The sequence below is a fragment of the Hydractinia symbiolongicarpus genome, chromosome 6 (genome assembly GCF_029227915.1).
Source record: "Hydractinia symbiolongicarpus strain clone_291-10 chromosome 6, HSymV2.1, whole genome shotgun sequence".
Classification (NCBI taxonomy): Eukaryota; Metazoa; Cnidaria; class Hydrozoa; order Anthoathecata; family Hydractiniidae; genus Hydractinia; species Hydractinia symbiolongicarpus.
In genome coordinates, this window is record NC_079880.1 from 20584656 (window position 1) to 20645603 (window position 60948).

The window sequence follows — 60948 nt, forward strand, 5'->3', positions numbered from 1 at the left end:
AAGGAGTAAATTTTAGTCCCCGATACATGGAATTAGTCGCTTTCCATCAATCAAGGTTAGGCACTAGGTAAGAAAGCAAAGTATATCACTTTGTACGGAAAGAAAATATTGCAATGAATTTTCTTTTTTGTTATCTCCTATAATCTTTAAAGTTTATTGGTTAAAATATTCGATTGGCTTATGTAGAGACAAAGTTTAAACATTTCACTTAAGAATAGGTTAGTAGTAAGATTCCTCGGTAGCTTTCAGTAAGAAAAGTAAGTGATAGTCGGAAAATATTTTTATTGGAAGATTAAGTTAGTCACCAACCAACAAAATTGATCACTTTTTCCTCGTCAGTTTTGCCCTAACCCTAAAGATTTGATAAAATGCTAAGAAAATTAAGTTTCAGTTTTGCCGGCCATGTTTTTTCCAGTCTTTTTTATTTTCATTGATTGAGATGTTTACTAGAGCTTATCTCGTGCAGAGGATTTTTAACAAGTGTATTTTGAAAAAAAAAGTTTATTAACAGCAAGAGTATGTAAAAAACAAATTTCTTTTTGCGTTTCGACAATTTTTTAATTATTTTATGTTGAATGAAGTATCTTGGTATGTAGACAGAATAGACAGCTCTTTTGAATTTATTTGAATGTGTTTACAGCTATGTAGAGTACAAATAAATTGTATTTTAGACCTTCGTTTCTAAAAAATACAAATTCGGATTTGAATTGAAATTCAATGAAGATGAGTTTTTTTAAAAAAAACGTTTTGTGTTTGTCTGTTTGTATGTTTTTTTAAATGACTTTGTTTTAACATATTTATTTACTACGAGATACGGAAAATATTATGAATAGGAACATCTTAAGAAGTATACGAACGGTAAAAAACAACATCACATACTGACATTCTTTGGGACAGATTTTAAGTTTAATTTCAAGACCGGCTGCTATCATTTTGTTGTAATTACGCTGACATCAATGTAATTAAGCGAGATGAGCGTCCTTTGTGTTCCACATTTAGAAAAAACCCACTAATTTTGTTTTGATCAAATATTTCGTAACTCAAATAATTGGTACAACTTGCGATCAACAAGGTAGATAAGCAATATTGTTATTAACTTCAAAAATTACGTTACGATTCGGAACCGTAAGATGGAGCGTTGTTAATCAAAGCCTTAGTGGGGGAGTGTTATTGATGCTTTAGACTGTTTATAAGCACTGGCTTAGGCGCCTTTTATTAATTTCGTACAGCAGTGCAAAGCTTAGTGTCAACAACGGCTTAACGTAAACATTTTTACCGTACTAATAAAAAATATATTTATTGAAGTAACATATATGAAAGCCGATCGAAGAATGAACAAAGTTTTTGAAAAGCCAGTTGGACATACTAAACTTTCGCGAGCCTTGTCAGCTCATGAGACGGTATTTAGCGATTGTGCCAATTTCGACGCAAAAGCCTCCACATATTGCCATGTGAATATTTTAGAAAGTGAAAAGCCAATCGCAGCGAGTTTAGTCAGGGCGTGTATACACGAGTTATCAAAACAGCATTTTTTATTGCGCGCATGCGCAAGAAGAAACGAGGATGACGTTCATATCTTTGAAGAAATGAAAAGTTTAGACGAAAATGGAGACTGGATTCCTATAAAATGCTGCAAGATGGTAAGTCCTCATAGCTGGAGTAATTTATTAAGCGAAGAACTGAAACAATATCCGTTTGATTTTGTGAACGGACCAATGTGGAGAGTTGTTTGGGTCACGTGCGCGAAAGAACAACTCCAGCATCAATATGTGTTGCTGTTTATTGGCTCCCATGGTATCATTGATGCGAAATCTTCTGTTGACTTGTTTGCTAATCAATTTCTGCCTCGATTAAACAATTTGCTCGATAACTTAGTCACTGAAGACTTCCCGAAACCAATCAATATGACAAAATCTAGTTTGGAGTTGTTTTCTAATCTGGTGTGTCCTAAAGATTCCTTACAGAATTACCCAGTTCCTTGGATAAAAAGGAAAATTTTGAACTCTTTGATTTGGTTTCTGCGTAAAATTGGTCATAACGTAGAACCTCCTGCTATGAAAGTAACCAGTGGCAACACAGATTCCTTCCCGGCTTTTTATCACTTTCAGATAGAGTCAGAACTTTTAAACAGGCTGCACACTGTATGTCGAAAGAATTCGACTTCCATACACGCCATCTTGATGGTCATCTTAACCAATATTTTTAATGACGCTGGGAAAGTATTTCCTAACTTTAATGGCAAGATTGGTCAGATCGTTTACCCAGTTGATCTTAGGAAATTCAATAAATTTCTCCATACATCGCCTTTGCCTTTAGGGTACCACGTTAGTATATTAACAAAGAAAGTGAGACCATGTCCAATGGAAAATGTTGATGGACTATTCAAATATGCTCAGAATCTTACTCGTGATGTCAGGAAATCCAATCAACCTATAGCAACGAATGAATTCCTATTACCCACCATATTGCTTGCAAGAAAAGATCTAGTGAAAGAGTTTCATAAGTTTATTCCTCAAAGCCTTGTGCTAAGCAACCTGGGAGATTGTGATCAGTTGGTAAACCATAAGCCAGAAGCTGGTGTTCAATTGACCGAGCAATATTTCTCAATGCCAGCATGGAATTCTATATTTGTAACCACATCAACTTTAAACCAAAAAATGCTTTTTTGCATCGGGTACAATAATAAATGGTTTGATGACAGTTTTGGAGAATTCATTGAAAAGAAAATGAGAGATTTGATAAACGAAATTGCTAACATTTGATAAGTAAGTTTAAATTCTGTATGATTCTGTATTGAATCAAGTATAATAGACTAGTTTTGTTACGCAAAACACATATCCTGTGTAAATATTTTTGTAAAGAAGTAAAATATAAAACCCGATAAAATCTTTCTCAGATTTATTTAGGATATTTTAGATTTCTATAGAGAATTTATTCTTTATAAGTTTGAAGCATTTGCTGATGCCGGTATGCGTCTGGTAAATGTAGCAGGTTAAATTTCGTATATCTTAATGGCTCTTATTTTTGGATTTTGAATAAATTCGCGAAATTATGTACCAGCGAAATACTATTCCAGGAACCATTCGCGAAAATCGATACTCAAGAAACGCCTATAAAAATAATGTTTTATTTATAATGAGAAGAAAAATATGAAAGGTTGTCGCCGAAAACTTTAACAAACGGTTTTTAGAAGTGCTTTAATGCAAATGTGTAGTTAAAAAAGCGTTTTCTTTTAAAAATAATGTTCTTATGTCATTCGTGAAGTTTTAGTAAGTCATTCGCCGAAAATTAATACTCGCGAAATGTATTTTTTTCGACAAACGAAAATAAGTGTTCCAAACACCATTAAGATACATAAAATTTAATCTCCGCTCGAACGATTTTTTGACTTGCCTTGTTTAGTTTTATGTTATATTTTTGTAAATGAATTACAACCTTGTTAATAGACTTATTTTTAATACGAAATTTGAGTAGTAACTTTATAAACGAATAAAGTATATATATCAAGATTTTGTTTTTTACTTGGAATGCGACAGTTGTTACTATAGCAACCGGTCACGTCGAATTCACGTGTCGGAACAAAGTTTCAAAATGTAATCGGATTGTGTTATTTGCGTCAAAGGACTTTCGTTTCAGTATTTTATCTAACGTCATCAAAACAGCACACTTCTGTGATATTATCGAATAATTCCAAAGAAAGGGAGAAAAAAAATTTTTTTAAAAATCTTATTAGTTATTTATTAGTAAAATTTTTTTCTCGCATGTGAAGTAAAAAATTCAGCTTCAATAGAAAATACTTAAGGAAGTGATCTTTGTTGTTTATGTTTCCTACCAACTTTCTTAATATCGACAATAGGAGCGCTATATTCGTGAAATTTACCAATCACATTTTATGGCATATTCCAAGTACTGAGCTGTAGACAGCTGATAAAAGCTTGAAAATGTAAATGTTCGGTCAATATAATTCCGCAATTTTAATAGCCTGTGATTAATAAATTACTTGCGGCTGTAATTGTCCAGTTTATAGCCACCCGCGAATATATGTAGTCAGAAAAAGAAGCTGTATAGTACAGATGCATAATTAATTCAATTAGCCAAAGCTATGAAAAATTAATGACAATAACGTTTCTGGGTGAACTAATAGTGTGGTCAATTCAACTGCACTTTTGTTATTCCTTTGAGTATTTAAAGAAATAGCTCTGATCCTTATACTAGTTCAGTGCTGGTCAATCCAAAATTATTGGCCAAATGCAAATGTATTGGTCAAATTCCAAAGTATGATAACTAAATGCTAACCAATCTCGAATGTATCTCTAGATACGTGCTTAAAAAAATCTTTAATGTGTTGATAGATAAGTACACCATAATTTTTACTGCACAATAAAACGCCCTGAATAATTTTTATTATTTCGTACGATATACGCCAACACCTGTACTCTGACAATAAGATGTTGTTCATATGAGACATTTGGTCCGTTTAACCTGGCTGGCTAGGTTAGGCAGGCAGATTTTTTATTTACGTTCATATGAGGCGAGCTGACCCAGTTGGGCGAGCTGAAAAAATGACAAATGTTTGTTTATATATTGTACATCATTCTTAAGTAAATTACAAAGATTCTTCAAAAGAATGTAATCCATGAGAATACTAACAAATAACGCTTACTTTGTCAAAACAACGATAAATACACAACAGTAAAATAAGCTCCTTTCTGTTTTGTTTTTTTACATGTTAAAGAATAGAAATTTATATATTTTTTGGTTGGAGTAAATGCCTAAAAAATTTATTTCTGCACTCAAATTTATTACCAATATTGAAACAAAACAGAGAAGCCGTTACTTTAGAACAGTTTACTTGATCATTTTGTGAAAATGTGAATTTAAAATAACAAAACGTAATTGTTAATGCAGAAATTATCACGTTCGCATTGGTGCCTAATTACTTAAGTATTTATAATATCCCTTTTGTTGACAATAATTAAGTATAATTCAGTAACTTATTTATCAAAGCCATCCTGCTGTTAACTTACATAACGAAACAGTTCTGCACCCTTTTTTACTAATTAGCACCATCAAATAATTTGCTTAGCTTTTGTTGAAAAGCACGTGAGCTCTGAGATTATATATAGGTGTATATTTATCATAGCAAATCCGTATTTCATTTCCAACAGAGAATGGTTCACCCCGATCAGACCTCTGATCATGACGGGCGAGTATAATGCGTGTAAGTCATATTGAAGAAGAACTACTTTGTTCATCACTAACATACTGCCAAGCAGCGAGCGGGATTCGATCCGCGGTTCCCAGAACTGGGAGCCGCAGACGAACCCACTACACTACGTGCGGCAATATGTTAGTGATGAACTCAGATAGTTTATCCGGATGGTGTTTATACATATAGGTGAATATTTATCATAGCACATCCGTATTTCATTCTCAACAGAGAATGGTTCACCCCGATCAGACCTCTGATCATGACGGGCGAGTATAATGCGTGTAAGTCATATTGAAGAAGAACTACTTTGTTTATCACTAACATACTGCCAAGCAGCGAGCGGGATTTGATCCGCGGTCCCCAGAACTGGGAGCCGCAAACGAACCCACTACACTACGTGCGGCAATATGTTATTGATACGTACATTGTGCTAAAGCTCCTTCTTCTTTTTTCAAAACTAGCCTCTTAACTATACCCGAAAACCTAATAGTATATTTTTGAAGCAATACAAGCCAATTTGGGAAGAATGTAGCTACGTAGTCAATATCTTTCTATAGCAGAAACTTTTTTTGTGATTCTCAAAGGTGTACTTTGTAGACAGGTTTCAATGTATATTGAAAATTAACTTAAATAATAATTGTACCTAAATTTTTCAATAAGCTTAAATAACAATATTCTTCTAAGAATTAATCGGCAAGAAGTCCCTATGGCTGTTAAAATTTTGTTGAAGTGCCTACTATTTCTTGACTTGGGTTTCTTGCCGACCTTTGTTAGTTGATTTTTTTGCTTATCAGGCAAGTTGTTTGTTTCTGGTTTGCTGTTATTTTTTTATACCAACTGTAAGTGAAGGGGATAAATAGGCGGGTGCAAGTTAAAAATTTCCGTTTTCCAGGCTGGTATTTTTTAGAGGGCGGGACTAATAAGGAAAAACGGAATGGTTTAATCCGTTCTTGGTAACTCATGTTTCCGTTGTACCAAGCATTTGTAATTTAAAAAAACATTGGTGGAACGGCGGAACGTGAACAACTTTCAAAACTCTTTGAAAATTATTTTATTTTCCCAAATCGTTTTTTCCGTTTTATTCTGTTTAGCCAAATAGTCTTTAGCTTAATAGAAGCATTGATCACTGAAATCTTGCGGTTGTCACGGAAGTGTAAAAACCAGAATTTGTAGAATTAGTTTGCAAAGGATTGTGGTTACGTTTGCAAAGAATTGTAGTTATGCTAGCCTTGGCTCCAAGTGTTAGCAACGGACTGTGGTTATGCACAAGAAACGTTGGAATGATAATAATAACAACAACGTCTCCAAGTGAACTGATAGTGTGGTATTCAAACTGCATTAATTGTAATCCCTAAAATATTTTAATTAAAAACACATGATAAATATGAAGGTGGGTCAAATACATACTAGCCAATTCCTAATGTTTCCATGTTATGTGATAGAGCGCGGACTTTAATTGTGTCTACTTAGCTCCAAATAAATATTATATACTCAAGGACCGCCCATTTAAGCCATGGCCCCTCCTGGTAATGTTAGATAGGGTATATCCCTCGATAGTTGTAAGGCTAGCCATGCAAAATATAAACATCTATTTATTTATCTCTATCTCTAATCTACAAGATCATGATTTCCATAAATGATATATCTTGTCCCAAACTTTTCTCTGTTTCTGCAGTATACTAAAAAATCCCTATCCGCCCGGGCGCTTATTTTTACATTAGTAGCTACCGCTAATAAACACCCCGGGTGCTTATTAATGGAGGCGCTCAAAATAGGGCGAGAACTGAAAAAGAAGTCCAGATAGGTCAGATAAGAATTGTCTGAGTTTTAAAGTAAGTCTTTTTAGCAACATTTTTTTCTCTATTGATTTTTTTAAAACAGCGTGAATCATCTTGATCCGAAACTATTCTGTTTGATGCGCGCAGCCATTCTTTCTTGATGAGTCAGTTTAATATTCTTTTTTTACGAGAGCTAGATAACACGAGTAAAACCTGTGACAAAGATTTGGATAGAATTCTGGTAAAAGGGGAGGACTTACAAGAAAATGTACGGTTAAAAACAATAAAAATCAAAACAAATTCTGTTAAAAACAAGCTTAGCAATGACAAAGTATTAATGAATAACTAATTAAAAATAAATTTCTTTTTTGTACTGATTGTCGTTGATTAAAACACCAACTATGATTTGATAATTGCGTTATTTAAGGTTCACTGTTTAGAAATTCAATATATCTTTCCTTGTTTAATCTTTGTGTCTCATCGCTTTAAATACTTCGCCACTGCAGCTCTTCTCCTTAGTGATTCATTTTCAACATTCGACAAATTAACTGACATAGAAACTAAATGTTAAATCTAACAATGATTGATTGATTTCAGGCAAGTGGAAGATCTTAATTCGGATATTATGTTTAAAACACTGATACACAATGACTTGTGTTACAGTGGAGTATTATATAGGGTATTGACCCTAATAAACTAGATTGTAGGGTCAAAATTTTATGGATGGAGCTTAACCAAAATTTAGCTCAAAACATAATGACAGTTTTTGATCACATTATTTTGATAAGAAAATCGTACCTATTTCTTTATTTTATTTGCCACCTCTAAATTTTCTAAAGCCTAAAACTTTAGAGAATATAACTAACACAAACCAAATTTTGGTACCAATTTTATTAACATGGTCTAAAAGCATCCCACAACAACTTTCAAGTCGAAAACCCTCTTTTTAGTTAATTTATTTTGATTTTTACAAGACAAGCCCAAAGGATAGTTTTCTCACCAGGCAAAATATTTTATATGGAGAGGAATAATCAAAAGTTCTGGTTACCCGCCGTTTTTAAAAGTAGAAATGCATTCTAACCAGCCTGAGTTTTCTAAAAAGTTAAATAACTTAATTATTTAAATTTCAAAACAATACCATCTCAAAATTTCGATCTACGCATACACAGAAATGCAACGGGGGTTATTTTTCACAACAAAATAAACAAATTTGTTATTTATGTTATTATATATTCTTATTGATAGTTTTCACGATTAACAGTTCGGCATAGAAGGACCTGCTTGTCCGATTGCTTTTCCAGTCAGCGGATCCGCACACCAACACATGCCTTTTCGACATTGTACTGTTGAGTAATCACCGTTACTATCGCAACGTGGCACAGAAACGCCAAGTAAGCCACGCTTTAAAAGAACCATACCTTGGTGTCTGGCATTGAAGCATGCTAAAAAATAACCCGAATTTTACTACGGAGTTTCAATATATAGAAGCTTTTTGGCATGTTGGGATGGAACTCGATATTGGCATGCTAGATCAATATAACTGCTTCTAGTTGCTAAGAATTTATAACTTATTCAGTTCAGGGAGTATGGGTAGCCTCGACTCCACAATCTCTTGATCCCTGAACCGTTATGAAATCTTCAAAAAAGGCAAAATGCCCTCAATCTCGTTTCCAGAGTTTCTTTTTCGCTTTTTGGATATGCACGAGGAGCCACATATAAGAAAGCAAAAAGGAAGCCTTGGAAACAAGATTAAAACTGCCTTGGGAACGACGTTGGAAATATGGAATCTCTCATATTTATAGTTTCTCATGAAATATCCGCTTTAACAAGCAATGAAGTTGTATCAAAGATGTTTTTTGTCGTTCTTAGATAATTGGAGTGCAATTGGAGTGTAATACTTTCTTCAGGGAAAGGTTCTCAAGTATTATAAAGGCATTCTCGTTTCCAGGGCTCTTTGAGATTAAAACCGTCGAGAATGTCGAGTCGAGAATGTTATAAAGGTCTTCAGTTTGACGTTTTCGTAGGCACTATTTTGTCCAATCCTCTCTTTTCTTGCCTGAGTTAATTAATCTTAATCTCTTTGATAATAGCCGTATTCCGTCTCTCTGTATGTTACGGAAACACGAATATCAAATGCGATATATTTTTATCCACTTTGCTGCGACGAATAAATATAAAGGACGGGCGAACCCATGGATTTTTCCACAGGCAACGACTAATCTCTATTAGCGGCTTTTTTTGAAAAAATGGTGCGCGCCCGATTTCTACTGACCTCTGTTTTTCTGTTGGACGTAGCTTAATTTCGGAATAATTTCGGAATCGCGCCAGAACCAGATAAACAACATGCCACAAAGCCATTTCAGTTTGGAGGCGATGGTGTCAAGTTTTCAGATCTGTTTGACCTTTTTATCTTCTCTAAGCTTTTTAATTTTGTAGTGCTTGTTTTCACATGTTAAGGCACATATATTATACACGCTTTTTTACCCATGTACAAATCTTAAATAACCAATTTTAACGCTATTCGGTCCGGGGTTTTTCGAACATACTATGACCGGGGGGCGGATTCCGACCCCCCCCCCCCCCCCCCCTCAATAACTTTTCATAGGATTGTTCAAATTGAATCAAACTTGGCACACTTATAGTACGTCATAAAAGGAACAAAATGGCGGTAATAAATTTTTGCTTGCGTCAGCACATTTTCTGTGACGTCATCAGAAGCTTGAAAATTGTTAAAAATGCCACTATCTGCTTAAAATATAATTACTTTTGTTCTAGAGTGAATTTTTACATTCTGTTTGAAGTTTCTGAAAGCTAAATAAATATTTTTTAACATATCTTCCGGTTTTTACATGGATCGGTTAAAAAATTGCCAAAAATTGCCCGAAAATCCGTTTTTTCCCATTTTTGGGTAAAATCCGACAAAATCGGGAAATCGGATTAGTCACGTGTCAAAATTATTCAAAATGATTCTTCTTGATGAAACAAAGTTGTGTTGCAAGTTTCAAGTTCTAAGGATAATTCTAACAGGAGTTATTATATTCTTCCCATTATAAGGATTTCATAGAGATTTTAGGGGTAGTTTCGAGTAATGGCCAATATCAAAGCCTCTGAAAGGTATAGGACCTAAAAATTTAGCATGGAGGTGTCTAATAGATAAATGTTGAAACTCAGTAAGTATTATAGCCATATAGGAAGGCAATCAGGAGTTATTAAAAAGAAACCGTCAGGGGGGGGCGGAATCCGCTCGTTTTGTTACGGAAACACTAAATGCGACATATAAAGGACGGCCCCGTGGATTTTTCCACGGGTCACCGACTAGTTTTAATTTTACTCTTTAATACAATGGGTTATCGCAACAAACGCTAATACAACCTCTATGTCTGGCATACTTTTAACGAAAGATGAAGAATGTATTCAAAAATGAGTATGGCAAATTGTATACGACAAAATGGTACGGTATGTATGGCACAAAAGAATATGATAAAGCTATCTAATCTTGGGGATTATATATAGTGAGGTAAATTTTAATATTCTAGAAAAATGAAATTTTTTTGCTGTTTAAAAAGTATAATAGAATACCTTATTTGAAATTCCCATTATAAGGTAACAGCTAGGCATTCTTAAGCGATTGTTTCTCATCGTAAGGTGAATAAGAGGTTCAAGAAGTGCGAGAAAAAAATTTAAACCGTTGACTACAAAAGAATATGGAAGTTTCATTTTAAGTAATACCAAACTAAAGTTAAAATACCAAAAAAAGAACTATCCAATGTGACGCAACTTGCAACAATTATTATCGAACACCCAAAAATTGTTTTTTGTGCATTGCATAAGGTCGAACTGAAACAACTTATTGTACTTACGTGTGAGTTCACAGTTTTCTGGTCTTGCAAACCTCACTCTTGTTCCAAGAACTTCAACACCCGATTGTGGAAACACACAGTAGCAGTACCCCTCTAAAGAAGAATCGAATTAACAATAAAGAATGTGAAGATGGTGGAATTGTATCATGATATGCATCACTTATGTGTAAATAACCTTAGACCTACCTAAATAGGCCTACCTTGTGAGAAAAAAATATAATTTTCAACCACGCCCATACAACCACGCCCATATATATTGACCTATACACAACTACTTTTATCTAAACTCTTCCCTAGGGCATCTTGTATCTTTTCTGATATTGAACGGTATAATACCAGGCGTTGGGAACGAGGTTGGCCGTTATCAGCATTTTTGCTGCATGTGAAGGCTATTCACATGCATCGTATTTTCGTTACACTATCAAAACTGCAATAACTCGCTGTTTATAGGATATATATTTTGCGTATTTATTTTCATCTGGTAGGAAGAACAAGTTTGTGTGAATTAACAACAACAGATTGTCTGGTAATAAAATTTTCAAACTAACCATGGCACTGCATCTCCTCATAAGTGGCATCTGAATTACATTTTGGTATAAATGCTCCCAACAACGGCTTTCCATCTTGTCCTTTCGCCTTGCTTAAGTCATCAAAACAATCTCCATAAACCCCTGTCAATAAATATAAACAAGTCAAATATATACAGATGTGTTTACAGAGCAAATCGAGATAAGGAGTAAGAATTGTCACGAATTACATTTTACTTAACAATACGTTTATACCAATTTACTACAGTTAGCTATCAGTAACTCGAACACTAATTTTTTCGGATAACTGAAACTTTTTACTCAAGAAAAGGACATTAAACTAGATATGGCAGAACTGTTTTTTTGGTTTTATTAATTTCTGATGTAATATAGATAGATAATGTTGTCTGCCAAGAAAAATTCAATTTACAAGGAACTTGCATGCCTTTTTTAATGCCAAGATTGCACCTTTTTTCGGTAACTGCTGCTCCACCACCAAATCCGACTAAACGGAGGAGCTTCGTTTAACTTGAACAATCGTTTTCCTCGGTGCTTTAAAGAATTGAGTTACTGGGAGTTAACTGTATGTAAATAGAAAGCTTGCTTACCACTTAAAGCAATTGCTAACACGGACAAGCCAATTATCGCGTTCATGATTCCACTCTTTCAATGTGTATTAAAAAAACACGTACCTCGTATTTCTTATTTTTATAAGAAATACCCTTTCTCTTGTATGACACTCAACCTGGTAGAAATACGTTTATCAGAATCTTATACCATTGCATTGCACCCATTGCATTGCAGCTTTATAATTTTAGATTACTAAATTGAAAGTGTATATAAAAAATTATCTGCTTCAGATTTGTCCGGAATTTGAGTTGGCCATCATACTGTAAAGTATGTATTAGTATGATAGAACGTAAATATTGTTTGGCTCTCCTTCTCTGATGATAGGCAACAGGCTTTGATATTTGCAATATTTCAATGTTAGTTATTGGCAATGCGTTGAAGATGCATTCTTTATTTGCACAACGGCTCGTCAATCTAAAATTAAAAACAGCAATGGCAACTAACCAAATAACGTATGCCCTCTATGTAAATAGTTTTGTTTACAAATTGTTAAAAAGATAGCAAGCTGCAGCGAAGTGTTACGGGCGTTCACACATAGTATCTCATTGCAAATGACCTACCTGATTCGTACTAACTTTTGCGGGTTTTAGTTCTCGAACTTTATGCAGATTGTGTTTAAAATCATTACCTTCGAAAAAGGTGAACACGATTCAATATTTCTTGAAATTTTTATCTCACAGTGAAGAAGAATTCAATTTTATTTACATAGATTTGAACACTGTGAAATGATCACTAAAATGTAGCTGTGTAGATGTTTTTTAAAAATGCTTTTATTTAAAAAATATTTGATAACATTTCATTTTTAAAAAATACCAATGCTTTGTGATTTGTTTGACCTGCGAAATATCTACCCGCGAAAATTATAAATAATGTGTTACATAGCCAGGTAAATCTTCCATTCTCGTGCCCAGACTAAAACTTTGAAAGTGTTTCAAGATTTATCTCAAAGAGCTCTGGGGTCGAGAATGGTAAAGCCTTCTTACGTCATGCTTCTTTAGAACGATGCTAAACGAACGACTACTTTCGTCACGCTGATCAAAAGTTGTCAGGTTAAACTTGTCTTGCGCGCTGATTATAATTCCCCTTTGAGTTTTGTAAGCATTTAATAACAACTTAGCAACTTCTTCCAAGCTTCACAAATCACTTACATTCTGTAGTCTACTCTTCAAATGCAATGTCTTATTATTTAAAAAATCCTAAAGGAAGTGTTTTGACATGGTTTACTGCCGTAGAAAGTGCCAATTTTTTTAAAAAAACGATGTGTGTTTTTTAAACGAAGTACAATCCTATTTTCTCGTCTGTTTAAAATATATCCGTTTTATTGACTTTATTAAATTTCAGTGCATCTTCTTAAAATATAGAGGTGCAAATATTCAAAGTTTTTTTATTCAAGCTAATGTTTTATTTATTTAATTTAAATTAATGCTAGAAATAGCTGATTTTGTGGTGATACCCAAACCTCGTCCAAAGGATGAGCCGTCCTTTCAGAATATTAGAGGCATAGAGAAGACCTGGGGACGGGGTTGGTTATACCCATTAAAAATGGTAAACATCGCAACAGACGAAACATAAGAGAGAAACACAACGATAGTTTCTATAGACTATTGTTGTATGGAAGAAAAATATGGACATCGCATTAGCATTGAAACGTATAGGATTCTAGGTGCTCAAATAATTTCCCATGTATAAGCTGTATAAACTAAGAAACAGTTACTATTCTTTAATAATAGTCGTTGTGTGGCTGTCGGCTAAACCCGGGACGTGCTAACCCATGCACGAAATTTCAAACTGAAAATAATAAATGCGATATATTTTTATCGACTTGGCTGCGGCGGGGAAATCATAGTGGATTTTTTACGACCTAACGATTAGTATGGTGTAGAACGTTTTTTGTAGTAACAAGAAACAGAGATGATTTGGAAACGTTACCAGCCCCCAAAGGCCTAATGCATGATAATTAAAGTTTTTAGGTCCAATAACATTACAACTGCGATTATCATTGGACAATTTAACCTAAACTCAAAATTTCTGGAAAACCTTTGGTATTTCAGAGATGCACCATAGAGTAATAAAAACGGGTCGCTGCAATCGTAGCATATAGCGGGTACCGTAAATGATATGATGTTACTCAGTTTTTATACTTACTTATTACACAGAGCTTTTTCAAAGGAAAATGAAAATGGTGCGAAAAAAGTGTCCGTTTTATAAAGTGTCGGCCTTATAAGTGTCCGTCTTATAGAGATTTTCTTGTGAGAGTTTGACCTGAAATCTGTCCGGTTTAAGGAATAGTGTCCGTTATATAGAGGTGTCCGCTTTAGACCATGTCCACTTTAAAGAGATTCCACTATATAACTATTATATAGTTGTCAAAAACTCTAAACAGAATGTAAAAATTCGCTCTAGAACGTAAGTAATTAAATTTTTAAGGAGATAGTGCTAAATTAGACAAATTTTAAGCTTTCGATATAAGGGTGCCAAATTTGATTTAATTTGGACAAGCCTACCAAAAGTTGTGAAGGATATCCCCCTATTCTCGGACATAATATATTCTAAATACCCCGCACCGAATAGGGTTAAACGCTGCCCTCAAGTTAGCGCGCATTTTTTAAACTTAATTTAGAATAAGTGCCGCCCCTGAATAAGCGCCACACCTTAAATTTGAAATGCGGCGAATATTTGAGGCCTTTTTTTCTTTATGGGGGATTTCAAAAGAAAAATACACTCTTGTTTTAATAGACCATGCGGCCATCTTTACTTACAAAACACCTGGTCAAATTCAAAATGACTGTATTTGTTTTTTTTTATATTTTTTTAATTTACTATGAAGAATATGACGAAATCTTTTAGCAAGACAAGTGAAGTTTTCTGACACAACCAACCCGATTTCATGCTTTCCTTTTTCCTTTGAAAGCTTTAAACTTTTGTGTTTGTCAGCATTAAGAAAATAGTCAATAAGGATTTTGGATAAGCTCCTCCCTTGAATACAGGTTTCTCCACAAGCGTTCATTTCGGTACTCCTTATTATTAAAGGGAAATGTGTGAAAAGGTAACTGAAATATAAAAATAACGCAAAAACGTTGAAACATACGAAAAGCAGAGACGCTACAATAAACGAGGAAAAACGCAGGAACGTTGAAATATACGACTAAAAACGTACAGAGATGTTAAAATATACGAAGAAAAACGTAGGGACGTTAAATATACGAAGAAAATCGTAGGGACGTTAAAATATACGAAAAAACGTAAGAACTTTAAATATAAGAAGAAAATCGTAGTAATTTTGAAATATAAGAAGAAAAACGTAGGAACGTAAATATACGAAGAAATATACGAAGAAAAACATAGGGACGTTGAAAAATACGAAGAAAAACGTAGGGACGTTGAAATATACGAAGAAAAATGTAGGAACGTAAATATGCGAAGAAATATACGAAGAAAAACGTAGGGACGTTGAAAAATACGAAGAAAAACGTAGGGACGTTAAAATATACGAAGAAAAACGTAGGGACGTTGAAATCTACGAAGAAATATACGAAGAAAATCGTAGGCACGTTGAAATATACGAAGAAAATGTAGGAACGTAAATATACGAAGAAATATACGAAGAAAAATGTAGGGACGTTGAAAAATACGAAGAAAAGCGTGGCAATGTTAAAATATACGAAGAAAAACGTGGGGACGTTGAAATATACGAAGAAAAATGTGGGGACGTTGAAATATACGAAGAAAAATGTAGGAACGTAAATATACGAAGAAGTATACGAAGAAAAACGTAGGGACGTTGAAATATACGAAGAAAAACGTGGCAATGTTAAAATATACGAAGAAAAACGTGGGGATGTTGAATTATACGAAGATTGGTCCAAATATTGCAACAACTTTGTTTTGACAAAACGTGACATGTTGAAAAAATAAAGCTGTCTTTAACAGTAGCATTAAAATTTTGATTTCTTATCACCCAAATAATAACTTTATTAAAAATGGATAAGCAACAAAATACCTAAGTTTTCCTTTTAGGTTATATCTTCAGATCCGCCTTTTGGTTTAAAGTGGGCATGAAATAGAATTATTTGAATTATTCGAATCGCGTTCGTCTTTCTAGAGTGGAAGTTATTTATTCTCGTAGTATTAGATCGCATAAATTCCACATGTATATAGGTCCTAATCAAAGGTGTGGTTCTTCAAGCCGCCTCGGCTTTTTGTTTATGAATGGCACGCGTAAAATTTAAAAAAATACGGTGAACAATTGCTTTAGTTAATAGTATGATTTCGTTTAAATTAAGGGTAAAAAAAGCTGATTTTGTGGTAATACCTTTACTTCGTCCCAAAAGTAAACCGTCCACTCAGAGTATTATAAGCGCAGAGGAGCCCTGCGGACGAGATTGGCTTTACCCATTACAAAATGGTAAACATCGCAACAGACGAAACATAAGAGAGAAACACAACGATAGTTTCTATAGGCTATTGTTTCATGGATAGAGAAATAGGCATACTAAAAAATCGCTTCTATAAGCGCTTTCAAATAAGATCACGAGGAAATCCGTCGCTAACAGGCTGGACACACAATAGTGTGTGCATCCAGGCATGAAATCGAATATATTATATTTGCATCAAAGCTGCATAAATTAACTTAATTATTTATTTAGCACGCCTGAATGCGCTGACCATCCATCTGTGCTAAGAAATCTAAATCTTGCAAATATTTTAGTACGCATGCGCGAGTTGTGAGCTTTTCGACTCGCAAATGCAAATGACAGAATTTAAAATAAAGTTGTTTTACCGGTTAAATTTTTGACGTGTTGTTATAAAGTAAGTTTGTTATGATGTTGAAAAGAAAATGCGATGCATGGTACATATGCATTTCGTTTCGTATGTTCTTCTTCTTCAAGAGGTTTAAACTGGATTTCACTCAACTAAGAACGAAATGGAACTGAAAAAGAATAATACTCCCGTTTGATTGCTTATTTTGTTAACTGTTTTGTGTCAAAGATATTCTGTTCTTATGTCCATCCTATATAATATTCTATATTCATCCTATATAATGATATTTTTGTCCGATCCGATCCAATCTGTTTCGTTATTATTTTTTGTCTTGTGCATGCTCGAGCTTAAATTATTGTGGTATCTTGGAGTATAAAAAAATTAAGCAACGACTCTGAGTGTTATTAATATCATATCTGACAATTAAACAGTTCATAGTTTTATATTTTGTTGTTTGTTTACGTAATCACACCTTTAGCCATCATTTTGATAATAGCTTGTGTTTAGTTTGATGCTAACGTATTTGCGAACGTTACCGGTTATTTACGTCAGAAAAAATGGCGTTAATTTTTGCGACACGATTTAAAATTGAACCAATTATTGTGTCTTAGAATTTGGCCATGGAGTTTGGAAGTATCAGAGTTTGACCATGAAAATTGACGGAAAATAGAGCAAAAAATATAATATTGCTATATTTTTTTTTAGTTGTAGAAATAGGGGAATTTAAGAAGCAGTAATTAGTATATACTTTAGACATTATGCTGACAATATAAACCAGACGAAGTTAAATACCAAAAACCATGAAGTCGGCCACGACAGCCGCAACATATGCTACATTAATTACACTAGCTTGCTTTTTGTGGTTCGGTAAAACACACGCGGCATCTAAACGTTTGAAACGAAGCAACAGAGATAACTTTCGTCGAAGTTATGATGATGACAATTCATGTGATCTTTCAAATGAAGCAAATAAAATAAAATTAACATTCTTACTTAAAAAGGTAAGATATGTTTTTTATTCATTGTTTTATCACTCATGATGGTGATAAGTAGTTCAGTCGGTGGAACACTCGTCTCACGTCTAAAAGGTCTTAGGCTCGATCCCCACATAAGGCTGCTGTCTAGTTTGTCAGAAATTTCAGAGATTTCTATAGTTCGAGTGGAAGCTTTAAACATTCTAGAATCGCCTTTAACCACAAGGCTACGCGCCCCATATGCCACTTAGTCAGGGTTTTAATTCACATGCACAGGACCATTAGTAAAATTTGCTGCATCATTATCCTCCTTCCTATAAAAACTTCTGAGCAATAACATTTTTTCTTTGTAGATGAAGGAAGCATATTACGAGAACAATCGGCATATGGTCCCGACAAATGTTGATTTTACGGATAAACAGATCAAACAATATTATCAACCTTATATACCGTCAGCCGAGAATTTAAAGAAAAACGCTGACAACTCTAAAAAACTTTTAAAAAAATTACAAAAGTTAAGCGTGAACTTTACGTTATTAAAACCACGTGAGGAACGCGTGATTTATCAATTTCAGTATTTTTTAGAATCAAACTTTGATAATATATACGGTAACTATTATGATGGTGTGTGGATGCTGGGTCCTGACTATTTCTGCGAACAACCCATCTGTTTTGTAGGATATCAAATATACTCAGCTTTAAAAAGAATCTCAGTTAAAACTCTGAAGGACTTAGAACTAATCATATTTTGGATAAGCGAGCACAGAAAAACATTTGAGAAGTATTTGTCCAACGTAAAATTAGGAGTCAAAGAAGGAATGGTGAACCCTTATGAAGTATGTAAAGCCAGTGCAAAAACATTTGCAAAAAAGTATGGTAAAGTTTACTACAAGGGAGCGAAAGGAGCGTTTTTCATGAGTTTCGCAAAACTACTGAATGATTCAAAATATTACAGCAAGGTTGATGTAGCTGTTTTTGCAGAGTATAAAAATAAAGTTGGGAAAGGTTTTACAGAGAAACTAAACGAAGTCATTTTGATTGATTTTGGGGAGCCTCTCAAGACTTTGATAGATTACCTAAAGAAAGAACATTACAAGTACTGTCCACCAAGCAATGCTTCAAGTGGTTTAGGGGGATTACCTTTAGACTATCAATTTAAAAACGGAAAAAGACAAATGAGGTAAGATGGAAATTTTCAGCATCTGGTTTGCAAATTATTAACTTAGAATTCTGTCTGGTCTGTTGTTTTGACTTCTTAAAAAAAGTCAACAATGGCGGCAAATTACAAACGAAGAATAAATACGTATAAGTCTTATGCAGTTAAACTGTAAACAACCAAATAATGTACCTTGCCGTTAGCACGAAAAATATCTCTAACGTGATCGCAGAGGAGAGATGTCAAATACAATATTATGTATGCGAACTATGATCACGCAAAATTTTTAGGATTCTAAGTTTACGACGACGTTATTAAACACATGCTCCGTATTTCATAAGAATGAATTTTTAAAAGACCTACACTAAGTTAATTATGATGTAATAGTCACGGTAAATTAACTTTTATTGTTTGTTCCTTTTACACGACTGTTGTCAATTTCATCATATGAAGTTTGAATTATTCCCGCCTTTTATAGAAATTTACAACAAACTTTTTGAAAACAAGTTTACAATTTATTTCGTTTTTTGTTTTATCTATATAATAATACGCCAGTTCCGTGTGTCTGTAACAGGCAAAGTGGATATGTTCATTTTCCTTTAATCTTACCGAAATTTTCTTTGAAGTAACCGAAAAATGCATGTCTAATATGCTAAATTTTCTGACGGTACGGCGCGACGTCAATAACACCACTTTAACGTCAATATCCTATATTAAATTAATGAAGCCGTTACAGTGCACTTAAAACTTTGAGGCCAAATAACTTGGAAACGAGGTGGTGACGTCAATGATTTTTCACTGCGTGGGTAACTAGGGACCACCTGGGACCAATTTGGGTAAGTTTCCCAAACCTGGATCCCCGAATCCGTTTCGGAATGGACGGGTTGATGACGTCATCACAAAACCTTCAAATCCCAATATTTCTGCAACCGTTTGTCAAAAGTGCACGTTCCTATACATTTTCTTGATCAGCATTTCAAGATCTATACGATGAATGCAACGGGTGTACGAATTTGTGAAGACATTTTTTTTGGAACTTTTGATAGGGACTTTGCTGACGTCAGCAAAATTTTAAAGCCCTTAAATCTCCTTAGACGTTTGTCAAAAACATAGGATACTATACATTTTCTTGATCAGCGTTTCAAGATCTATACGATGAAGGCAACAGGTATACAAATTTCTAAAAAAAAGTTTTAGGGGTTTGACTGGCCATTGCTGACGTCAGCAAAATTTTAAAACCCTTATATCTCATTAACCGCTCATCAAAAGCACATGATCATATACATTTTCTTGATCAGCAGTTTAAGCTCTACACAATAGAGGCAACTTAGAAACACAGTTCTATTTTTTTTTGTGGATGGGTTGCTGACGTCATCAAAATTTTTATTCTGCCTCAGTGGATTTTTCCACGGGCTTTATCGACTAGTCTCTATAATAATAAGCCAGTTCCGTGTGTCTGTAACAGGCAAAGTTGATATCGTCATTTTCCTTTGATGTCGCCGAAAAAAATCTTTGATGTTGCCGAAAAAAATATGTCTTCTTTGTCGTGAAAAGCCGCGAGTTTTGTGTGGTTTGTTAAATGAAGTTCTAGCACAAAGTAACGGAAATTGTGTTTGCAAAAAAGATGGCTGTCCTTTTTAAGCATTTGTCTTCCCTTGCCTTCAAAATAAATCTTTACAAAAGCATTTAAAAAGGGGCATGGTATATAAATGAAGTATAGAAAGGTTTCTGTAAGGTTTGTTTATGTTTTTTTCAGTTTTGATGATATTATTGATGCGAGACATGTTTGTTAGCTAGCATCAACCACACCAACAACAACTAGCTAGGTAGCTAGGAATTTATAAATATGTAGCCATGTTGTTTATACCTAGCTAAGTCTCCAGTTTATATTTAAGTGACCAGCTATTACCTGCTGTAGCTACCTTATGTTAGCTTCAGTTTTATGTTGCTTTTTACATGTAAGCTAATCTTAGTGGTCTTTGCTAAGAATGTGACTGTAACTTATTTTAATTGACATTTTAAGCTTAAATTAACAAGCCACAACAACTTTTAAAAAAGTATTACATAATATTTAAGAAGAGTTTAAGGACTGTTTTTAAGCAAATAATGTATTTTTCACAATTTGTGTATGCAAATAATGTATTTTTCACATTTTGTGTAACTAAACTTATATACATCGGTTACATGCAATATGACGAAACGATTTTTATTTAACATGTAGTAATTCTGGTACCTTAAATGACTGCTTTTTCTGAGTTGAATTTGATGGGTTTCATATCAATTTTGTGGAAGATTTTATGGCTGAAGACAATATAGAACATGCCAATTGAACTGATTTTTGTTCATATTTTGATTTGCTCCTCATAAACCTTTGTGTTCTACATTTATTGTAAACTTTTGTGAGGAAGGACCATATATATATACAATGTTTTCAAAATAATAATTTTTGTTGATTTGAAATTTACTCCTTGCTCATTGCTTTTTCGACATTTCAGGTTAAAATGTTTGGTAAAGTCAGTACGGATCATTAGACAAAAAATTGTTTTGTTAACCGGTTAATTTTTACATTTTGTGCATATTTTTGCTGGAGAGGATGGTATGCAACCGAATAAATGATTTTTCAAAGTTTAACTTTTTGTTTTTAGGTGTTTTGTGTTTGTTTAAGTTTGGCTTTTTGATATTGTTCAGGTTGTATTGTTGTATAAGCATTTAGGGAAAAGACAATGTTTAAAATGCTTAAAGAACTTATTTCATAGATCTGTGCTTGCTGTTGCAAGCCTTTCTTTTCGACACTTCAGATTAAAATATTGAAGGTTTTCAACATAATCACATAATAAGATGTATACATATTTGAGATATGTGTTATTTCTGACATTATTATTATTGTTGTCGTAACTGTCTGGGTTGTGACTGTCAATGTTGTACTTTCTACTAACTAGATTTTTCTGCCTAAGTGGATTTTTCCACGGGCCTAATCGACTAGTATTATAATAACCGTATACGTCTGCCTATTTGACACGCATAATGGTAACCTTAGTAGCAAGATGTACGGAATGCGGTAAATAAAGAACGGGCGAACCCGTGGAATTATCTACGGGCCACCGACTAGTCTATATAATAATACGCCAGTTCCGTGTCTCTGTGACAGGCAAAGTGGATGTCTTCATTTTCCTTTGATATTGCCGAAAAATGCATGTCTAATATGGTAAATATTCAGACATAACGGCGCGACGTCAATAACACCACTTTAACGTCAATATCCTATATTAAATTAATGAAGCCATTACAGTGCACCTAAAACTTTGAGGCTAAATAACTTGGAAACGAGTTGGTGACGTCAATGATTTTTCACCGCGTGGGTAACTAGGGACCATCTTGGACCAATTTGGGTAAGTTTCCCAAACCTGGGTCCCCGAATCCGTTTTGGAATGGACGGGTTGATGACGTCATCAAAAAATCTTTAAACCCTAATATCTCTGCAACCGTTTGTCAAAAATATATGATCCTATACATTTTCTTGATCATCGTTTCAAGGTCTATACGATGAAGGTAACAGGGATATAAATTTCTGAAAATTTTTTTTTGCGTTTTTAAGGGCCATTGCTGACGTCAGCAAAATTTTAAAACCATTTTATGTCTTTTGTTGTTCGTAGAAAAGTTATGATCCTATATTATTTTGATCAGCGTTTCAACCTCTACACGTTACAGGCAACGAATAAACTAAATTTTGCCAAATATTTTTTTTTTTTTTTTTTTTGGATTTGCAATGCTGACGACAGCAAACCAACATTTTCAATGTCCTATTGCCTAAGTGGATTTCTCCACGGGTCTTTATCGACTAGTCTATATAATAATACGCCAGTTCCGTGTGTCTGTAACAGGCAAAGTGGATATCGTCATTTTCCTTTGATGTTGCCGAAAAATGCATATCCAATATGTTAAATTTTCTGACGTTACGGCGCGACGTCAATAATATTACTTTAACGTCAATATCCTATATTAAATTATTGAAGCCGTTACAGTGCACTTAAAACTTTGAGGCCAAATAACTTGGAAACGAGGTGGTGACGTCAATGATTTTTCACCGCGTGGGTAACTAGGGACCACCTGGGACCAATTTGGGTAAGTTTCCCAAACCTGGGTCCTTGAATCCGTTTCGGAATGGACGGGTTTATGGCGTCATCACAAAACCTACAAACCCCAATATCTCTGCAACCGTTTGTCAAAAGTTCATGTTCCTATACATTTTCTTGATCAGCATTTCAAGATCTATATGATGAATGCAACGGGTGTACGAATTTGTGAAGAAATTTTTCTTTGGAACTTTTGGTAGGAACTTTGCTGACGTCAGCAAAATTTTTATACCCTATATCTCCTTAGGCTCTTTTCAAAAACATACGATACTATACATTATTTTGATCAGCGTTTTAACCTCTGCACATTACAGACAACAAATGATTAAATTTCACCAATTTTCTTTTTGTATATGCACTGTTGACGTCAGCAAAAAATCTAAAGCAACCTAATTTTCCATTGTTCTTCTGCGCCTTAGTGGATTTTTCCACGGGCCTTATTGACTAGTTTTGAAATAATGTTTTTCACACTAATGATAAACTAGTTATCACACTGCAGCCTTGTACCAATATGACATCTATATTTCTCGTTCAAGGATAGAAAAATAAACGGACAAAAATATTAGAATTGTACTCTGATAACCAATACTTAGCTATTCGTACTAATTTCCACGCCGCTAAAAAATCTTTCTCGTTTGCATAACTTTTCGCGCAATGTGAATGTATTTTGCACGTGTTAATTTTTGCGTTAATATAAATTCCCCTTTTTCTCTATTTCTGAGTTTTAGACAAAATAAAAACGCCTCTGTTGTACACACGCTTCTATTGTACACATGCTTCTGTTGTACACATGCTTCTGTTGTGCACGCAAATATCAGTACGAATAATGTATTTATATGTATAAGCCTTAGACGGAAAAAAGTTGAGGTTATAATAGCGAAGTGATTTAGGGATAAAGGGAAGCTTTTGCGATAAGAGACTTTGAATCGAGATTATATGAAACTTTTCCTTTGCCACTAGCCTAAAAACAAGTAAAAAATTGCCATCTGGAGAACGTATTGATGTTGATTCGGGCTACAAGAAATTCATGCGCTACTACACCACATCAAATATTACTGCTTCCGAAGCAATGCATCTTGGATATAAACTGGTAGCTAAATATTACGAACAGGTAAGTGCATGATACTTAGTTAATAAAACGTCATTACAAAAATTTTATTATTTTCTTCTCCCTCTTTGGTCCAATAAAGGTAGATAGCAAACACGTAAAATCGTGGATATTGGTGCTATGTGACGGAGAGTTCATGTTTGGGTTTGGAAGCATAGCAAAGGTGAATTTCCACTCAAAAACGAAATGAAGAAGATCGGAACAGACTGGAATCTCATTGTTTGAGAAAATTTTTCGTTTCGATCAATACTGAAAGTTGAATTAACTTCTTTTTTTTTCGGACAGGAAGTGGAAAAATTTATAAAAATAAATAAATAAAAATTAACAAAAAGCCAATCAAATTTAAATTTTTTTCTTGTTCTTTTTCGTTTTGTTCTTAAGTGGAAGTTGGGTTAAATTGTTTCGCATAGCTTGTCCTGTCATTTTAGCTAATTTTAAATCTATTTGTACATTTTTAACCCAATACTACCAATTTTAATTATCAATAATCTGTTAAACTTGTCTCTTCCATACAACCAGTGTTTTTATACCCTACTGCCTTCCCAGGTACTTTTTCTAAAAGGTTGCAGCATCAGAACGTGAAAGAACTGGAGACAAAATTAGCGGCATTCCCATAAAACCATTGGCATTCCCGATGTTTTATTTTAGTTCATGCGTGTTAACATTTTCAGTGACTATCACCTGTTACACAGATTAAAGCCATGATTTTACAGACGAGTGTTATTGCGAAGGTCATGCCACCTTAGATATGCCCAAGCATATACATACACGATTCACCCACTTTCTTTTTGTAGGTCTTGTTGCTAGGATACCAACTAACAAAGAATAAAAACAGAAAGAGTGTTTGGAGTAAATTGAAGAAATTTGTCCGAAGGGTAAACTTCGTACCCATGACCTCGATTTGATTACCCACAGTTCACATGATGTTTTGTTAAGATTGATAACAATAAATCACATTTTGTGGCAAACCAAACAATGATAGAACTTTAGCAGGGATAAGTCATCTACGACGAAGAAAATATATAATTTAATATGCGCATGTGCATGGATCAGGGTACCCTCCCTCTCCACCGCTGTTCTCCTATTGTCTAAAACATGATTTCTTTTTATGAAAATTGTGAAAAAGCTTCGTGTCTATTATTGTCCAGACAACGGTTTTTGAGATTGCCAATACTTTTGGAAATGGTAAAAGTTTGTTTTTTAGGTTCTACACCTTGGCAAAGAATTAACTAACGAAGTGGAGGAAAAAGAAATGATTGAGAAGTTTAAAAAGATTCTCAAATCTAGTAAACAATTTTACAATGCAAAGCCATTTCCAAAGAATGAATCAGATGATGATGCACATGACAGGTGTGACAATGACGAAGGTATGTTGTCTTTTTTGTCATCATGTCTCGTCTGTTTTAAAAAATCTTTTTTGTTCGGTAAGTTTGAATTGTCACTGTTGATTCCTGCTTTAAAAACCAAAATTTTGGCAGCAAAAAAATCGGTAGCTAAACTTTCCACGCAGAGATTTGGGCTTGATTTTCAGAATTTCGTCAGACCTTTTTTGCTACACTTTAAATAGTTTTGTTTTACCAGTACACGGAGAGTGTAATAACAGTAACGAAATGCAAAAAAACAACCTCGTCCCCAGGGGTTCTTGCCTTTTTGACATCGAGGCCGGCTGTCAAGTAAGATCTAGTGGCTTTGAAATTAGACAACAAACCCTGGGAACTGGGATGGCAGAAATGTGCTTTTTCAAATTAGGAGAATATAACCCAAATCTTAATTGTGCCTAAACACACTGCGGTAAAGAACAGACAGTAAAACAGTACGTAAGGTAGAAGATTAAGTCCACCTAACAAAATGTAATCATCACTAAGGCGTGGTGTAAAACGTTACAGAAACGGTTGTAATAAACGAGGCAATTAACTCGTCTCGCTTAACCCTAAAAAATAAAATAAACTGTCCGTGGTGAATGATGATACTTTTGTCAGTAGTATATTAACTTTTGTTGTTGTTTACGTAGACGCAGCAAGGTTCTGTCCGCATCGTTGGGCAGTACTTCAGAAATGGTTTGAAAACAACCGCAAGATTATGAAGAAAGCTAGGCCAGCTATTGATCATTTGTTTCATACTAAAGGACCAATGAAAACCACTCCTAAATGTCTCGTCAAGCTAGTACCAGAGTACAACCCAACAAATGGTATGTTTCTCTATTTTTGAAATAAATAGATTTGAATTTTACTACATGATTTTTATTTACTTGCTCTTCTATTTTTTTTTTCTTTTCTTCTATAAGGGGAGACGGCTAAAGGAAGATACACTTACGCGCTCTAACCAGCCTTCATTCCATGCTCACACACACCTTAAACTTTCCTTAGCGTAACTCTATAGGAGGACTTTAAAACTGTAAATCCACGCTGGTGAAAATTAATAAACTGATTCCCTTATACAGCACAAAGCATCAAAAACGTCGTGGAATGCAAAACATTCAAAATTTAGACTTCTGGGAAAGAGGGATGAGTACCAAGTAGAGGGTGGGTGCAAAGCCGTGATTATGTACAAATATACAACTAATCAAACAGAAGCTAACATATAAATGGGAGGGGGAGTTTGGGTGCAAAAGTCCAGTTAGCTGTAGTCCTTTTAAAACTTTTTCGCGATCCAAGGTTTAAAAGCTCAATAATTTTTTTTTAATTCACTTCATTAACTCCCACCTGAATTGACGTTGACAAATTGAATTTCAAAAAAGGAATACAATTGCTAGTAACATTTCTTTCTTCTCAGTACAGCCTAGTGGTATTGTTTCGGTTTACCTGAGAGAGCCCAGCTAGTCAGTGTTGCGGGTGAAGCATTTTTCCTTTTCACTTTGCATGTTCGCCGTGATGAATATCAAAAATCGCTGTGCATTATGCATGTTACTTCTATAAATAAACTTAAACTTTTCTCTCAGTAAACAGTTTTATATAACGCGTTCTGCAGTTATACCAAGTCTAAGGGTTACCTGTTCAAAACTCTTTTATTTCACTTCTTCAGGTGTACCAAGTTACTTAGAGAGTGATCCAAAGTGTTCGGAACCAGCTAGCTACTTTCTTCCCTTCTTTAAAGACGATATGGGACCAAAATATGAAGATTACAACACTAATTTTCATGAAGCCAGACCAGGGCATCACTTACAGGTACAAAATAGCTTTGCTTTTATAGTATTGTACAAGGTAAAACCTGTAAATGATACATTACTTACAAGTACAAAGTAGCTTTGTTTTTTAAAGTGTGAAATAAGGTAATTCTTGATACTATGGGGTAACTTTAGTCTCAAAGCGTTGTTGAGAGCAAATATTCGACAAGACGAGGTTGAGGTCGAAACTGGTTAGTGTTTTATCTATCGCTTCTACTCTCGATTGGGTAGTGTATTGAAATTCAGTTATTATCACAAAAATATTTACGCTTATCCGATTCTATTCTGAGAACTATATGCGAAGACAATCCCAAAAGAAGGGGGCAAAATAAATGACTTCCACTTCTCCCTTTCCAAATGTTGTCTTTTACTGGAGACTTCCCACAATAACAATCCCAGTCTTACTGGCGATATTCTTTCTACTTTTCACAAAGCTACTAAAGTATTTATGTATTTCAATGCCACTGAAATTCAACCTCGTCGCCAGGACTATTTGCTTCTCAACGGCGCGATCAGCCTGTCCCAGCGCCTTTTCGACGCCACGGTAAAAGGTGCTGGGGTCGAGCTTGACTGAAATTAGTTGTTTTTAAAATGTTTTACTTTAGATTCAAGGTTTTCTGGAAAATTTTGCTGACAAATGCGGTGGAATTACATCCTGGATTAATGAAGTTGTTGATTATTACCCTTCATTCTCAGAAGGTTGGGGCTTATACGCCGAAAATCCCATTCTTCTAAACGACACAAAAGTTTTGAAAGAAAGTGATTACCTAGAAAAATACGGCGTCTTAAAATGGCAGGTCAGAATTTGATTGGATTATTTTAGGTATTTTCGTATGCTCATTTAGGGCTATTGTTATTATGCATAATAACCGGTTAATATGTATAATAACCGGTTAATATGTATAATAACCGGTTAATATGTATAATAACCGGTTAATATGTATAATAACCGGTTATTATGCATAATAACCGGTTAATATGTATAATAACCGGTTAATATGTATAATAACCGGTTAATATGTATAATAACCGGTTAATATGTATAATAACCGGTTAATATGTATAATAACCGGTTAATATGTATAATAACCGGTTAATATGTATAATAACCGGTTAATATGTATAATAACCGGTTAATATGTATATTCCCTAAATTTATCACTATCCAAGACATATATATTAAAGCTAGCTTTGCCAAAACAATATTTTCCTCCAATTTCTGTAGATTTGGAGAGCGTTGCGGATAATCGTCGATGTAGGCTTCCACGAGAAGAACATGACACGTAATCAAGCGTTCGATCTTTTTTCGAAATACACGTGGGATCATTCCGACACAACGTTGAAAGAACTCACAAGATATCAGGGTAGGTTGTGTTTTAACATAATATTCCGTGGTACTTACACAGCTATGATTTATATTGTCACTCTTCCCGCTTAAATATAGCACCCTTGTCCTTAGGACATATTGTATCTTTTCTGAAATCAGGACCGTCGTCAGGACCGTCCAAATCAGAAAAGATGTAAGATACCCTCGGGTCAACGTTGTTATACATGGTTAACAAGTTCAAACATTGTTCCCGAGCTTCTTTTGTGTTACCGTGTATTTGAAGGGCAGAAATTTTAGCGGACAGAAATCTTTCCGTGCTAAATAAAGCGAGATTTTCGCGTGTTGCAATATTTGCGACAAATTTTGCGTAGAAATATTTTGCTTCGTTTCCGCACTAAAAAACTCTTGCGTAGGGCCAAGATCCAAGAAATTAATATATTCGATAAATTGCATTTAAGGTATTTACCATAATCAAAAGTCTGCAACTATTAGTGTTTCGAGGAATCAGGATATCCGAGAAATTTTGAAGAAAAAGTAAATGCCAAACGTTATTGAAATTAAGAAGAAATAAACCACTAAGCTTGAGATTTCCGCGTTTTCTGATATTTTTTAGTTGTGAAAAATCTTCGGCCAGTTTTTTCCTATTCAAAAATTATCTCTCGAATGTTTAATTTTTTTTTATGAAATTTAGTCCTTTTATCGGTTAAATTTAGAAGCACAAAATTTTGTGCATGATTTACATGTAATCAATTTTTGTGTTTCAGGTACACCAGGACAAGCGACATCATATACTTCAGGACAACAAAGCATTATATCCTTAAGAAACCGTGCTCAATCAGAGCTTGGTGATAAATTTGATATAAAAGATTTCCACTACCATCTTCTTTCACAAGGCCAGGCGCCATTTTATTTTACCTCGAAATATATAGACCAATACATACAGTGTACAAAGGACAAGGATAATGAAAGATTCTGTGATATTATACTAAACCAAAATATCAACGCGATGAAAAAAGATAGCGTTTACGAGAATACGGAACTGGAAAATCAAGTCGCGAGCTTGTTTCGATTATTCAAGAAGAGAAAACACGCGTAGAAAATATACTAATTTGCATTATAGTAGATTTAAGCATTCTTGTCCCCAGAGTTCTTTGAGATAAACCTCGAGGTTTATTTCGAAGACCTCTGGGGACGAGAATGAAATTTAAGGTGAATTTCCACTCAAGAATGGAAAGCAAAAAATTGGGATTTATGGAATCCGATTGATATATTTTCCTTTACGATCAAACTAAAAGTTTAAATCATTTCATTTTATTTTTTGGCGGAAAAAAAAAACAGAAAAAAACTATAAAAACGAAAGAATAATTAGTAGAATAGCCAATCAAATTAAATTATTACAAAATAACAAATAAAAGGGTGGGGTTAAGGGGTGCTATATAACCAAATGTTGGATCATGCAATTAATTTTCTTAGACTGTTTGCATTCTGATAAAACTATTTCAATTTAATTACAAGGAAATTTTCTCAATAACAGGATGATTATTCAGCATTATTTCGCTTTCATTTCATTCAGTTTAATAGTTTATTCCTTAGTGGAAATTCACCTTTACGTTTCTTATTATATGCCCATACCAAACTCGTTTCCAGGGTCTCCAAAGGTAATATCATCAGTAGAAATGCCCTGATACCGAGATTGCGAATATAATTTATTTATAGATGCATATGTAATTTAAACTATTAATAACAACTGTTTTTAAATATTTTTTAATAAAATTTTGGATAATTTTAAATATATTTTTTCAATTAGATTGCTAGGTAACAACACTTGCAGAGGGAGAGAAAACGGCTCATGCATATTTATGCACCTCGTACCCATCCTTGTTCCCCAGGATTTGTTGGCAGATGTCAGAGCTACTACCGCCTACAGGAACCTGGTACGACTTCAGCAAAAATAATTCAGCATTATTTTTTGATGTCAAATCACTTCAAATATTTTTAGTTACTGCACAACTTTCATAGTCATAGCGTTTGTCCTTCCTCGAATTCAATAAGGGGGGGGGGGGTTACTACTTTTTCCTCTACAAACGAAACCCAAAATACGCCATAAAATCTACATACATCTTTCGTACATACGATTGTTGCCACGCATGCATTATTTGGAAAAGGTTATTTTATTTTGTTTACAGTGCGGCAGCCATCATTGCTACAAATATTTCAGGTTTTTGGATTTCCACGTTGGATTTTCTCGAAACAGAAAATCGCAGTTACAAAATTGACGAAATTTCTTGAAAAATAATTACACAATTTCTATGTTTAATTCTTTTCATTTAGTTAATATAATACATTTTAGAAAATATGACAAAGTGCAACTTATGACGTCAAGAAAGATGGCTACATTTTGTGATGGCACCTTACCGTTCCTCTTTTTTAAATTTTCGACACGTAATCAACTAAAATTTTTGAAAATTCATTCTTACTAAAACTCTTGGAAATGTTCCTAAAATTTCGGATGAAATAGCCAGCCTGTACAAATAATTATATTTTAAGAAAATATTTTCAAAAAAAATTACTATAATTTTTTATACAGCTGGACTGCATTACACCACAACAGCTTCTCCTTTTAGTGAAGAAGACCTTACAGTGCCGTTTCTTGAGGAGGCTGCGTCACGTGACTGCTGACGTATTTCGAACACCTGAAAAATAGATGCATGTCAATGTCAATTTCACATTATCACTGCAACAATAAATCATTTTGCGTTCAGCGGCATAATTCGCCAGCTGTTGAACCGGTTTTACAAATGATTAGGTCATATAAAAACCGTCGAATTAAACGATGTTCTTCAAGGTGTAATGGCTAAGTTGGCTAAGGCGTCACACAGTGAATAGTGAGGGCTGCTTGGACCTTCGTGTGCACATGCGTGTTAAAAGCGATTTTGTGATCTGAAGTTGTTCTTTAGGTCACCAAATTAGGCGACGTCATTACTTTTACGGTCAGCCAAAAAAACAATTTCAAAATTATATATTATATTATATATGGTTGGAAAGAGGAGATCAAGGGGGTTAATAAAAATGTAAAAAACATATGCTGAAAATTTATCGTTCGTAAGATATTAACATTTAAAGTTTGAATAAAATATAGACCGTTAATTTATACTGACCCAGCTTAAAAATGACTATAACTTGGTCATTTGTGCTCTTTTAGTGCTGAAAAAATTTTTGGCACCCATTTTTTTTTTGCTTATATACTTGTGAGCTAAACATCACACGAAGCTTTTTATCACAACATAGCAGCCCTTACTAGAACCCAGAGGTCGTGGGTTCAAATTCCCCAAAGGCAGTTTCCCCCCCCCCCTGCCAAAAAAAAGAAAAAAATTGCGTAAAAAAAGCTCGTTGATGACGTAGAAATCACCCTTTCGGACGTAGTTAGTTATATAGTTCGAAGTTGGAAAGAAATGCTATCCTTGCAAGCGAGAGAGTAATAAACCGCCATCTTTGTGATATGTTTTGGTCAACAATAACAAACACGAAGGTAGATTTTTTACGCCACCTTCAAAAATCACGGGAATCTTATTTGTTAAAATTAACATAAGCATACTTACTTCTTGTATAGCTTGTCGGAAACAGTGAAAATTATAATCGATTAAACCTAAGAAAACACACAACAAAAAAATGAAAATTCAATATGGAAGCTTATTTGGTGCGAAAATAGAGAGGATATCTCTAGATAGACGAAAAGAAATATCTGGGTTTCGACATATTCTGTAAATTTTAATTTTTGACTTCTCCAAAGTTTTCGTTGACCTTCGTACAAGAAGATTTATCTGGCTGTTAGCACTACAACGTGTCTCCCGAGTGAACATACAAACATTTTCATCAATGAGCGGTGGTTTTTAAAATAGAATTATATAACATACCATGTTTGCAAAAGTTTTCTTCTCTCAGGATGCAAACCAATGCTAAATATCTAATCGAAAGAATTATATAACAATAAGCCTTGACAGACACACAGACTTGCAGGCACTCGTACGCAAGCAGACACGTACGCATGCAGACAGACACGAGCACAGACAGACAGACAAAGTTACCTATTAACTTCTCGAAGATAGCACACGGTTGAATTATTTAAACGTATAACAGACGCTGATTCTGTGTCGTAAGCATTGGCGTCGCCGTTGTCTCGCATTCTGAAAGAGAGATTCAATACATACAAATCCTCGCGTAGGTAACATTGCGTTTTTAACCATATTAGCCCCCCCCCCCTAAAATTAATGAAACAAAGCAGCTCTACTACGACCCATTACAATCACAAAATTGTTAGGCTGTGTAGAAATTGAATATAGTGGACTTGATTATCTGGTATATATATTTGCGATAAAACTCAAATAACATGGTTTTACTGCGTCGGTATCTTGTTGAATATATATTTTTTACTAAACGAACACCGACCGCTTTTGATATTGTATTGCAAAATACAAAACACGAGGTCTGTGTTCTTGACCTTCTGATTTATTCTACAGCCATTGTTAAGCATACAACTTACCCATATATACATGATATATCAATTACAACATCTATCATATCACAACACAGTTCATATGACTGCATATCAACTGGTGCACTATAATGTAAGACAGAGAAAGTTACTGTAAAGTCATTCATAGTAAGTTAGTAAGTAACGGGAAGTTTTTAGGCCCTTGCGGATTCCATTCTAATGGCAGACTCTTCCTCCCTTCCGACTGTAACTATGTTACATTGCCGCCAGAGTTACAGCATTGCTGTAACTTGCTTGCCTACCATACAAGTCAGTAGCGGTCAGTAGATGGCACCAAATGATTTGACAACACTGCAGGAGTGAGGGCTCGAACCTGAAACCTTATGATTACAAGCCGAATGCGCTAACACTACTCCATATCCGCATGATACGCTGGATTCGCAAATTCAATTTGCAGTCATTTTTGTATTACTCTTTAAAAAACTGCAAGCCAATGTGTATGAAGATTTTTAAGTCACCCTTTTCGTGGGATTATGTAAATCATCTTCACATACAAGTGAAGTACTTACCTATCCGTTGCAATGTATATTTTGGAGACAACATCAAACAAGAAGGCTTTTTCAATTCCAGAATGCTGAAAATAGAAGTGAAAAAAAGCTATACAACGAACACCAGACGAATTTTTAGAAGAATTAAGAAATTCCTAATGCGGTGGAACAACTAAATTGTTTCCTGTTCGTTGAATTGCAAACATTGCTGCTATAAAACAACACAGTACTATGATGAGTAGGGAATGTTTAATGTATGCAGATACCTGAATCAAAATATTTAATAAGTTTTCCAGAGTTGGTAATTGGACGATTAATTTCTGTACAACTTTGCTGAAAGCCTGAAAAAATAAAGCTAGTATTAGAAGAGCATAAATTATAGATGGTGACGCTTTTACACAGCATCGTCTGTGTAAAAAATGCATGAAATAACTGTTTTTTCATCTTCAACAATACACACCACGTTAAAGTTCAGAAGAAACTTTCTTCCAAGGTTACTTTTTGCTTACGACAGTAATTCGCTAAATGGGAGGTTTAAAGGAATAACCGCAGTACGTTTTAACAGCAATAAAATACGGTGCGAAACACATAAGCATTCACAGAAAACTTTGAAGGAAATATTCATAAGGGTTTAATTCAAGCTTAGCTTAAGGTACGTATGACATGAACATAATTTATTGATAAACTTAAAACATGATAAATCTCAATATTTCGTTGTTCCCTCTTTTACTAGAATTTTGTTAACGTTTTTGGTGGTCTTTGGGGTTTGGGGTGATGAGAAAGCATTTTGGGATCGGGCGACATGAAGGTAATTTTGAAAATATATAAAAATAAAAATACACAGGATATACCTCAAATACTGAATGATCATAAATACTTGTCAGATAAAAACTAAAAAAGAGAAAAAACAATCTTAATAGGCTGATGATACAATAAAAACACCCAGTAAACACCATAACAGTAAAGTTATGGTTTCAATTTTAATAGTGTTCTTCATAAGAATGTGACTTATAAAAAACTTTACCTCAGTTGTAGGTTCTCTAAGCCCGCATCTTCCAATTCGCCTGTTGCTCTTTGATGGATATCACGCTGTGTTTCTAGGTAATAAATATGTTAAACGTGAATGCTTACTTTGACCCATTAAAATTAAGGTGGGGGTTGTGGGGTCATAGTAAAAGGCATATATATTTATTAAGAAATCAAAGTAAAATGTATTTTGTAGTCTTAATTAATGCTTTTAAAGTCGTACTTTCAGGAAAGTTGATTGATTTCTATATACGATTTACCCCAGTTGAGTTTTAATATATAGTTCTTATATATCTTTTGAAGTATTTTTAATGCTCTATTTAAAGAAATAAAGGAAACACAGAAATTTGAAATTTCATTTTTTTGCTGATTGTAAAAACGATGATGTTACGCAGAAACCACACACATGTTGAAAACAAACGCCATCTAGTATTTCTTTTCTTCTGACCTTTCAGAAAACTTGACCTTTCAAACAATTCCTTCTAGCAAGTCTCTGCACACAAAGGACATGTGGTCTTCACTATTATTTTGACTCGTCAAAGTTGCACGAGGATAAAACAGTTATGATTTGATGTTTTATTCTAAACTTAATCTGTAAGTATTTTTAATCAGAGTCATTTAAGATCATTGAAAATTGTGTAAAAGTTGGGTATCCTATTCACTGGCTTAATCATAGTCAAAATATCACAACTGGAATCTACCAGCATTGAATCACATACCTATTTTGTGATCATCTGTCAACCCATCCACTTTGTGAATAAACACTTCAAATTTTATATTAGGATTTACCTAAACAAATCAACATTTAAAATAAAGCAAAACAAACAAACAGAAAAGGTACAAAAACGAATTACTAAAGGTTTTTACTTTGTATGCTCGTGTAACCGTTTGATGAAGTTTAGTGAGTGCGTCCATGTAGTCATCCTAAAAAATAATATAAATTACAATCACTTTTTTTTCTTAATTTTGGGAACAGAAATCTTGTCTCATTAGTAAAAATGTTGGAGGATATGTTTTGCTATGTGGCATCACTTATAGGAAAAGCAGCCGTTCAATTTCAGTAATAATTTACTTCGGTAGTTCTTTGGCAGAAAGAATGCCGGAGACAATAGTCAAAAGCACTAACTAACAGGTTTCAACATTCATTAGCTGATCATGTTGTCTTCCTTCACATGTTGATCTTGTTTAAGATAATCATTTGGGCATTGAGACAGTAATGCTTTTGTATTCTTTGTTGGTTGTTGATAGTAAAAAACTTGTATTAGGGTGATCTTTGTTTTGTGCAAATAATTGTAGTAATAAAAAAAATTACCCTATGACACTATAATAATCAAAGTGGATCTCTTGTTATTGCTAACACTTTAAAAATTTATTTGGCGATTGCCAAGTGCCAAATTGAAATCCAAAGTTTATCCTGTTTATCCTAACATTAATGTTGTGGCATAAGTCACAATATTTACATACAATTGTTGGTGCTAAGTTTCCTGTATTTGGTAACTAACCAAATGTACTGCCCGCTAAACTGAGCCTAACAAATTAAAATATGAAACATGAACAGAGTTTTAAAAACAAAACCGTTAAATGTACCTGTGCATCAATCACAAACACAAGTGATCCACAACCACTGAAAATTTGATCCGAGTCAAAATCATGACCGAAAAAATCTATTTGTCCAGGAAAGTCCCATATCTAAAGAGAAAAATAATAGACAATGCTACAAGAAGCGGGGTTTAGATAAAGTCCAGTCCTTTGGACATGATTGACCAAGTCAATCTCTCACATACTTGTTTTTTGCTTTGGATTGAATTGGAACAGAAAAAATATTTATTAATTTTAATTTTCACTATTGCTTTGAAATAAAAATCAATTTTTTTTATGAACTTAATTGGTTATTCTCCTCAGATTATATGTTTCCATCTAAAAACATCTGAAAAAGTTGAATTCAATTCAACTTATACTTTGAATGGAAAAGACCAGAAAATTTTCAAGTCACATGTTTACAAAAAAATGTCTTCTCTCATGCACTGGAAAATTTCTGATCTGATCAAATCAGTTCTGAGTCAAAAAATTTGTAAAATGAAAATTTTCCTTTACACTTTGTAAGAAAGTGAAACGAATAGTTTAAAATGAAAGTTAAAATATTCTCCATTCCTTGGATGACTGACAACATTTTGTAATAGATGCACATGTTAAAAACAGAAATAAATTATTCAGTTTCGTCATCTTTCAGCAAATTTGCGTGAAAATAAAAGATTTGGTGTTTGCCCCTTGGATTTAAAAAACCTGCACTTTACTTAATGAGTGAAGATCCATTAAATGGAAAATACATGTACTCACCCTAAATTGAACAAAAGAACTATTTGAGATATCATCTTTGACAATTTTATTGGTGCTTTCAAGAAACAATGTTTCATTTGGTGACATTTTATGAAAAACAACTTTTAATATCGATGATTTTCCACTCCTAAGATAAAGCATTACAAATTATAAAAAGCTTTTTCTAAACATCACAACATAAAATAACAGTTATAATTATAATATGAAGATTTTCACCTGCGTAATCCCATGAGGAGAATTTTTGGTTTTTGTTCATCTGTATGACTATTTAGGTCTTCTCGATCTTCTGAATAACTACAAAAGAAGTCATAGAATCTTTGCTCTTATATAAAAACAAAGACATTATTATTCCACCTTGCAAAGAATAGCATTTGTGAAGACGATGAATGCTTTTTGTTATATACATTTGTAAACATACCCAAATTCTTTTGGAAAAGAACCAACCACACTGTAACTACCACTGTTACCAAAGTTCTCATCATCATCGTAGGACTATTAAAAAAGAAATGTTGTCATTTCAAATTTTGTATTTTAGTAAACTTTATTTGACTGGTTACATTAGGAAAAGATACAAGAACCACAACGCAATCTACTTATATAAACCAACCAAATTCGAACAAAGAAATAATAACAAACAAGAAAGGAAATTCACATTTAAAAAATAAATAATATAATTAAATCCACCAACACAGAACCTAAATTAGCAGTGTGAATACGCCTTAAATAACTGTAGTTTAAATTTAGAATTATTAAAGTTTGATGGTGTTTTTTATAAATTAAATATATAAGTTTGTCTGGCCAAAGTGTCAACTTTTCTTGACATCAAAATAATGAACTTCCGTTTAAATTTCTAAAAAGACTACTCTAAACTGTTGTTTCCAATCTGGAATTCTTTTGATTCACTGCATAAGCACTCTATTTTCTTTAACATGGAATATGACTTGTTTTTTCTCTAATACAGAGATGCAAATCAAATATACACCAATAGCTACCAACTATAACCAAGACCTAATTACTACAATAAAAAACAGGTGTTCTATGTCTGTGTTTTCCAAGAGAAATCAACTTTGACAAAAGATGACAGAATATATATTCCACAAAACCTTGCTCCCAGTTTAACAAAGAGATAAATCTTTAAATGATGATAATAAAAAAGGTTCACAATCTTAATTTCTTCTGGTTTTGCAACTGCAATAAATTTTTCAATTATTGAACAAATGTCTAGTTTCAAAGTGCTAAATATTCAAATATTAAGATAACTGATTGACTATTGTATAGATTAGAAAACTAATTTTAATTATTGGAAACAACTAATGTTTGGGTTACCAGTTGGACAGCAGTAAGTTAAAATTAAAATTGATTTCATTTTCTTGCTAATTTTCTCTGTTCACTGGCAACACTTACAAATTATGGCACCGCAGATGAGTGTTTATATATACCTCTTGCACTTTTTGCAGAAGACCAGGGTTCGATTCCCTCTGGCAGCGATTCAATATGGGCAAGTAAATGTTACCATAGCCCTGGGCTTATCAAAGCCACGTGATGAAAATTGGGGAGATGGCGCACTATGTGGGACGTTGGATGTTGCAGGGAGTTATCTTGTAGAGCGCAGACACCAATTGGATCTGCGTAGCTCAAAATGAGCATTAAATACCCTAGGATTTCTCATTGAGGCCATGGCCCATGCTGGAAATAATAGAGAGGGTATGTTCCTTCATATTGTAAGGCTAGCCATGTGAAATATGCACATCTTTCTCTCACTAGATGGCTATGTCATGATATCCTGAGTCTTAAGCCTAGCCCAAGCCTATTACCAATTTCACCTGTACCAAAATTTGTGCACTTTACAGAAGAGACACCCTAAACATTGCTGGGGTAGGTCAATGATAAAATTTTTTTGGTGTGGTAGGGGTATGGCATTTTTATCTATTGTTTTTTCTGTAATCATTTCAGAATTTTTTTTCACCGCATATGCCCTCCTCCACAAATACTCTTTGTTAATTTGTGGATCTTTCATTGAATAAAATACATCACAGAATTGAGACGGAAATCAAGGAACTAGGACATTTCAGCAGATTCTTAATTTGCTCGATCCTATACAAACACCTGCCTTTTTTTCCTGCGTTTTTGCAAATTGTTTTTAGGGTAGCTTATTGTCAAAACTATGAAGTCCAACACCATTTCTTCATGAAAAACAATAGTATATCATGCTGTACCAAGTGGAACACTTATTACACAGTATATACTAAACATAGTATGTAGCAAGTGTTTAAAGCAAGATTGACATGTCTTGCTGTCACTAAACAATGCAAAATCAATGGTCAAGTTTGCTAGCTAGCATAAAATGGTATATACAATTTCGCGACTTTTTTACAAAAAAAAAATAGTATATATATATCTTGCGCTTTGCGTTGCACCACCTTGTTGTGGGTTATTTTGGAGATTAAACATAGCCGGACACCAACAATTAACAATAAAGTTAAATCCCAACCGCCTGCGTATCACAAATAGCTTGGAAAAATGGAACCCGGAATGGTACAATTTTGCCAGCTAGGTTTTTTAACTGTGAAAAAGAAAAAAGATATTCTGGATAATCTATGTAACTCAGCTTAATACTTCTTCTTTAAGTTTCTTGTGATGTGCCTTGGTAAAAAATTTGGGTTTACAAGATCTATAAAAAGTCTGGTGAATTTGTGCCACAGTCCCCAGGTAAAAAAAGAGCAGCGAAACAGAAGGCTGAGAAAGATATGGTGCAGCCATTCATGGAAGTTTGTTTCTCTTATCCAAACCTTGTATCTTAGTACAGATGAATTCATAAAAGAGCCGTAAATCAATAAAAGTGAGTGTTAACGCTTCACTGTGGCATGAACAAAATTTATTTCTTCCTGGCGAAATTGTACCTATGGCAGTTAGGGACAACTGCAAATTAGACTATTCCTCCTAAAGAGGCTATGATAGACAAATTAGGCGAAATTTATCTCCTAACTAGGCTATTGGCACTAAATTTGCTTATTACAGCTTCTGGTTTGTAGTCGCACTGATCTTTAAGGTTAAAGATAGATATATAGATAGATGTATGCTAATGCGGTCTTTGTTGTTTTACAATAGAAGTTGTCTATCGTGGACACCACTGTGTAATTTTTTACAGGTGTAACAGGTATTTATCAGCAACAAAGACTAAAAATGAAAAATATAAAAAATTATGTAATAAAAGTCAAGTAATAATTATACAAAATTTTGCTGTTTTGAGTGTCACATAGCCATTTTCCGGCAATCTAGGGACCTTAAAACCCAAAATTTTTCCTTCAGAAAAAACAATGGTGGTGCCTTACGGAATGACTAACCTAAGCAAAAGTTGGGTATAAGAAAATGATAGTCCCAAAAAAACTCTGGATACGTCACTGGCTAGCCTTACTAATATTGAGTGATATACCCTGTCTATTATTTCCAGGAGGGGCCATGGCTTAGATCATTTAGATCATGGCCTAGAGCATTTAATGCTCACTTTAAGCTATGCAGACCCAATTAGGACCCGCACTCTACTAGACAACTCTCAGCAACATACAACGGCCCACAAAGTGTGCCATCTTCCCACTTTCCCTCACATGGCTTGGGTTAACCCCAGGCTATGGTAACATTCACTCGTTTTCTTTGATTCCAAGATTGGCTAGCTAGGTCTCATATTTTCGTTGCTTAGTATTGTTTTCTGGTTTTAAATTATTTTATTGTCCCTTGTTACTGAGTTACTGATTTCCATTAATAATAACAATATTTAATTAATTTGTACTGGATAACACCAGCTTTTATTCTTTTTGCTGTCCTTTCTTGCATTTTGGCCAGTTCTAATTTGTGTATGAATAAATGCTCTTTTTTGTACGAAAATTTTTGTGTATAGATAAGTAGATAAGTGGTGGGTCATTGTGAAAAGAAGATCATAAGAATGCTAAGAAGGCTTACAAATGCTAACTGTTTACAAATAAACCAGGAACTAGAAAAGAAATGTGTACTGGCCACAAAAAACTTACCGCCATCTTTGCTCTATCATGTGATTGTTGTTGTTGTTTTTTTTGTCTTGAAGTATGATCATTACTTTGAAAATAAAGACCACGGCCCCACGCACGTGATAAGAAAACGGTTGGAAAAAAGGGAAGACCTTACCTATGGGTTTTTGAGAAACTTGCTTTTGCGTATCAGTTGTCCTAACGTGCAATTGCGGAATATATTTTTGCTGATGTTAAAAGATTAATAATTTTATTAGAGGTAAGTATTTTATTAAACAGAAATAAAGGTATTTTCAAATGAGCATTAACAAAAAACTCAATGCGCTACAGGATATCGAAGCTGCCACTAGATCAGCAGGCCCATTCCAAAAAAATCTGATAGCTTGCATTTTCCCTACAAACCTCTCACCTTCTTTAAAAAGTAAGAAACCTGTTTTCAGGGTTGGACATTTCGGTGTTTTTGAAGATGAGTTGTTAGCCGTCAAGTTCATGCAATCAATAAATCAATAAATCGTTAAACATACATGTGCATAGTGTGCAACCTTAAACTTTATTCAATTGCAAAATTACAATAGACCTTTTCCAAATTCCCTAATTATGCAAAACTCAATTAAAGAAGTTAATACTAAAAATGGCTCATATCCCTAAGTTCCTTAGCAAGGGGTAGAACAATTTGCCTAATTTCGTAAATAATTTTATTCGCTAAGTGCCTCAATTCCGAGCTGAAAGTTACGGTCAAACCCTTCATATAGCCGAGTTTCCTAACAATAACCTCATTTTCAAAATAATTATTTTCTTTAAATCTAAATAAAATCCAACCAGAATATTATATTGCTCTGAAAACTTCAATTTCATAGTGATAATTTAACATTCTATCTGAGTATTCTTATTTGAAGAGCACAGAACCATTAAAAAAATTTGGATGACGTCATAATTATTATAATTTATGAAATTCGGGAAAGGTGTATTGCTTTGTTTATTCAAGATCTAAGACGACCTCATTTTAAGAGCCTAATGCCCGAAATATCGCCGTCCTTACTTCAGAAAAGAAACAAAACGTCCTAGGAACTTTAAGCTTATAAAAGCAAGACAAAAACAGCTTTTATGAGCAAGAATATATTTTTCCATTTTATTATAATTATCATTTTTATATTCGTTATAAAATTTTAAATTTACAAATTATCAAGTATTTCTTTCCCAATCATTTCATCCGTTCCTCTCTTTGCTTTCTTTTTTCGAACCATTCGTCACTTCTATCGGCTTCTATGGCCTAATAAACAAAATAACATTCTAAATAATACGCGTTAAGACATGATAACAACAACATGCGGACTATGGTGTTCTACCCTATACAAAGTAGTGTTACGTCGCAAAGAAAACCACTTAAAGAACGAATACAGAGTTCCTGTAGAAAAATAGTTCTAAACTGCTTGATTTGAACTAACAGCTAGCATATAGAAATTTCATATCACTCGTAAAGACTACTCGTTAGCCTGTGAAACAGTCAATGAGAATTCGCCTGTCGCTACTGGCGGCTACCATTTTGGCTCAGAGAGCCAAAAGGGCATTTACAACTTTTCTGAGCAAGTAAGTGCTGTAGTCGTACATCACAGCTTTTTTAAAAATTTTAAGCTGTGGATGTCAGTCTTAAATTATGCGAAACTAAATTAGGCAAAATTTAAAACATTGATACTTTATTTTTTTCTTGATAACACCATATTGCAAAATTTATATAGAAGGACGACTTACCTTTGTCAATAGATCGTCACCCTTTGGATCAACTTTGGATAGTGCAGAAAATCCTTCTTCGCCGACAAAACAAATTTCATGTCCATCCTGAAATTTCAGATAGTTAAAACTGATCTAAGGATTCAAAACAAATGAAGTTACGCGCATGCGCGGATTTTGATTTTAGTATGCTACAAGATACAAGAAGGAAAAAGATAGAGCTTCCTCTAAGTTTTTTAAAGCCAAAATTAAAGAATTAGGAGTATTGAGGAGAAGAAACGATGTTTGTTATGTTTTGTATTTGAAATCTACAAAATTTACCCAATTATTGCTATTTGCTATTGGAAATTTTACTACGTGTAATGTACCCTATAAGGACTAATCAAAAAGATATTAAAATTAAAAATAAAAAATGAGAAGATTTTTGAGGTACTCGCAAGAAAAAGAAAGTTCTGTTCTTGATCAAAAAAAATAAATTAGATTTAGAAATATACTTTAGAGAAATATGTTTTAGAGGGAGGTTTTTTAAAATAAAGAAGTATTGAGGGAAATTTTTAAAGCGAGGGAAAGGAGCTTTAAAGAGGCTTGGCAACCCTGAATTCAAGAATAAAATAAATAATTCATCAACATCAAATTATTTATATCGGCACATGAAGTAGTCAACAGTTAAAAATTTTTTTTATAAGCAACCCTGTTCAGAAATTTGATCCAAAATGTTCAGGCCTCAGAGCGAGCCAAAAATTAGGCAAATTAGTTAGCAAACATTAGACCTCATATCTGTCTCCTGAACACTGTCTGAGCTGAGCAACTTGCTCTCTACACCTAACAATGTTAACCCTGACCGTAAAAGTGAGGTTGCTTATAAGCGTGGGAATAACTTAACTGTTTTGGTGAACGACAGCAGAACTGGTAATTAATCGGCTTTGGACTCGTTCTGTACAATACTTTTCTTCACTTAAAACCTTGTTTAAACCTCAATTTCTTATCTTCGTTACCTCAACATTATAATTTATAAATACCGAACTAACTTACTGGGTCAGCGAGAATAACAACTTCTACGGTGGCTTTACCAGGTGTGTCTAAACTGATGTATGGTGTTAGAATTGTTTTCAAGTTTTCATTCATCTTCTTTTCGAGCGGTTTTAGCTCTTTACCAGGACAAGCAAAAGCGATACGACCAAATGCTTCCGCGTGATCGATTTTTTCACTCGATTGCACCAGTCTTAGCTTGCACTGAACAAAAATAAGATACTGCTACATAGATGAGATTAGTCAATAATTTACAAACATTAAAAGAAGAAATGCATACCTGATCGTTCCCATAATCCATTGTGATCATATCTGATGATTCGCTTAGCAAATTCATGCCTAGTAAATTATTCCAGTATTCTAAAGAGACATTTGTTGATCATATTTACTCTATTATTCTTACTGTGAGATCAGCACCTCAAACTCAGAAGGGTTACTCCGGAAGGAGGGATAATGTTTTTAAAAAAGCTGGTTCCACTGGGAAAATTCTAAAAGATTTTACAAAAGAACACCCTTTCAATACTTACGTGTTCCAAACTGGCGATTTTTTGTCATTCTTACTGCCTAAAAATTATGACATCACACCTGCTGCTATATTTAGCCATTTTATACGTTATTGATCAATTTGACAAGACGTTTTATCCAAAGGATAATTTATCAAAACAGCTTTTTTTCTACATTTAGCCATTTCCTATTCTTGGTATTTTCGCCCTTTTTATTACTCTACCAAAATAATTGGTATTTACTGAAATACTCAGAGATTTCTGTTAATAAGAAAGGCTGCCAGACAAAAGAGAAAAACAACAAAGAGCGCACAATATAAAACTAATAACTGTTAAGATAAGACATCACCTTTCGATGTTTGAAGATTTGATACTCCAAGAGACACCATTGATACAGGGTCTATGATGAAATTATTAGTAACTTTTGTAAAGAATTCAAGTATTTATGCATCTATAAAGAAGCAAAAATCTGTTACTTTTGTGATTTAGGAATTTCAGTGGACGTTTTTTAGTGCTTTTCATATCATTTAGAACTCTAGCTACAATTAAATTGCAAATATTTATCTTCTCAAATATTAATTGAAAAAAAATCGATTCTCTTCATTTCTCAACTTTTGTACACAAAATTTCACCACTTAAATTAAAAATAAAAATAGATGACAAATAAACAAAGACTTTACGCATCGAAACAATGCAGTAACATAAAAATGTCACCACCAAAAAACTTCTTTCCTTAGAATCATCTGTTCAATCATGGAAAGCATAAAAAAGCACATAAAAACCCACAAGTATGCTATTTGTAAAAAAACATTCAGTAACTTAGGGACTTAGAAATCCTGGCTTGAAACCCAACACAATTCCGACTTGTGTTAAAACTCGCCTTATGCAAATTCAGACTTGTGGGGTAAGTTTAAATTTGCTAGCACAAAAACAATGCTGAAACATAACGAAGGAAAAAAAGCATTTTTTTTCTAGAGGTTAGTTAAGTTGTCTGTTACGCTGATGCACACAGCTTTTTAAAGCTTAAATGAAAAATGTGTCAATTATTTTAAGCTTTACTTTTCTGTTTTTGTTTCAAAGTAAGGGCCAGCTAAAACAAACCTGCATTTACAAATAAATTTAAACATTGCTTACATCAAACAAATATTTCTGCAAAAATTACTTTTACTAAGTTTTATATTTCTTATATTGGAATCAGAAGTCATGGTACATTTAAGCATTGTCTGGAACTTTAAACATTGTATGTGCAAAGTGAAAAGAATTAGACTCTCAGAGCTTATTTTCATAGGACCCAACAGACTCACATAACATAATTGACGACACCTAAAAAGACTCGGAAAACAGATTTCAAGCATCAGAGTAATGTTAAGTAAAACACATACCACCAGTGCTGTTGATTGGGTGCACCCTAAATTTGTATCCATCAGGTGATAACAGCTCAATGGCTCCATCATCTTGTTTTACGTAAGGATAATTACTTTCCGATATTCGTGATTTGATGTCATCCAAATTGATACTTAAACCCTGAAATACAAGTATTATCACTAAAATGGATCCTCTGATTGCAGGTTTAGTAAGAAAATGATCTGATTGAAAAGGGCTATAATTAAAATTCAGCTGACTATGAACTTCACTCTCTAAAAAACATAAAAAAAACCATCAAGTACACAGCCAATAGTAATAAAACTCATTAAAAATGATTTCTATCCATTATATACATCTAATTTTCTTAATAAAAAACAGGAAAACTGACATCCCACTATTTTCAAACAGAAGTCCGTAAAAGGGAGAAAGTTTAGCACCTTCCAAATAACAGCCAAAACTAAACACTTTTTCTTCACTAAAAAATGATTGTTTACAATTCCACAAACCTAAATACAGAGCCTCAAAAATGGTGAAAAAAAATAATACTTAAGCTTAATTGTATGGAGAAAAAAAGAATAAATAAGACCTACCAAAAAATCATTGCCCACTGCGTAATGTTTGATTCCATAATTGTAAGTTAACTCGATAACAAAGTGATCTTTCTCATCACCATACCCTATCATAGTTTTGCTCCATTTGCCATCATAAGGTCTAAAATCACAAATTGAAGACAAACCTTTTTATATATACTCTGTTTAATAAGTACGGGATATTAAGTCCCATTAAAAAAGATGATTTTGTAACTGAAGTAAAGATTAAAATAAAAATAGTATATATAAGTAAGATGGTGTAACAGTAGCTCTGTTAACATCCAATCAGGGTTGAATCTCCACTCTGGTGCATTTTAAATGTAGTGTGGTCAGCACATTTGAAACCATCTACTGACCGGAAAGAGGCATTCGTGGTGGGCAAGCAATCAATGCTATATGCATCCAGGTAATGTAATAATACATATAAACAAAATAAAACACTTCATACAGATAAGTTTGCAGCACATAATACAAAAAAAGCAAAATCTATAAAAAGCATACCCATTACACGCTGCTTCGCATCCCTTTTCAAATTCTTCATGACGCAACACCTTAAGTGATCACAGTTTATGTTAGCAATAGTATGTACCATGTAATTAAATAAGATGTATTTTGTATTTTACGTTGTATAAAGTTTATATATTTCATGAATGTAATTTTAACTTTGTAAGTCATTGTATACTGGTTCCCAGGTACAACGAGAACAAAAACGTAAGAACAAAAAAGCATAATGCATGTCATAAATAAACAAATATGCTTTCAGAATTATTTACATTTCAAGATTTGTAGAATGCAAGTTAATACAACGTTATGTCATGTTCCAGGCAATATGTACCATAGTTGCAGTCAGAAAAAAAGGAATCAAGCACATCGAACTAATTTCTCCATTTCTTACCAACTTTAAAGATATTTCTCTTAAAAATGATCAGATTTCCTAGGTCACCTAGTTTTAACAAAACAATTGCTTCAACATTCCTGATGAGTTTTTATTTGATAAGATTTATTTCTTAAATAAGCATACATAGAAGGCCAGTTTTCGTCAGTAAGCAGGGTGCTTTCGACACTACTGTTAAAATAATTAACCAATATATTTTTTGTGGTTTTCTATAATTTTTGTTTTGTTTGGTGGTCTCTAGTTATAGCCATTTCAAATATGATGTCAGTTATTGATATTATTGATTCTATATTCTATTGTTTATTATATTCAAACAAAATAAACTTACTCTCATGCCCAATATATTCTTAAAGAAGTCTATATTCTTTTTTCTGTTACCAATTTTTAAAACAAAATGTAATGCTCTTCTTGTTGACATATTTAAACGCTATATTTTCTAAAAATGAAAAAACAAAAGTTATATGTTATATATGTATCATTTCTTTGGAGCTTGGGAACAAATATGCAAGTTTTAACACATTCCTGGATTTGTTTAGGTGTGTGATTCATTGCACACAAAAATTCATATATTTTTATTATCTGTCCTTTAAAAAAAAGAAATATTCACCGCGTGTTAGCTAGAAATTCAGTATTAAGGCCAGGAAAAACTTTTAAAATTTTATGGTCCTAGATGCTTGAGGTATTCTGATACTAATTCTATATAACACCAATTAAAGATGACAAATCAAGCGTTTTTTATTCAGAAAGTCAGTAGAGAACTTTCTTTATCACTAGACTATCGGCAGCATTGATAAAGGACAGACACGCAAGCTTAAACACCCACTGGTCAAAGTTGTAGGATGGGCCAGGCTCTCAACCTAGCACCTGGATTCACACAACTTTGTCCAAGGTGCCTATGGGAAGGATGACACAAAATAAACAAGCAAAAAGAAAAGAAAAATATAAAAAAAGGACAGAAGAAACAACAAATACACGTTTCATCGTTGATATTAGAAGAACTTTATATGGCCTATGTTACGTCCCCATGGTTCTTGCCTTTTTGACATTGAGCCCGAGCACTAGCGGCTTTGACATCAGGAAGAAAATTGTGGGGATGTTTCTTTCTTCTTTTTGTTTCTTACATGTTGCAAAATAATGCTACCACAACCACTACTTCTATAGTGCTACTAGGCATTTTATAATTATTCACAAAATTAAACTTAGTTGTAATAATATACTCTTTTTAGATTTTAAGATTTTAATCAATTTATTGCTTCCATCTGGGTCCGTGAAAAAGTTAATTACTTTAATTGCTGTGATCTGATTGGTTAATTTCGATCCTCTAATTATCTATTCAAATAATAAATAGCCAAAGATGATTACGATCATTGCCCGTCGATGACAGCTGTAGCTGTCGAAACGTAGCCTAGAATAAACTCGCTTGTTCATGACATGATAATATTTATATTATTCAATGACGATGACTGAACAGATAAGTGGTAATATTTTAAAAATAATTTACTCTTATTTTTTTCTACAAAGTTTTTGTGGCAAAATGTTTAAGGATCCTTTTTTCGCTATCCGGGAGGTAACGTAAACTGTCTTTAATCCAAAAAATAACATAAAATGGCATCTTTCAATGAGAAAGCATGTTGTAGACATGAAAAATGTGACTCTATTATATATTTGCTTTTTTATTTTGAATTTTACTTAAAAAATCTTAAATTACTATATAATTTAATAACATAGTATAACTGGAATAAGATGCTTTTTTTAAGTTTTAAAGCTTTTTTTAAAGAACAATGCTAAATTTTGTTCTAAAATCATCAAAACCCAATGGTTTGGAGATTAAATATGACAAATTGTGTTCTAAATTCTTTAAACTGGGACCGTATAGAGCTTAAAGACCATCATATTTTGTTCTTAAATCATCAAAATGTGATTGTGAGAAACAACCTTTTATTTTTCTCAATGTAACTTTACTTTTTTTGCTTATAATTTTAATTTTAACCGTGGTATATATGCATATTTTGCATGGCTAGCTGGCTAGCCTCATCCTGTCCATTATTTCCAGGAGGGGCCAGGGCTTAAATAGGGAATCCTGGAGTACTTATTGCTTACTAGGGAGTTGTTGTACTAGGGAGTCTACCGATAGTAGTAGTATTTATTTTGTGTGAGATAACTATATATTTACATTTAATAAATACCTATGAGGAGACTTCTACACATTCTCACTGGGCTATGGTAACATTCACTCGCCCATATTGAATTGCTGCCAAGGGGAGATACAAAATTCTTTGATAGCAAATCTTACTATGTTTCATTACCCAACACAATGCGTAATAAATTATCCTCGATCTAAACTTGCAGGGTCATCAATCGTCAAAGCATTAGTTACGGTTAGTGTCTGCAGCCACAAAGCCCTGCAACCATGCAGCTGGCTGGGGGAAGCCATGCAGCCTTGCATCTATTATGTAGCAAAGAAACCATGCAATGCAAATACCAGACCTAAAAAGGTTGTCAATGAAAAGTAAACAAATAAAGCCTCAATTCATTTATTAAGCTAAAAAAGTTAACTTATGTTAATGCCCTAGTAAATACATTCCACAAGACGCGCGGAGCAGGACCAATGACTGAGATGGATGGATGGATGGATGGATGGATGGATGGATGGATAGATGTGCATATTTTACATGGCTAGCCTCACAAATATCGAGGGATATACCCTGTCTATTATTTCCAGGAGGGGCCATGGAGAGTCCTACAGTATTTAATGCTCATTTTTGAGCGACGCAAACCCAATTAGGGCCCGCGCTCTACTAGACAACTCCCGGCAACATCCAACGGCCCACACAGTGTGCCATTTTCCCAATTTCCCTCACATGGCTTGGGTTAACCTGGGGCTATGGTAACATTCACTCGCCCATGTTGAATCGCCGTCAAGAGAGGAATCGAACCCCGGTCTCCCGCACAGAGTACGAGAGCTATAACCACTAATCTACGGCATCATAAAACTAAGGAAAAACAGTAGTGTGGGATGATGCTCTGCATACATTGGCAGGTGTGGTTTTCACATATGGCAGAGTTAGGGCAAAAAGAGGTTAACGACAGGTGTGAGGTGAGGTGGAGAAGTTGAAGCTCCTGATTTTGCGGAGAAGAAAGAATTAGGTTAAGCGGCGAACAAACAAGCAAAACAAAAATTATATTATTATTATAATTACAAAAAGAGGTTAACGACAGGTGTGAGGTGAGGTGGAGAAGTTGAAGCTCCTGATTTTGCGGAGAAGAAAGAATTAGGTTAAGCGGCGAACAAACAAGCAAAACAAAAACGAAACCAAAACAATCACAGGAACAATTTCACATGCGCTGTGGCCTTTCATAATGGTAGCGTAAGGGGGGATTTTCACGAAGCGAATTGAACGGCGAATTCGACGGCGAATTTTATCTGAGCATGCGCAGTTTTGTTTGTTTTGATTTTGCATCAGATCTATTTTGTCCACAACTTCGTGGACAAAATAGATCTGAATCTATTTAATACCTGTTCTCCGGGGATAAAATTTAATGAACATTTTGATGCATAGCAAATGTTGCTCGTGTCGCCACCTTCTGTAAATGTCCCGGGGGGCAAAATTATTATTGCGGCACATTTGTGTCTCGTGTCACCATATCATGCAACAAATATGTTGCAAAATCATTTGAGGCATAGTGTAATTGACCAATGAAAATGCAGGAAACTGTAAACATTGCTTTTCTTGAGGAGTCTAAGGGGGGCTTCACACTAGAATAAAGCATGCTAAGTATAAAAATAAAGCATGCTTCGACTAAAGCAAGTTGCAAGTAACATTAAAGGGAGATTTGTAAACAAAATTTAAAACAAAACGTTCATGTTGTTGTTTTTCTCACATACGAATGAACTTTCACTTTCATAATACCCGCTCAAAAGCCTCACTTTTAATACTCAAATACTTGTGCATAATTTTTATTCTATTGTTTTATGCACTTATAGCAGCTAAAGCAAAAATAAAGAGTGCCTCGAAGCACTCTTTATTTTTGCTTTATTTAAAGCATGTTTAAAGCAAGTAAACATAATTTGAAAGACATTTTAATAAAGCAAAAATGCGTTCACATTATTAAGCACGCTTTAAACCATGCTTTAAATTTATAGCATGCTTTTAAAATTCTAGTGTGAACCCCCCCTAACATCAAGTGAAGAGAGAAGGTAGGAGAAAACGCAAAAATGTCGGAAGAAAAGAACAAATATCTGACGAGAACATAAAAACAAAAGAAGCCATAAAGCAGATCTTGCTTTATGGCTTTTTAGTAAATTCAATGGTGCATACAGCTCTTGTAACCTCAAAAAAACTTTCCACTCCCTCCGCATCCATTCTTCGGGAGGTAGGAACATTTAAATAAAAGCTTTTCATAAAACAATTCTGCAGCAAATGAGAAGTGGCGTCACGAGAAACAATTTCATGCGCATGCTGCGAGACATGTTGCATAGCGCGCATGAAAATGTTTCTTACCTTTATTTTGAATTATTTCCAGTAATACGACTTTTCTCAAAAAGAGAATAAACACAATGATGATTGCGTTTTGATTGGTTAACAACAGAGTATGGGTAATCTATACACCCTCGTCCTCAGGGATTTATGCCTTTTTAATATAACGGTGAGAAATATTTTTCGTCGTCATTTCGCTTATGTCAAAAAGGCATATTTTTTTATTTTATTTATTATTTTATTAAACGAATATTTATACTGGATATACATGTCAACTAAAAGCTGTTATAAATATGTGTCCAGTTAAAATATATAAAAAGACATTAAAATATAAATATATATACATAAATAATAAAACCAAGTATGATAGACACACAAGAATCAAGGACTGGTCAAAATAAAGAAGTCGGGTGAAAAAGAGTTTAAAATAACCTAGGAAAAAAGAAGGCAGAGACAAACTGGGAAACCAATTTAAAGACTGGCTAAAGACCTAAGTATTATTAATAAAAACTAATTGAAATGTTCATTTAAAAATGTTTTAAAATCAGACATGCCTAAAGAACGGGCCTCTAGAGGAAGCGTATTATAAATTTTTGCTCCCATGAAATAAAAAACTTTTTCTGGCATACTCCGTTTTAATTTTTGGAATAGTAATCAACTTTCTGTTATTTCTCGTGCTCATTTCATGATTTTGAGCGTGAAAATAGTTCTGAAAGACATTTGTTGCAGTACCATCAAGACTCGTTTTGACAACCAAACACGCACGTTTTTTATTTTCATTTACTATTGATTTAAGCCGATTGTTCGGATCACTATAATCTCTACAACTATACACAACACGCAAGGCTCTCCTGTGCAGGGAATCCATTTTGTTATGCTGAGTGTTCGTGAGTGCCAAGAGATGCAGCCCACAATAGGTGAACATTGGCATCACCATACTTTGATAAATTGACTTGGCGGTTGCCAGTTCGACTTCGTATCTGATTTTCGACAGAAGGTTTAAACGAGATGAGGCTTTCTTATAACATTTTTCAAAGAAAGTATTCATCGAGAGCGAACTTTCGATAAGGACACCAAGATACATATATTTGTTTGCTATCAGGACGTTCTGATGGTCAACTGTGATGTTAAAGTTGACCAGCTGATTTTTTACTTTCTTTGATGTTTCAAATAATAGAGCCTCAGTTTTTTCTTTCTTCAGATTAATTATAAGTTCGTTTTCTTTGCACCACGATGAAACGGCATCGAGATCTGCGTTCATTTTCCTAGTTATGTCTTCAACGTTTTTCGAATTGCAGTACAATACGGTGTCATCAGCATATTTAATGAGCTTTGAATATTTAATGACATCGCCAAGATCATTGAAAATCAGCAGAAACAACAGAGGACCAAGGATAGACCCTTGCGGTACTCCAGAACATATATCAAAGCTTTCAGATTCACATTGATCAAATTTGACATTAGCTGTACGACAAAAAAGATAATCTGTAAACCAATCTAGTTCACGATCATGTATTCCATATTTCGGAAGTTTCGATAGCAATTTAGAATGACTAATTGTGTCAAATGCTTTCGTAAGATCTATAAAACACGCACCAACCATATCTCCTTTATCAACATGTGAACGAATGTCATCTAATAATATGGTAACTGCTTGTTCGGTTGACATATCCTTACGAAAACCAAATTGACGTGAATACAAAAGTTCGTTTTTCTCCAAATAGCTGTAAAGCTGATTATGAACAATTTTCTCAAGAATTTTGGAAAGAATTGGTAAGATTGATATTGGTCGATAATTGTCCAAAGTAGATCGAGTACCAGATTTGTAAACCGGTATAATTTTGGCATTCTTCCAGGCAGTTGGTATAATCCCAGTTGATATCGATAGATTTATAATGTGACATAAAGGATGTGTTATTGAATGCTTCGAATCTTTCAGTAAAGCGGATGGAAGGTCATCGTTACCAGTGGCTTTCTTTCTTTTTAATTTGCTAAGGTGATCACAAACTTCATCTGGAGAAACGTTTTTTAGATGGACAGGGTTCCCACAGACCCTGGAAAACCTGGAAAACCTGGAAAATATACCACTTTTTGAAAAACTCAGGGAAAACCTGGAAACGCACCTGGAAAAAATTTTGACCCAGGGAAAAAATATATGGCATTTGCAAGAGACTCAGGGAAAAAAAATTTTGGTAGCAAGTTGAACTGAAGTTGTGTTACTATTATTTCATTGTTAGCTTTTCAGCATGATTAATGGTGTTCAACCAAACAGATTTATGCAACTTTTAATTTTGTTTATATAGATACAGCATCTCTTTTCTTCTGGCGACACTCTTTATAATATAAACAAATTGTTAATGTAGTTTTTTATTCTGTAGCTTGCATGTGATTTTAAAAAGTGATAAAAGTTTAGCGATTGGTACTTGTGTAATGCAGTTTGTTGTAATCTATGGTGTTCTGTTCTTATTTTTTGTAAGTTTTTAGTTCTGTTGTTTTCTAGTGTATTAAAATAAAATATGAAAGATCAAACCTATTTCTCAAAGGATTGGCTGGATGATCCAGACTTTAAGGAGTGGATTGTATAAACCAAAGATAACACAGAGGCTCGATGTAAAGTTTGTCATAAGACGATCAAGTTGTCAAATATGGGTCGTCAAGCCTTAGTTAGTCATACAAGTGGTAAAACTCATAAAATGCATGTAGACCGAAGGCAAATGTTCTTTAAAGCAAAAACTATTAGTAATAGAAGCGAACAGCCTATTAGTATTGAAGAGCCAAGTACATCTAGTGATTCTACCTCTACATCTAGTGGTTCTACATCTAGTCAAATTCAGTCAGTTCATAAGACTAAAGCCACAGAAGAAACTTCACTTGAGTTGCTATTAAAAGACAGTCAAAAGCAGAAATCTGAAATAATTTGGGCCTTAAAAGTAGTTGTTAACGGCTTTTCTAACAATTCTTGTACTAACCTTGGTCAAACATTTAGATGCATGTTCCCAGACAGCAAAATTGCTCAGTCATTTGAACTTGGGCCTACCAAAGTCCATTATATCATCAACTTTGGAATTGCCCCATACTTTAGAGACATCTTGTATGATTCATTGAAAAAAGTTGAATGTTATGTTGTCTCTTTTGACGAAAGTTTGAATACTGTAACTCAGAACTGTGAAATGGATGTACTAGTAAGATTTTTTGACCCTGTTGATGACAAAGTTAAAATCCGTTACTTAGACTCAAGCTTTCTTGGACATAGTGCTCACCAAGATTTGTTCAGCCATTTCACGAAGACGCTTGGGAAATTAGATCCAAACAAAATGTTTCAAGTATCCATGGATGGACCTAGCGTTAACTTCAAATTTTTGGAAAAAGTCCAGAAAGACCGTCTTGACAATGAACAACATCAACTCATTGACATAGGTAGCTGTGGTCTTCACACTATTCATGGTGCTTTCAAAAATGCTGCAGTTTCTACTGAATGGAACATTAAGAAAATACTCCATGGTTCTTACCAAATATTGCACGACACACCAGCCAGAAGAGATGATTATGAAAGTGTGACATCATCTAATGTTTATCCGCTAAATTTTTGTGCTACACGGTATAGTAAGCTACTCTCTTGGTGGTAGAAAGACAAAGTGTGTCATTTTTAATTCATGTGCATTAATAATAAATTATAATGGTCACCTGAATTTAAATTGCAGTATGTGGTATTAGAAAAAAGCTAATTTATTGAGAAATATGTAAATTGTACTGTAATATGTCTATATGTTGAAAAGTTTAGTAGTAATGTAGGTTATATGTTTTCATTTTCAGGTGGGTGGAAGACAAAGTTGTAGCAGAGCGTCTCATTGAAATTTGGGAAAATATTGTGAAAATCGTAAAGTTTTGGGAAGGTCTTCCGAAATCAAAACGACCTGCTTCTAAGACCTATGGTTATGTGAAAGATGCTGCTAAAGACCTGCTCACACCTGCGAAATTGAAGTTTTTCAGTTTCCTAGCTGGAATTTTGCAACCATTTTTGGTAATGTACCAAACGGACAAACCAATGGTTCCTTATATGTATCAAGACTTGACCAAGCTTTTAAAGAATTTAATGAGATTGATTGTTAAGCCTGATGTGTTAACAAAATGTGAATCAATAAGTGATTTAAAAGCTGTCAATTTGAATGATAATTCAGTGCTTATGAAACCAAAGAATTATAATTTAGGCTTTGCTACTAGATTTGAAATAAACGAATTAAAAAGAAAAGATCTAATAACTAATGCACAGGTGGCTAAGTTCTTTACTGATGCTGTTATATTTGTTAGATCTATTGTTGAGAAGTTATTCGACAAGAGTCCGTTGTCAAAAAATGTTGTTAAAAATTCCACTATATTTGATCCCAAGGTAATGGTTACTGAAAGCTCCTCTGTTTTGCAAACCAAACTGAGAAGCATGTTAACATATCTGGTGAAGCTTAGAGTTTTAACATCTTTTCAATGTGACAAAATCACTGAAGAATTTAATGAGTTTTCCGATCACAATTTGAAACTTCACATTGATAAATTTCAGAGTTTTGATAGATTTCAAGAAGACTTAGATGAATTTTATTTTGGTGATGTTGGCGTAAAAAGTTTCAAGGAACTTTCTTTTCTTATCAAATTAGTCTTAACATTAAGTCACGGTCAAGCGTCAGTTGAAAGAAGTTTTAGTATTAACAACTCTGTCCTCAGACAAAACATGAAAGAAGAATCTATCGTAGCTAAAAAGGTTGTGAGTGATCATATGATTGCTAATGGTTTAAAACCTGATAGTATTCAGGTAACTAACAAGCTGCTTCGATCTGTAGCTTCTGCAAGACAAAAGTATGAAGACAGTTTAGAACTACAGAGACAGAAAAAACGCAATGAAAGAGATGAGAATCAAAAGCGCATATTAAATGATGAAATAAGAGACACAAAAGCTAAACGTGATGATTTGCAGAAGACATGTGAAGCATTAGACAAAGAATTCGTTTCATCAGTAGAGAAAGCTGAAAAAGATAAAGATAACGTTGTGTCACTTGTAACCAAGGCAAATGCATTGAAAAGAAGAAGTGTTGAGTTGAAAACTCAAGTAAAAAGCTTAGATGAAGCACTCTTGGTTTTAGAGGAGAAGAGGAGGAAAGTTTGTAAATAAAAACGACTAAACAACTGGCTGTTTCTATTTTGTTTGTTTTTGTGTTGGACTGATTTTGTCTTCTGGATAGATCTTTAGTTTTTGTTTGACTGTAACCCATTTCGTTTTGTTTTATTTTGGACTGAAGTCAAACTTCTCAAGATACGTTTTTAACCAGCACCATTTACCTTATTACTGGCTACCCACTAACCTGTCTTAAGTCAATGTTCCACTTTCTGGGCTTGAAACTGTTCTGCAGTAGTTAACTTCAGACTAATATCAAGCTAAATGGAATAACAGTTTCTGGCAGTTAGCAGTGTTCAGAAGTACATAAATCTTCTTTTGCTGAAGTTTACATACGCACCTGTATTCAAATGCTGGATAATATACACCCAAATGTTTCAATTTCAGTTTCAATTTCTCCCACTGTCTAATATTTATGTTTCTATTTAATGACCCTAGTTTTTTAGACGCTGTTTAGTAATATCTAATGCCTGCTGTTTTTTACTTGGGGAACCAGGAATTGAACTTAGTATGCTTAATGTTTATTACCTTGGAGACCCAGGGAAAACAATATGTTTTTTTATGTGACCCAGGGAAAATAATATACTTTTCAAGGGTCATGTCCAGGGAATTTTATATGCTTTTCTTGAAAGCTCAGGGAAAAGTTTTAGAAAATTTCTGTGGGAACCCTGGAAGGTTTTGTAAGTCTTGAACAATATATCCGACTGTTTTCTCCAGATCGAATAACATAGGGACGATGATGGATTGTCTATTTCCTTTCCATCCAAAGAAAATCATCTTCGTTTCTCTGCCTTTTGTTCGAATACGAATTTGACAGCACTGTTTTTTCGATTCAGTGGCATTAATAGAAAACTCATACAGACCAACCTCGTCCATAGAGCATCTTGTGTCTGCTCGCCGTTAGATAAAAAAGAGACAACAGGCGCTGAGAACGAGGTTGCATTGTGATTAGAAGTTTCTTATTTCTTACTTCTTGAGGAATACTTCTCTTCTATAAACTAAAAAAATTCACAAGACTTTTTAGGCTTTTATATTCCGTCGCAATATAAAAACTTAAAAAGCTCAGGTGGACGAGGTTGGATTGAGCTGGAGTTTGCTACGTTTGTGAATAAAAGTATCCCGGGTCCCGGCATACGTGTCTGATGAAGCCTTTGTTTATTCCTTTAACCATAGCCAAGCCTCGCTGTTCTCGAATTTGGAGCGATATTTAAAACAGCGCGTCTTGGGATACACTAGTGTAAAATTCGAGATGGCTGAGTTTTAGTTTTTTCGACGAGATGCGACATAATTCAGAAATAAAAGATGTCATAAAAAAGCTGTTGGATTGAGAATGAACTGTAACATCCTCCACCAGAAAATAAAAACAACTAGAAATAGAAACTTATTTTTGCCAAACTTAATATGCAATTAAAAAAAATAAGTTCCGCAATAGATTCTTTAAGGAAACTTCTACCTTGTCAATAATACATCCAAACATCTGAAAAAATAAATGGATGTATTTTTGACAAGGTAGAAGTTTCCTAATCTTTCCATGTTTTAGTTATCCTTCACTAACGATTTCAGGTTCATATATCTCCTCTGGCATATGTGTCATCTGGATGCTTAGTGTAACAGAGGCTTAACGGACGATGGTTTGACCAATGTGATTTAGCCAGTTCAACCAAACAAAATTAATACGGGAACCATCTTTGTGTTGTTCATGATTCAGTGGTGATTGCCTCATGGTTTAAGTGTGTTGTTTCTTTTTTGTTCCTTTTTATTTTTATATATATCTTCCTCAAAACCGGAACACATTACCTTGTCTTTTTCTCTAATAATTCTGTTCTGAATGTTCTTCATTCTGGTTAGTGTGAAAATAGCGTTAACAAAGCTAGCTAGCTGCTACAGTGTGCTAAGGAACGAAAAGCAAAAATAAGCAAAGAAAAAGAGAGAAGATACAAAATCTGTCTCTCCAGACAACAACAATCACATATATATACAGAGAGGTGGCCTGCAACTTTCTGAGAATGCAAGGAGTACTTTGTCAACTAAATTAATCAATATAAATCTTAAATTCCCACGAGGGTGCTGATAAGCCGCATACGCCGTAAAAAGTGCGGGTGTTTTCAGGCGAGTTCGGTGTTATAAAAAAAATTCAGGTATTTGCCCGAAAAAACCTGCATAGTCCCGAACAATTCCCGAAAAAAAAAAGATTCACCATCAATGACTCTCGAAGAATTATTTAAAAAAGTATATATAAAAATTAAAATAAACTAACTATATGGTAACTAAGTGAAAACTCGCAAATGTTAATAGAGATAGATAAACCCACCACTATATATTAATACCTATAAATATACAAACATATAATAAACATAAATGAACTGCATTGTTAGAGTCAGACAGTAGGATGTTAACATTCCCATTCTCTCTTTTCTCGTAACCAATAATATAAACATACGGCTGCAAATGCATAGCGACACTGCAAATGCCCCGAATCAAAACATAACCAAAGGTTCATAACAGAAGTGTGTAAAAAGTGTCTCTATCCGACGTTTCCAGTTTCCAAAACAGCTGTCAGCTTTGTTGGGTCTGCACCAACTTTTGTCAATGGATCTGCAAGTTGCGTGGATGTAGGAATCCATTTCACGCTGGATAGTTCTTCTCTCAAAATCATTTCTTTTATAACAGAAATATCAACCCTGAGTCGGCGCTCTGCAGCCATTGTTGTTGAGTAAGTATTTCGGTAAAGAGATTCATTATCAGTTAATGCATGAATCTGAATGTGCTTACATTGCGTGTTTGGTATGCAAATCATTTCAGTAAGAACTTGTGACATAAAGTATGCAGCATCAAGAGCATCCACCATGGCACTTGTTTCAGCAGCAAGTGTACTTCTAACACCACGTCGAATAGTTTTGCTACTCCAAACTAATGGGCACACCTTCCCTTTATTATCAGAGAGGAACACCACATATCCTCCTGAACTTTGACCTGATGACAAATTTGCCAACGATGCATCACTGTAGCATATGATGGAGCAATTTTCCAATGATTCAAGGCTAGGGAAATGAATCTTTAATGGATTACCTTTGATTCTTTGAAGCACTTTATTTGCTTTCAAGATATTAGACACAGTAGGAGCTTTCATAGTCGAGCTCAATACAGAAATATCGAAGGCAATATCCGGGCGAGTATGTGTAGCAGTCCAGTTTAACTGACCAACCAATCTGCAATATTGAGAAGATTCAGTCTTGGTACAAATGGAATCTTTCTGAAGTTGACGTTCTCGGGTGATTGGAATTTGATCGATTTTTTCAATATAATCCAATTGGTCAAGTGATAGCTGTCCAGATTCACTCTGGCTGATATTAATACCAACATATTTAAAATGTGATGATGCTGAATAACCAACTTGAAATATTTGGTAAAGCTTATCTATGACATCAGCTTTGAAAACATCAGTAACAGACCAAAGGAAATCATCAACATGTGCTTGTAACACACCAGACAATTGATCATTTTTATCTTTCCAATAAAAAACACCATAATCAATAGTTGATCTATGACATCCTAAATTTTGTAATGCTTCCCATACTGCAAAATACCACATACGAGCAGCATCATTTAGACCGTACACACATTTTTCTAACTTCCAGAGTGTGTTTGGAAGGGGTACGTCACATGGTGGAACAATAAAGACATCCCGTTGTATTGGTTTGCCTTGGAGAAAAGCTGCTTTTATGTCAATAGAATTTAGTGTCCATTGTTTGCTGGCAATTATAGAAAGCACTAGTCTCATACATTCTTTACTACCAGTTGGTGAGTCAGCAGGTATGTTAATATTTTCCTGAAAGCCTCGGATGACATATCTTGCTTTCGGTACAAGTTTTCCGTCAACAATTTTTCGGGTACATACCCACCTACCAGTTAGTCTGGGTTGACCTACATCTGGAACCTCTTGGTAAACTTCATACTGTTTCCATTTTTCAAGTTCTGCACTCTTGGCATTCTTGAACTCATCTGGTGCGTTGAAGCATACGGCAACACACATCTCTTCTTCACAATTAGAAGGAGTAGAGGGATCACCTCCTGTTGGGTCTGACTCAATTTCGACTAACTTCCATTCTGATACATCACTCCAATCCATAGAATACTCATGGTCAGTGTGATCTCGAACGTTTACT

At 34.1% G+C, this 60948-nt stretch overlaps 4 protein-coding genes across 5 annotated transcripts; 1 reads left to right on the top strand and 3 right to left on the bottom strand.

Moving 5' to 3' along the window:
* Positions 1-8199: 8199 nt before the first annotated feature.
* On the bottom strand, positions 8200-12186 carry LOC130647464 (thyroglobulin-like). Its single transcript, XM_057453329.1, has 4 exons — positions 11986-12186; positions 11399-11521; positions 10851-10943; positions 8200-8432 (listed from the first exon to the last, which is right to left on the bottom strand). Exons 1-4 carry the CDS (start codon positions 12029-12031, stop codon positions 8245-8247), a joined length of 450 nt encoding a protein of 149 aa, XP_057309312.1. The 5' UTR covers positions 12032-12186; the 3' UTR covers positions 8200-8244.
* A 5083-nt stretch (positions 12187-17269) lies between these two features.
* LOC130647470 (uncharacterized) lies at positions 17270-30402 on the top strand. Of its 2 annotated transcripts, XM_057453335.1 has the most exons (10): positions 17270-17769; positions 18096-18922; positions 23992-24142; positions 24934-25014; positions 25344-25506; positions 26151-26327; positions 27161-27303; positions 27908-28099; positions 28528-28666; positions 29394-30402. In XM_057453335.1, the coding sequence occupies exons 1-10, from the start codon at positions 17569-17571 to the stop codon at positions 29723-29725; spliced, it is 2406 nt and encodes an 801-aa protein (XP_057309318.1). In that variant the 5' UTR covers positions 17270-17568; the 3' UTR covers positions 29726-30402. The 2 variants fall into 2 exon arrangements, with proteins under 2 accessions (XP_057309318.1, XP_057309320.1); XM_057453337.1 differs by lacking the exon at positions 24934-25014 and having other exon boundaries at positions 17273-17769.
* Positions 30403-30933: 531 nt separating this feature from the next.
* On the bottom strand, positions 30934-41104 carry LOC130647471 (ras-related GTP-binding protein C-like). The gene is made up of 16 exons (XM_057453338.1): positions 41058-41104; positions 37451-37524; positions 37249-37326; positions 37033-37159; positions 36283-36384; positions 35563-35619; positions 35415-35484; positions 34694-34766; positions 34521-34560; positions 33936-34010; positions 33691-33755; positions 33170-33247; positions 32715-32813; positions 32544-32593; positions 32229-32275; positions 30934-31322 (listed from the first exon to the last, which is right to left on the bottom strand). Exons 1-16 carry the CDS (start codon positions 41061-41063, stop codon positions 31227-31229), a joined length of 1137 nt encoding a protein of 378 aa, XP_057309321.1. The 5' UTR covers positions 41064-41104; the 3' UTR covers positions 30934-31226.
* Positions 41105-42133: 1029 nt separating this feature from the next.
* Positions 42134-49719, bottom strand: LOC130647478 (glyoxalase domain-containing protein 4-like). The gene is made up of 10 exons (XM_057453348.1): positions 49330-49719; positions 47472-47579; positions 46750-46799; positions 46249-46369; positions 45676-45817; positions 44643-44693; positions 44071-44150; positions 43794-43994; positions 42783-42869; positions 42134-42303 (listed from the first exon to the last, which is right to left on the bottom strand). Exons 2-10 carry the CDS (start codon positions 47559-47561, stop codon positions 42235-42237), a joined length of 891 nt encoding a protein of 296 aa, XP_057309331.1. The 5' UTR covers positions 47562-47579; positions 49330-49719; the 3' UTR covers positions 42134-42234.
* Between the last annotated feature and the right edge of the window lie 11229 nt (positions 49720-60948).

Bases quoted from the DNA above. Each gene is read 5' to 3' on its own strand.
- LOC130647464 (XM_057453329.1), bottom strand. From the start codon at position 12,031: ATGAACGCGATAATTGGCTTGTCCGTGTTAGCAATTGCTTTAAGTG. The intron at 10,944-11,398 runs GTTAGTTTGAAA...ATTCTTCTTTAG, and splicing joins TGAGGAGATGCAGTGCCATG to AGGGGTACTGCTACTGTGTG. The intron at 8,433-10,850 runs GTAAGTACAATA...GTTATTTTTTAG, and splicing joins AGAAAACTGTGAACTCACAC to CATGCTTCAATGCCAGACAC.
- LOC130647470 (XM_057453335.1), top strand. From the start codon at position 17,569: ATGAAGTCGGCCACGACAGCCGCAACATATGCTACATTAATTACACTA. The intron at 24,143-24,933 runs GTAAGTGCATGA...TTCTTTTTGTAG, and splicing joins TAGCTAAATATTACGAACAG to GTCTTGTTGCTAGGATACCA. The intron at 25,015-25,343 runs GTAAACTTCGTA...TTTGTTTTTTAG, and splicing joins TGAAGAAATTTGTCCGAAGG to GTTCTACACCTTGGCAAAGA.
- LOC130647471 (XM_057453338.1), bottom strand. The intron at 37,327-37,450 runs GTATGTTTACAA...CTTCTTTTGTAG, and splicing joins TCTTTTCCAAAAGAATTTGG to TTATTCAGAAGATCGAGAAG. The intron at 36,385-37,032 runs GTGAGTACATGT...TTTTCTCTTTAG, and splicing joins GTTCTTTTGTTCAATTTAGG to ATATGGGACTTTCCTGGACA.
- LOC130647478 (XM_057453348.1), bottom strand. From the start codon at position 47,561: ATGTCAACAAGAAGAGCATTACATTTTGTTTTAAAAATTGGTAACAGA. The intron at 44,694-45,675 runs GTATGTGTTTTA...ATTTCATCATAG, and splicing joins CCCAATCAACAGCACTGGTG to ACCCTGTATCAATGGTGTCT. The intron at 42,304-42,782 runs GTAAGTCGTCCT...TTTGTTTATTAG, and splicing joins GTGACGATCTATTGACAAAG to GCCATAGAAGCCGATAGAAG.